General features: G+C 37.2%; 1 protein-coding gene across 1 annotated transcript; it reads right to left on the bottom strand.

The window, feature by feature from the left end:
* Positions 1 to 3,590: 3,590 nt before the first annotated feature.
* On the bottom strand, positions 3,591 to 35,080 carry LOC131435541 (dual specificity protein phosphatase 18). Its single transcript, XM_058603548.1, has 3 exons — positions 34,436 to 35,080; positions 4,772 to 5,018; positions 3,591 to 4,709 (listed from the first exon to the last, which is right to left on the bottom strand). Exons 1-3 carry the CDS (start codon positions 34,714 to 34,716, stop codon positions 4,380 to 4,382), a joined length of 858 nt encoding a protein of 285 aa, XP_058459531.1. The 5' UTR covers positions 34,717 to 35,080; the 3' UTR covers positions 3,591 to 4,379.
* Positions 35,081 to 72,089: the final 37,009 nt, after the last annotated feature.

Raw genomic sequence — 72,089 nt, forward strand, 5'->3', positions numbered from 1 at the left:
GAATGCGTTCTCCAGCATGCGAGAACATGTCTTGAGAAATGGATTGAAATGGCATCGATTCGAACATTGGCCGCCCATGGCAACTCTGGTGGGTGGGGAATACAAGCGAGACAGTTTCATAAGAATCTGATTCAATGTGTTGATGTACAAACACATCAAATCACAACTCACAAATCGTCTCTCAGTGGGTTCTAATATTTGATGAGCAGTCAGCGCTCATCTGCTGATTGCTTGACACTACGATGTTGAGACGATGTTTTCTCTATACGAATGGTTACCCAGTTACTCAACTCGTTTAGTGATGCTTTTGAAACCGATTTGCAGGTGAGCTGAACTCGGTGATGATGAAGTACTGAGTTGATTATTGCCAGCCCTGATGATGGGAACTCAGCAGTGCAACCAATTTATCACCATTGGTGCCAGTTTCACGGAGGACCGTAGATGTGCGCCAAAAAAAATCGTGACTGTCATGTCTGGAAATTCGTTTGTGCTTATACTAAAAGCACCGCCTGGTAAAAAATAGGTGCGTAAATGCTCCTAAAATGTATGTATAAAGTTACCTGCGCATTTAACACAACCACAGTAGCTAATGGAAAAAAGTGCACCCGTTTCTCACTAGACGTGCTGTCAGAGTCGCCGTGCAGTGAAAAATCTAGGTTTACTAGGTTAAATGCACAGGTAACTTTATACTTTATTTATATTTATTTACTTATTTATTTTAGGAGCATTTACGCAATCATTTTACACCAGACGGCGCTTTTGGTGTCACGGATTGCTCAACTACATTACTATTACACTGGGGAATCTAGATGTATTTTATTTATGACAGTTGCTAATGGAAAAAAGTACACCCGTTTCTAGGTTTACTCGATTTACGATATTAATCAGTTCTTAAATGAATAATGTAGAGTTGGAATCAGTTATTGGAAGAGTTGTCATCATATCACAGATTTAGCTCTGCAATAAAGAATGAAGAATAACGAATACCAATTATAAGAGCAGTTTGGTTATAAATTGAAAGACTAATTTGGCCATCTTAAACAGCTTGCATAAATGTGTCTCTCTGAAGAAAAAAAATTGAAAATACTCATGATTTATAACCATAGATAGTTAGAGTCTGTTTTACTAGCGAACAAAAAAATGTAAACCCACTGCAGTGTCGGTTTTGCACGATACGCTTTGTGCGATGATTCGTTCAATTCATGCGATTGAAAATTTTGCGCACCTTTTTTGTCACTGAATTTCTCCTTAATGCTCGTTTATAAAGGGTGATTTTTTAAGAGCTTGAGAACTTTTTTAAACAATAAAACGCATAAAATTTGCAAAATCTCATCGGTTCTTTATTTTAAACGTTAGATTGGTACATGACATTTACTTTTTGAAGATAATTTCATTTAAATGTTGACCGCGGCTGCGTCTTAGGTGGTCCATTCGGAAAATCCGCTTTTTTATCGACAAATTTTGTTCAGCGATGAGGCTCATTTCTGGTTGAATGGCTACGTAAATAAGCAAAATTGCCGCATTTGGAGTGAAGAGCAACCAGAAGCCGTTCAAGAACTGCCCATGCATCCCGAAAAATGCACTGTTTGGTGTGGTTTGTACGCTGGTGGAATCATTGGACCGTATTTTTTCAAAGATGCTGTTGGACGCAACGTTACAGTGAATGGCGATCGCTATCGTTCGATGCTAACAAACTTTTTGTTGCCAAAAATGGAAGAACTGAACTTGGTTGACATGTGGTTTCAACAAGATGGCGCTACATGCCACACAGCTCGCGATTCTATGGCCATTTTGAGGGAAAACTTCGGAGAACAATTCATCTCAAGAAATGGACCGGTAAGTTGGCCACCAAGATCATGCGATTTGACGCCTTTAGACTATTTTTTGTGGGGCTACGTCAAGTCTAAAGTCTACAGAAATAAGCCAGTAACTATTCCAGCTTTGGAAGACAACATTTCCGAAGAAATTCGGGCTATTCCGGCCGAAATGCTCGAAAAAGTTACCCAAAATTGGACTTTCCGAATGAACCACCTAAGACGTAGCCGCGGTCAACATTTAAATGAAATTATCTTCAAAAAGTAAATGTCATGTACCAATCTAACGTTTAAAATAAAGAACCGATGAGATTTTGCAAATTTTATGCGTTTTATTGTTTAAAAAAGTTCTCAAGCTCTTAAAAAATCACCCTTTACCAAACATTTTAGACAACTTCAATTCTGAGTTGTTTGAGATTTTCTGATACTACTGAAAATTGTATCATAAATTGCTAACCATATTTCCGATGATATAGAAAAAACATTATGTTGCTGCATTGAATACAACCAGAGATTTTCACAATTAAGTTCTACCCAACCCATACACAACCTGACAGAAATGAGCCTGTTTCATATGTGTTCCACTGAATTCAGGACGGCGCTAATGTACCTGAACAATACGGGTGCAATGAATCACAAAACAGAAAGATTACGAGAGAAACCAGTCCTTCATTACGTTATTTACGGTCACTGTGTATGCGTCCAGCAATATACTTAAAAGGACCGTAATTTTCATATCGTGACTCAAGTAAGAACTCCTGGATGAAATCAAAATATTGTGAATTTTTCTAACAGCACTGCATAGCAATAAACTCATCAATAACACACGTTATGAATCTCCAAACATGCGTATTTTGCAATCTTTCTATCTTTTAATTCTCTCTGCCCAACGTCTTCTCTTTGGTCTAAAAAGATAACTATTAATAGTAATTGACAGAGTTAGAAATTAAGTGTTTTTTGAAATGTAGTATGTGACTAAAGAGTACCTAACGTATTTAGTCGTATCAATGAAAACACAAGGAATTAGTAGCCATTTGTAGGGGTATTCATTATCAGTGGATGATCTTCAAACGACTAGGATAAAGATAAGGGAACCGTAGATTTAATCTTGATTTGCAAATTAATAGTATTGTTCTTCAAGATTCAGTAGAATACCTTACTTCACGTTCATTGTTCGTTGAAATGTGATGAACTACTTTTAAACTTTATATTGACGAAAAGAGAAAAATTATACTTATACTAAACCATAGTAACATATCATCATAATTATTTTATAAATGTCAAGAATTTCTAGAAAAAGTTATTTGCGGTTTAACCGCAGATTGTCGAAAAACAGATACATTATTTTAAAATGTTATTCTATTTACGACGCCATTGTGGAACCAGAGAACCAAAACTTTTACTTATATTCTCGATGTATGGGAGCTGTCAAGTTGTTCACGGGTTGGTTTTACCCATTCTTGTACAGGGTAAACTTTGGAAAGGCGCTCCATAATAAAGTAAGTCGTATTCACAGCAAAACATTTCCCACTTCCGGTTCGAAAAGATTGCCCCTAATTTAGGTTAAGATGAATCATAAAATATTGTCCCGTTCACCATAGAAATAGAGTTTCATTTAACTGAGATATCGCATGCCAAAAACACCGTTAAGGTACTAAACGCCAAAACTTTATAATAACAACCAATTCCAACCAGTAATTATTTGAACATATATGAACGACATCGGTGAAAGGGAAATATGGAAAATCACTACACATTCATAAAATACTATTGATGTTACAGTGCTTTTAAGTATTATCATTCCTTTTATTCTAACAAAGATTACAGAAAATGAAACTAAATCTAAATTTCAGTAATTCAATAGAACCAAATACGGTTTAGGTGCTGTTAGCATAATTGGACCATCACATTCTAATATAGTCGGACTTCCGTTTGTCATAGGAAATTTCAAACGACAACGTTTCACATTGATCGCTACGAAACTACAGTGTTATAAATAAGATCATAAGCGTTTTAATAGTTTAGAAATATCAAAAGATAGAACGTATCAAATGATCATGAATTTCGCGTTGTTCCTATTTTATTAGTTTGGAATAAATATGATTCTTTGGTTATGACAGATTTCAATCATTTACCATATCAACTGACAGGTCGACTAAAATATTCAACTAGTTGTCTTGAACACAATCATCTAAATCTAACGCTTGGAACCGAATCGTTCCTTTCGTGAGCTGAAAGTCAGCCAATAATGAAAATTCCGAACGCAGTGAATGAAATGGTGGGTGTCTTGTGCCTAACTGGTCTTTAACGTATCTCCCTAACTAGTAATAACCGATAGACGATAGTATACAAAGTAGTCAATACTCGTGCGTAAATAACATCGACATTAAGTATCAGCGCGTGGAGGGTGTATATTTGAACGTTTCAGACAGCCTAATCGAACACTGGCAACGCTGCCATCAAGTTTTAGTTTATAGAGATTTGGTGCCTTAAATTAGTAGATCATCTTACGACTGATGGGAATACATTACGAACGAATGGGACAGTGGAACATGTCTTCTATGTCTAGCGTTTGGCGAAATTCCGTCGGAACTTCTGATACAGCAGTTCCATAGTTCGGAACTCCGGCTCGTAAATGTCTGGCAGTTCTTGATCCAGGGCGTGACAGTACACCATCGACACCGATCGTGTTCCATTCAGTTTGAACTCGAACTCGGACAATTGCCTCACGAAAGCAACGTTCGGTCGGATTTGAGGCCTCCGGGCCTTCACATGGTTGTACGCATCCTTCAAGCTCATCCGGTGGTACTTGATTAGGTAAGCCAAACACAGAGAGGCCGACCGACTTACTCCGGCCACACAATGAACCAAAGTGACTCCGTTGTTCTGGGATTCCTAAAATGTACAATCGGTTAGAGCAACGATCATCAGATTTATGCGACCCAGTGAATTCCAACCTGCTCGATTCGGTCTGCAACTTGGTGGAAGTATCGATCCAGTTCCGCTTCTCGGTTGTCTTTTACCGGTACCCTCAGATATCCGGTCGTTTCATCACAGGGCAATGGAGTGTTGGGAAGTTCCGATTCAGTCGTGGCGTTGATCACCAAGCTCACGCCAAGCTGGTTCATCATCGATACGCTGGCAGCACTGCCACCGCATAGATAGAGATTTTTCAGCAGCTTGGATACTCCGCTGATGGATAATCTGTGGACAGGAGAAAAAAGTAGAACGTTAAATTAATGTCTAATGGATTGTTTTCGAAACGGTAGAATTTCCTCCCAAATCGAGCAGAAGCAGTTTTTTTCAACGCTGATGATGAACGACGATGATTGAGATTGTTTCAACATTTTTCACGCCTGCATCACTGTCGTGAGACGAAAAATCCTCGCTGCACGCGCATGTAAATTCGCCATGCGTGTGCTAAAAATGTGTCAATTTGATTGATCACTTGCCAAAACGACCCTGCATTAGTAGTCCGTCTATTACTGAAACCGATCCGATCACTTTTGTTTTTCCGAGGAGTAGCGAAATGGTGGGCGAGTGTAGTAAAAATATCTCACAAGCTGCAGTGCGTCTCCACAGTGACACAGCGATCGGCGCCATCAACGTTGTTCGCTTTGTCAAAACAAAGCAACGCCATTTCTCTCCGCAATTGAACGCATTATAGATAGGTGGTAAATGGCAGCGCCTAGTGCGGGTACAAAGGAGTACGACATTTAGAGGGGCTTTCACGGTCCTTACCACACACAGAGACTCTGGGATCGGCTGGTGCTGACGATTGCAGTTTGGAACTCAACAATGATGAGTCATATTTAGGCCACTTTTCGGTACATGGCAAATGCTACTATGTGAACGGTTATTGGTCGTGGCGTTTTGATGATTGACAGCTGTCAGGTCAAAAGCTGGAAACTAGATGTATTTTTTTTTGCTTCGTTTTGAAAGGTCTATTAAAAATGATTTCTGAAGGCAAAGAAACCAAACGATGGAATTCTATTTCAATGAAATATTTCTAAGACGAGCGAAGAAGATGAAAACAAAAATATCCTTGGACGTTTACTTCATGATAAATATTACATTCGAAGCAAAGTACAAACAGATCTGTTCTAGCGTTAAATTGTTTGAATTGTTGAAGCGAAAAGCTTATGTTGTTGGGTAAAAAAGTAGAAAGCTAGCTAGTTGAATCTGTCGGCCTGGAGCATATTTATGCGTTCGCGTTTAACGACGCGATAAACGCACGAGATAGTCAAAAATACTCGGTTGCTGTAACTCTAGATTAACTACTCTTTTATAGTGTGATAATGTATTTTTTTTGAATGTCGGGGCATTTTTTTTTGAAATACCATTAGTAACAAACTGTGAATACTAATTAAAAATGAAATTATCGTACGTCTACTCGTTATTTTCTGTGATGGAAATGGTTCGTTAGTAGTAAACACAAGGACGAAAACAAAATGAGTGCGAATAGCAATGGAATGCGGTTTTGACAACTCTGTTTTCAACTGTAAACGGGTTTTGGTTTCGTGAACAGATAACCATAGCTCGTGTTCTTATTATGAACGTGCATGTTAACCATGGAATAGCGCAAATATTTTTGAGCGAATCTTTTTGTTTCGCTAGAGATTAAACTATTGCTGAAGGTACGACATTATGTATAGTACAACAATCATAATGAACATTTTATGAAATGATATTACTTGTTGAATCCAAAATAGGTATGCCGCCTAAACGGGTCCATCCAGACAGTGTCGGGCCTAAGAAAAGCTACCGAAGCTGTAGGACTTACAAAAAATTTGCCGGGCCGCTGTACGACCGACGACTTTTTAAGATTCTTATGATTTAATTCGCTATGACGTTAAGTTACCATAACTTTCAATCAATACCAAACGAAAGGCAGATTAGGAATCGCTAGATGATAAGATGAGATTGCGAAAAAAAGATTTTTTTCAGAGACAGGACTCGAATTCCCAACCCTTCTCCAGTTACTGGAACTGTTTTACTATTTCAATTATCTTTGGATATGATTTAACATATAAAATAAAAGACACAAAAAATAATTCAATAGAACAGAGCGTCGTGGATTTAAACTGTTAATGGTGGATGTATTTTAAATTTTACTCTGGTGTCCTGATATTGCATCAGCAAGCATCCACAAACAACACCCAATAATTGATATATTTTCGATTCTATCGTTCGCCCAATGAAGATATATGACATAATAAAATCAATTTCTTTCTATGAGATTTCCTGTTCATATGTTACAATCACACGATAATTATTAATCCCTTTAATTTCACCTATTAAGCCTTTTAATTCCACCTAAAACTGTTCATCAAGCTCCTTCACTAAAAGAACATTCGCACGGATCAACATTGATATTTAAACAACATTTTGAAACCCGGGTTGGTGGTTCAAGGCACAAGCCGCTGAATTTACCAGCCAGCTGTCGTATGGTCGATTCCCGGTCTGGAAGGATTCCAAGTATCAATAGGATCGTAGTACTAGCCATGTAATGATTCTGTACGCCAAGAGCCGGCTGCGAAGTCTGTTGAAACAGAAAGGCCAAATTCTACAAAAGGAATGTAATGCCAGGAACAGGCCTCGGAAAAATAAAAGCTACAAACTCGTTTGGATTGTTAAGTTTTGATGTGGAACACATTTTTGTTTTATATATAAGGGAGCAAATTAGAAATTCAACGGTAAATACACGTAGATATGTGGTCAGGTTTGATGAACACTTACAGCTCAGTCAGTTCTGTATTGAATACTAATATTATCTCACCTTTTGATTGAAAATATTTCTAAGTTTCGATTTGAAAGTATCAAGTCACGTATTTTCTATTATACCTGATTGAAATTTTGATAAATAGCGAACAGTGTCCTATTTTATCTGCTAAAAATCTGAGACACTGTGCTTTTTTACTGGATTTTCCTATCGGAGACGATGGATTTGAAGGAATAAGCGATTTATCATCTGGAATGCATGGCGCTGATTGGTCAGTCGATGCAAAAACAAAACTGTGGAAATTATTTAAAATTATTTCTATAGCTTTAGAGCAAATTCAGCAGCTGCACGATTCATATGGGTGGTCTATAATATAACTGAAACTGAAACAAACGTATCCCCAGCAAGCCGTTTCAGTTTTATATATTCGAACAGTTCTACTGTCAAATGCAAAACTGGTATACCCTACCGTTCTATTTTTTTTTTATATTTGAAACACAGATAAAACGCTGCTGGGGCTGACAGTTTATTTTGTTATAATTTCTAGATTGAAATTTTAAAACTGACACTAATTCTGCATCTAGAACTAGAACACTCCTGAACATGCCCTAAGTTTCACATGAAATATGTCACAGGAAGGTTGCTGTTAGACAGCAGTATCACTTAAAACGCTATAAAACGATTTGAAACTTTAACTGGTTTGCTTTGATACTAAGTGTCATGCAAGCTTGAATGAAATGCTATGTTTTGTCGTTTTTTGTCTGAGAAATCTGTAACAACTACTGGGCAATTTTTAAGAGCAATTTCAGCAGTTGGAAGTTTTATGTGGACCATATAGCTCTACTAACAGTTCGGCTGAAAAGTTCGTATCGTTTAATAGAAACACACATTTTTTTGCCAAAATTCGTTTTTATTATTCAACATAATTGCCATCAGGGGCGATACAGCGATTATAGCGATCTTCCAACTTTTCGATACCATTTTTGTAGTACGATTTGTCCTTTGCCTCAAAAAAGACCTCAGTTTCAGCGATTACCTCTTCATTGCTTCTAAATTTTTTACCAGCGAGCATTCTCTTGAGGTCTGAGAACAGGAAAAAGTCACTGGGGGCCAAATCGGGAGAATACGGTGGATGAGGGAGCAATTCGAAGCCCAATTCGAATTGTTTTTGATCGATTGTGAGCTCACGCGGCACCCATTTTGCACAAAGCTTTCTCATATCGGAATATTCGTGAATAATATGTCCAACACGTTCCTTTGATATCTTTAGGATGTCAGCTACTCGATCAACTTCACTTTACGGTCATTGAAAATCATTTTGTGGATTTTTTTCACGTTTTCATCGGTAACAGCCTCTTTTGGACGTCCACTGCGTTCATCGTCTTCGGTGCTCATATGACCAGTACGAAATTTTGCAAACCACTTACGAATTGTTGCATCGCCCGGTGCAGAGTCTGGATAACACTCATCAAGCCATTTTTTGGTATCGGCGGCACTTTTTTTCATCAAAAAGTAGTGTTTCATCAACACACGAAATTCGTTTTTTTCACAATAACAAAAGTAGCTTCACTCGAAATGCAATATCTCACAAACTAATAATCAGACAGCTGTCAAATTTATACACGTATCTTTTGAAGGTTGGTACTAACTGAAAATGGTATGGATTTAATTCTAGTGGCGCCCTCTCATAGAAACGATACGAACTTTTCAGCCGATCTGTTATAACTTAAACTGAAACGAACGTATCCCCAGCCAGCCGTTCTAGTTTTATTTATTCGAACAGTTCTACTGTCAAATTTAAAACTGGTATATACTCCCGTTTTATTTTTTTTTTGTTATTTTTGAAACACGAGTAACATACGATTCAGACGATCCGGCTTTTTTCTGTCACAGTCAACCTCCGTCACCGTCACCGTCAAGATTAATTACACGCATTCTCGTGGAGCCATTCACACGTAACGTCACCGTCACGGAACGTCTTGGCGGATGGAGCGTGTGAACATTCCGATAAAGAAAGTATTAAACTAATTTTGACGGAAGCTGACGTTCCGGTGACGGTGACGGAAAAAGCCGGATCGTCTGAATCGTACATAAAACCCTGCTGGGGCTGCCAGTTTTTCTTGTTATAATTTTCAGATTCAAATTTTAAAACTGACATAAATTATGCATTTAGAACTGGAACACTCCTGAACATGCCCTAAGTGCTTAAGGGCATGTTCAGGAGTGTTCCAGTTCCAGATGCATAATTTATGTCAGCTTTAAAATTTAAATCTAGGAATTATAGCAAGAAAAACTGACAGTCCCAACAGTGTTTTACTCGTGTTTCAAAAATACAAAACATGAAACGGCAGCGTATACCAGTATTAAATTTGACGGCTTGCTGGAGATACGTTTGTTCCAGTTTCAGTTCTATAATAGATCTCCCATATAACACTTCCAGATACTGAATTTGCTCTAAGAATTATTTCAAATTTAAATAAGATGAACTCGATTACTAAATCGTGATAAGTGGAAAATTATCAATTTCATTAGTAATCACGAACGATGGTCAAACACAGGTACAAATCCCATAAAACTGTCTGATAAATTCTTCTAATTTGCAGAGCTTGTTAGTTTGTGGGCATAAAAGAATAATTCGGCACTACTGGTCTCCTGTTCCGGAAGCACCGAAAGTGGTGCAGAAAAACTTAAAAAATAGAACTCACTTCGATTTCTCTGCGATGCTTGAACCGATTTTCACATATCTTGATTTGAATTAAAGCTCATGTTATTTTTAAAGCCACTGTGAAATTTCATCCGGATCCGACTTCCGGTTCCGCAGTTACAAGGCGATGAGTTTCAAAGTTTTCAAATCGCCATATAGAACGACAATACGGACTACACCGAAAGAAGAAGAAAACACGAAACAAACTATGCGTGCTTTGTTATATTTCGCACATGCTATGAAGAAAACGAAACGGTTACGGATGTCTGCTGCTAGTGTGTAATATTGGTAAAATACGGTGCTGCGATTGATTGATCTGAATCTATTTTCGGAAGAATTGGAAATGGTGATTAAGAACTGCAAAAAGCTCTCACTCACTTTCCTTCAAGATGGCCAAATCGATTTTCACAAACTTATAGATTCAAAGAAAAAGTCTTACAGTTTCATACGGAATTCCTAAATTTGTTGAGGATACTACTTCCGGTTCCGGAACCACAGGGTAAACAGGATTTGTAGAGTTTGTTAGATTAAGTCCGAACAAACTTTTCTATTTCTATTTAATGAACTGTTTTTGTTTTTTCGAATTCCACAGTATAATTTTTGATGTTATGAGTAATATGAGAAAGGCATCATTACATAGCTAGGTGTAAAAAACGGTTTTTTTTTCGTGATATGTCAATATTTTGCACTAATAATCAAGATACATAATCTTTTCTTTGGGATACAGTCGCTATTTCACAGGTTTCTCATTTCCATTATTTTATTCTCACTAACTTTTAAAATTCTTACTCATCGATAGTTAAAGAGATGGACGACTTGAGGCAATAGAAGAAATAATAATTCCGCAAAAAATATCATGGTTCTCATTAAAAAATTGACGTCCTACGTCAAATCTATAGTTGATACATAATGCACAATAAATACTCAACTTGTTAGAAATAAAACTTATGCACACCGAATTGTACAAATATTCGAACTCATTCTCATTTAACTGCGCATTCAATCTGCTACGTAAATCGACACATGTAAACTTCTAAGAAAAATTCTAAGAAAGAAAAATTATTGCACTGATGATGCGCAGAGAGTAAAATAAAAACAACAGCTCTTTGACATCAATAAACTCAAGTGCTTTTAATGAATACATCTTAGCACTTAAATTATCCGAACAAATAATTTCCTCGGTAGCAAACAAAAATAAAAGAACGGATCATGGTAAAAAAAAGAATACCTCGATAATTTACGGACTTGTTTGACGTTCCCTGGCTCGTGAATGTATCCATTTAGTCGGTGTAATTTGAAATATTTCCTACTGGGCTATTTGTGTAAATGGGAGTGAAAAATTCTGGTGCCGATTGCAGGTACGAAATGGATTTTGCTAATTATACCTTTAGAGTGTTGCTGTGATTAAGCCAAAAATATTTTGCCAACACCTAAAACATCATTTGGAAGAAAAATGGCATGCTATGCTCAGAATCGCGCACACTATTTCACGGTTGCAATGATGCAATTCGAACAGGTATTTGCGCATTTCTAGTGACACCGGATGTCACGGTTGCATAATGAATAAATTAGCTCTTGATTGATTACGGTCTGCACAGATCAAAGACTTTTTCCGTATGCACTGGCACTGAGGCAGTACAGGCGATGAATATAGTGTAGAAACCGGAAAGTTCGTGATGCACCTTGGCGAATCGACCTAATTTTATTAGCGTGTTTAGTTGGCTTCAAAACTGGTGTACCATTTCGAACCTGCGAATTTGATTCCCGGCGATTACACGCTCGAATCTGAAAGGTTGTTTAACTTGTCGAGGAAAATCAAATCGTTTCCACGTGTTTCGAAGTTCTTACAGGAAGAAAAGGTTTATAGTCAATTTAATATTAGACTTTTCAAACGAGAAATGGAGAGATGGCTCTAGCGTTAGTAGTATCGGTATCAAGGTAAGTGAAATCAAATCGATTATTCATTGGATAGAGTGAACATGGAGAAGAGCATAGCTGTACTGCTAGGTGGATTCCAACCCGTTTCAAACGGACAGCCTCGCGTACGCTGTCATGTGGCAACCTCGCAGTGCATTCCCGCGTTCTGAATCGTTTGCATTTTGCCGGTCCGCAAAGGAATTTTGTTATTCAACATTTGGCCCCGGTGAATTTTGACGGGTTCCATACTGCTTCCAACTCTTCTGGTTTCAAAGTAAGGAAAGTACTCCACGTTCCGTTACGTTACGTGGGATCAATTATACGCGGAATGTGAGACGGTTTCGGGATGTTGGACCTCCCCCAAGCAGAACGGTTTAGCTTGACTAATTAGTGAATGATTTTGGTCATTTGGTCACATTCCGTTGAAGTGGTTTTGTTAGAAAGCATACGGAAAGTAATAATTGTGAGAATTAAAACGAAATAGTTTCAATTCTATCGTATTGCACCAGCTGTCAACATCTCACACTAAGCCCTGCACATTGACGTAGAAATCAATTGGGCACGATTTAATTTAAGGAATTCATTGCTAAATACCAATGTTTACATTTTCTAAACGTCACGTTGAAAATAATGATATTAGTCATCACCGGCATGCAACGACGTCATCGCCGTCTTGTGTTTTTTTTTCTACATTGCACGAAACAATTGAACTCATCCCGCGTCAATATTTCAGACGCACACAGACATGCGCCACGTTTAATGCTGAACCTCGTCAGTGACGCCCAGTGGTGGCAGATGTGAATTTTTGTCGGTTGATTTGATTGCGGTATGTCACTTACTGCGGGCAGTTGAAGTTTACGCGTTTCTGTCCGTCGAGGAAAAACGAAAATTGAAATTATTTTTATGTACAGCGTTACGAAGATATATAACCTTCTAGCGACAATTTGGTACTTGTTTGACATACTACTAGAAAACATTCTTATCAGTGCGAGTTTATTCGCATGGTTTCCTAATTATGTGCAGAATAACACATCCATTATAACACCACAGTTAAGTTCGATTGAGTGATGAAATGTTAATGTCGTTTCGTTTGAGAAAACTGAACCTGACCCAGGGCAGTTTCATCAAACAAACAATTTTCACGAAACTGTGTTTGTTTCGCACTTAGCAACGGGTGTTTGAGCAAACCTGATATAAGAACCAGGTTCGAAACTAACTCGATTCAACAACGTTAAAACTAGGTTCAAAACTACCTTCAAACAAACGGTTTGACAGCAGTTAGGGTGGAAACTGGGTTAGGTTTGGCATCAAGCGAAAACCACATAAAAAATAGTTTTATCTTGCTTAATGGCAAACAAAGTACATATTAAGTAATGTAATATTTTGCATTAATCTTTTCCGTAACCGCATAAATAGAAGAACTTTTGAAGATAAAATTTAAGTTGTTCCCCCCATGAAAAAGGCACTATTCAATTAGAAATACTAAGCATTAATATATTTAATCCAATGAGCAATCAAAATCAGAGAAAAGAACACCTTAAAAAAAACTTCTGTAGAAACTCACTCATATTAATGCAATGAGGTGGTGCAGAACTCATGGTTTGCTAGTGTTGGTAATCAAAAATTTGTTAACATTAAACGTGATTCGATATGACGACATACAATCGAACTTACTTTGTTTAATTGGAAATCCGATCAAGCGGAATGACGAAAACGAGCACGTGTTTCTTGTTATTCTCATTTTTACCTATTTTTTAGGGAAAATCACTCATTGTCGAGCTCTTCTATAAGCTACCAAAATCTAGGTCGTTATCTACTCAAACTTTGAATTGATCGTTAAAAATGGGTAGCGTGCATAACACTTTGGGTAAACTAACATTTACCTAAATTTTTAGGTAATCACTCGTTACCTAAAATTGGGGAGATGCGCTCTAGTTGATTTTGGGTAGGTTTTGACCCAAAATTAGGAAGCGGCTGGTAAGAGTGTAAGTTTACGTAAGTTAAATTTTTGTTCACCAACTCTAAAGTGATAAATCTACCACATTTTTCATATCTATAACTGCTTTAATCCACCTAGCGGTGTAATAAATCCATCCGCATTACCATTTTATTGGAAAGTGCCAAGTTCCTATTTCAAGTTTTTGGTCGCTATTTCCGGTATTTCTAAAGCCGTCTTACCTTACTATGGGGAGCCTTTTTTAAAATATATTGTATGAGTGAGTTTTCCCGATTTGGCGGTTCAATGCATAGAGCGCTGGTCTTACAAACCAGTTGTCGTATGTTCGAGCCCCGACCTGGAAGGATTCGTAGTGTAAGTATAATCGTAGGATTAGCCATGCAATCTTTCTGTACACTCTGAATCGGCTGCGAAGTCTGTTGAAATAGAAGGTCAAATTCCACTACAGGAACGTAATACTAAGGTTTTTTTTATGAGTGAGTGATAAGTTTTTGATCGCGAATAGCTCATGTTTCGTTTAACGCATCAACATAATTTTTTCTCCACGTCGTCGTAGATATAATCGGCAATTTGATAAAAAAAATTCAGTAGTATAAGATAACTACCGATAACTCGAAATTATTTTTTTTCTAAAATGTTGATAAATGAGGAGAGTAAAAATATCGTTGTTTCATTAATTTAAGAATACATGTCTAAACTTCAGTTCCTCGCGCAGAAACCAAGGCCAGATTCGAGTTCCAGGATTTTGGTACTGAAATTGTATTTCAGAACTTGACTCTAAGCCTGGATTTTGAAAGCGAGATCTGGAGTTGGAACTGAAATTGAGGTTCAGAATTCTCAGTTCTAAAATGCATTCCAGGAATAAGTTTCAGAATGCAGGACAAGAATTTGGTTTTTAAACGCAGTTCCACAATTTTAGAACTAGTTTCAAGAGCTAGATTTTTGAACTAAACTCCGGATCTGGAATCTAGAACTGAATTTCAGAGCTCAGTGCTAGAATTCAAGTTCAGAATTTAGAGTCAAGCCTGAATCCTGGTCTCGAATTCAGTTCCAAAATGCAGTTCCAAAATACAGGTTCGGTGATCAGCTCAACAATTCAGATTCAGAAATCAGCTCCAGAATATAGCATCAAAATTGAGTTTCTCAATTCCATGTTCAGAATTCAGGTTCTTTAACATCATGCAAACTGAACCATTATCATTTTAATGGTATTCAGGTCAACCGGTCATTTCTCATAACATTACCCATCCGCCTTTTTGCATCGCAACTTGTAATTACGGGACGAAATTTTCACACTTTTCATATTATAATTCCGGAACCGGAAGGATCCGAATGAAATTTAATAATAGTCTATGAGATTCCATAACATTTTAGTTGATCTCAAAGTTGTGGAATTGTTTTCAGCTATCTTTGAGGTATTTCTGGTCTTAGAAATTTTGAACTAATATAGCCTAAATGAGTTCGTTTGGCCAACTAAAAAGATTTACAAATTGAAGCATGTTTGGGTCCAACTTCGAATATATTTTGCAACAGCGCTTTTTATTCCTTTTTGAAAATTTGGACGCTCATCTACCTGTAATTCCCAAAAAAGGGGTCGGATGCCATAAGACCTTTCATGTGAATCTAAAATCGTGAGTATCGCTGAGAAATCGAAGAACCGGAAACCAGTAGTACCAAAGTAATTTCATGTTGATAGAAAAACTAACAAGATCGGCTAAATAGGGAAATGTACCACGCAGTACAAAGGAATCGCACCTTTCAACAACTTCACTTTTGAAAAAGCGCCCTTGAAAATGATTTGTTTTTACTCCGCTCTGTAACAAAAACATGCTAATAAGAAAGTAAATAATAATTTTATAATTAAATTTCTCGTATAATTATTTTCAATTCCGTCATGCTGGCACCGTTATTACAAACAAATTCACGGTCAAAGCTAATAGTTCGTGTATCAAACTCTAGTCGAAGAGCACAATAGTTATAACAACCAGTCGGTTGTTATAAAAACGATTACATTGGACCAGAGCCAGCGTGACCGTTGCCAATTAGTTGGATAAAGTACAAAATTGGGTCTTAGGTTGCATTTTAGTCGAAATGAAAATGAGCATCTAAAATGTGCGGAGTTTTCGAAAAAATACAGCAAATAGACAACCTAGAAATCGAGGAAGAGCTTCAACCAAAACTGTTGAAAGTATTCAAATGAAAATCTCTTTTGAATCACGGTTGCGTACGATTTTACACGCTACAACATTGTATGCAAAATTCGAACGCAAGAAATAGTTGTGTCGCGCTTTTAAAGCAACGTTGCCGTGGAATTCCGATTATTCATTATTAATACATGCTTTTCTTTTTGGTCATCATATTGAAGCCGGACTCAAATTCCTGGTGCACATGTACTGCCCTTACTCGCATATCAGTCCCATATCGATTTTCGCCAATATAGAGTTAGCTTGAGGAATCCAATCTATCCTCAATATACTCTCAGAAATTGCAGTAAAAGTTGAGGGTTTGTTCAGTGAAATATGGAAAAAAATATCAACTCATGTCTGTCCCATACGCAAAGTACCCGCATATCAGTCCCATTCAGTGCAAATTTCAATTATTTTATTTGTTGCAATATTGAAATAGCAAAGGTGTATTACCGATATTTCATGTAATAATACTATGATTTAGCATTAGGTAGCACAATAAATAAAAAAGACTCGGAAATAAAATTTAGATTATCTTTTTCTCGATATGCCGATTTTCCATATGGGACTGATATGCAAGTATGGGGAGTACAGATCATTAAAAAATGACCTGCTCTATAGGCTTTTGAATTTGAAATTGAAATCTAACAAAAGTGTGTGTGAATATCATATTTTCGCTCGTTCATTTTAACTTGGATAAACCCAAAATTTGGATTCGAAACAATGAATTTTTGTCAACACAGTCTTGTCTTGTCTAATAAGGTATGATTAAGTGTTATTGTTTACCCTCACTTGGAACTGGTCTTGCCCGTCTATTCTCTGTTGTGAATATGCCGTTCGACAGCCACATATTTGACGAAAGCGCAAGGATGGCGTTGAAAAGAATTGAATTTGAGATCAGTTACCTTCTGGATGCTTTCGAATAATATCAAATTGTTATCAAATATTATTGAAAACATATAAATAAAATTTATGGGACACTTGTCACTTTTAATGGTTAAGCAAAACTTGCAGCTTAACACTAGAAAGCCCGGAATATAGTATAAACATATATTGCCCAAGAGCAGTCAAAATGACTGGAAGAGAGACAGTAAAAAAAACTGCTATACACTGAAAATTATTTCTACCTATTTTTTGAGGAGATATCACTTATTGTCGAGCTCTTCTATAAGCTACCCAAAATTAGGTCGTTATCTACTCAAACTTTGATTTGATCGGTAAAAATGAGTAGCGTGCTTTGTTATGGCATAACAATTGTACTAAACTTACATTTACCTAAATTTTGAGGTCATCACTCGTTACCCAAAATTGGGGAGATGCATTTTAGTTGATTTTGGGTAGGTTTTGACTCAAAATTAGGTAGCGGCTGGTAAGAGTGTAGAATAAATGTCGGAATAACTAATACGTAAAGAAATTTTCTATAATTTTTATATTATTTACAGTCATATAACAAGTTATGTTCTACAAATAGCCACAAAATTTTAAGCAATACTATTGTTTACATATTGTTTTTCTAATTGGAATCGAAAAGCGGTCAAAATAACTTCCTTGGGTAATCTAGTGTTTAAAGAGTTTATGTAAATTGTAATAATTTGTTCTGAGTTCAGATTTGATGGTTTGGCACTATTTTAACAACATGGAACCGAGGTCTACGATATATTGTCCTGGTGGACGATTTAAGAAGCTATTTGAATTGTGTTTGCCTTGAGTTTCCAAGAACAGTTTCTTGAATTATTTTTGTTCTGAAATTATTTCCTGCTAACATTAATCATCTTTCTAGACAAAGGGAATATGTTGTCCTTATCTTTTCAATCATAACAGAATCATACTTACAGGTGACCTAAATGTTCGCTTTTGACAGCAGTGTGGGACTTTTCAGTCAGTGGATAGAAGTAATTATACACATATTTCCTACCGAAATAAATCATCTGTGGACGGTGACCTTCCCTTCAATCAACGACGTAAATACCGGTTGATTGACGGTTTGTGGCACGGTCACGTTTCTTGGTTATTTTTCTATATTCGTCGGAGTCAGTGTTGCCAGTTTCATGATTTTTTTTCTATCGATCAATAGACCTCGGCACTGCATCGCTTGCCTTTTCTTCTGGCGGATTTAGGTTTTCAAAAGACATACCGTACCGTTAAATTAGTATCAGTTCCAATTGATTGTCTAACATAAGTCAGAAATTCGGAAGTAATGTAACATTTTCTGTGATATTCAATCTAATTGTGGTCGTTCACCGGATCAATCATTGAAATATCTACCGATTTTCAAGTGCTGTTCATTTCACAGAAAATACTTTCAAGTTGTCTCTTAGCTACCAGCATTTCCAAATATGAACAACCATTGTCGTATCTAAATAAATATGCATCCATTCTCGTCTACATTCGTCCAAAAACTGAAACAGTCAATCTTCACACACCCTTCAATCCAACGAGTGAAAGTGCAAGTACGACACGTATATCGCTCACGTTCAGCATAGGGTTGTTCAGTCATGTACACTAAAAATACTGAAAAACATATACAGTTTTAATTAGATACCTTTGAAGTGGGCTTGTGTAATAGTTTCATATATTCCTTCACCCATATTGTTGAACTAGCAAAGCAAAGCCTTCGTGTTACGTTCACTTTGTCGTATCTGACTTTCTGTTTCGATAGACTTCGCAGTCAATTCATAGCGTACAGGATCACTGGATGAGTGGTGCTACACTCCAGAATTCCTTCCAGGTCGGGGTTCGAACATACGACAACTGGTTTGAAGACCAGTGCCCTGAGCATTGAACCGAAAATTTGTTTCTTTTCTTTTCAAATTGTTTCTAATTTTTAATGCTAACGAAAAGTTTGGTTTGTGGGAAACAACGCTAAACTCTGAACTATCTCAGATAAATAAACTGTTCTAGTCTGAATCAATCTCACCTAATCCCACAAAATCTCTTGTAAATCTGTCTAACCTTGCCAATTCCGTTCATTCACACCTAAGCTTATTTTAAACCCGGTCAATCTCTTCTAAACTTTTCTGTACCCACTAAATCTTGTTCAAATTCAGTTCACACCCCGACAATTGACCTATTGCTACGCAACATTCACAAATTTTATTGAATTTTTCGATACCGTAAAAATTTAAGTAAGTTTCAAAAAATAATAGGATTTTTATTGTTTTTGAAGAAGTAAACTGAATTTACTAAGATTATGTTTTTATTTTTTTTCAAAGTTAAAATACTACTATTTCAGCAGAAAAAATAAAAAACCGCGCAGGTTTTTGGAGTTTTTATTGATTATGCAATCACTATGATAGTTCGCAATCAAAATGATGCCTGATTGCTATACACAATTCAAACCGATTTGTTCGCTCATACGCTCTATATGAGTTTGTAGGAACAAGCGTCGAATTTTGTGTGAGTGTCTGAGGTTTGAAAATAAAAAAAATGATAAAGTGTCTCTATAATTTTCGAAATAACGGTAAATGTCGCTTGCGATGTGAGGCCACTCAGTAGGCTAAACAAAAACGTTTAAAACTGTAATTTTATGTATTCAAAATAGAAAGAAATGCATTATTGGTATCAAAGAAGAAGAAACGTTTGGGTTATATAAAACGTCAATTTTAAAATTTATCGCGACTGCAAAACTCAAAAATGATACTTCGCTCGAAATAGAAGTCCCTCGAGTGTTAACGTGAAATATGGGACAGTGATAGTTTTTTCGAGACTTGTGTTATCTATTCTGTAATCACCTTCAATGAAAAAGCTATTTCGCGAATTGTGAAAAATATTCTGATGCGAACCCTGCCTTCTGGATAAGTAGTTTCTTGTAATGTTTTATTTTCTAAAATTCATTCATCAATTTCTTCGATTTTTTTTATTATATATGAATAAAATTCTTGGCAATCTTTATTGCAATCTTCTAGTTATTATTATTCACCTTAATCTGCTCGTCTTAAATCTCGAATACTTGGGAAGCTAGAGTAATAATTGAACATTTAAAAGGAAGAAATCTGAATAATTTACTTGTATATTAATTTGATGCTTCTAAATTTATGAATTTCATAGTATAACTAATTTTTTTCTCTCTTTGCTGCCACCAACCACTAGATCTATTGCAAATTTGCCAATTTTTTTAATTTGATGTCATCCTATCTTGTGGGGTTGAAATTATCTCAGTTCTTATGGATTTTTTTTGCCGTTATAAGAGTTGAAATTTTACATAGTTATTAGAAAAGATTAATTAATGGGGACGGGTACAGCGTGATGGGTAAGTCGATGCCATTCACGCAACCCAACTGGGTTCGATTCCCAATCCCGCACATAGGGTCAGGAATTTTTTCTGACCCGAAGAGGCGATTAACCTTAAGGTTAAAACCTCTATAATCTAAACAGAAAAAAAAGATTTACTTATGTTATATAATTTTTAAGAATTTATTAAAAGTGTTCAGTGGAGGCATCTATAAAAATAGGACGAAATAAATTCATCAAACCTAACAATTAGAAAAACATGGAAAAAATGATTGTTATAAGATTCATCGCATTTTTCTTTTATAACCTTGCTTGTCTACTTCATGGAAAAATGTGCATAGAATAAGAAAATTTTTATTCAGGGGCTCTAGTACCGCATGGTACCGATTTGTGCTAAGTACAAGTGACTATTTTCAATTTTTACTTTTTGTTTTTGACTCATCAGTGCTTTGGCAGTTTATGATGAACTGCTGACGCATCCCAACAGTTCAACATAAACCGTCAAGCAGATGAATAGGTAATATAAAAGCAAAGACATGGCACTTCGACGCAAAAAGTTTACATGAAAATAACATTGATTTGACGTCTCCTTTACGTTTTATGTTAAACCGTTAGATGGCGGTCAACATGAACTACACAGAAAGAAACTATGAATTCTACAGGTGACATAATTTTTCAAACGATACAATTCATAACTACTTAACTTCATTCAGTAAAAACCATTCAAGCGAAGAGGTTGTGTTTCGATTGTACTGGCTCGTGAGTTAACGGCTGCTACCGAGACAATTCTAAGCTTCAGGTAGTTAAACTGCCCATAGCAAACGCAATATTCGGGGCGTTTCCCGACTGGAAAGCTAGCAACGAAGGCCATCCCGTTCATACGCACAGAGGTGTAGAGACACAGAGGTGCGAGAGCATAGAAGTGACGAGTCACAGAGGTGCCATCGCATAAAGGTGCGAAGACGAAGGGGTGCAAAGGCACAGAGGTGCTAAAGCAACCCAGTGCTGATCTACCAGGTACCAGAATTTGTACGCTGCGTAGGATCAAAAGAGACGGCATATATCGCGAGGTGCTACACTGCAAGCATCGCATTTGATCGCCACCAAGAGCAAAAGCACTGTACCTGGGGTCAGGTACAGCAAGTGCAGTGGTGTTCACAACGACGGCAGAGCAACTGAGATAGCAGTAAACGACAGAAGACTGCCAATTGGAAACAGCAAAAGACTGCCAATTGGAAATCGTTGGAAGAGCTTCACGTCGTTCTTCACGATAAAGGAACAGAGACATCAGCTACAAGGTAGATTTAATTTAATTTATTTTTTATTTCTTATATCTGAAATTTTACTAAACATAAGTTTTTATTTTGGTATTATTAATTTACAAAAAAAAAATAATGTAATGGATGATCTCATGGAAGATCATCCGAATCCGATTCCGGATACTAGTAAAAGTTTAAATACTCCGAGGGCTAAACATTATCCACAGGGTACCACTGGGCCATGGATAGTCTATCTTCGAAAAAAAGAAAAGATTTTAAACTTGATGCAAATTACAAAGGATTTGACATCACATTTCTCTGAAGTTAAAGAAATCTGTAAGGTTAATAGAGATAAAATTCGAGTTGTAGTTAACGACTTGAAACAGGCAAACGATATTGTAACCTGTAAATTATTTGCTATTGAATATCGAGTTTACATTCCATCGAAGGAGGTAGAAATTGACGGTGTTGTGACTGAAGCAAGTCTGACAGCAGATGATTTACTTAAAAATGGAGTTGGCCGTTTTAAAAACTCCATGCTTGAGGGAGTTAAGATACTCGAGTGCAAACAATTGTACTCAGCATCTATTGTCGATGGAAAAAAGTCTTATCGTCCCTCAGATTCGTTTCGCGTAACATTTGCCGGATCTGCATTGCCTAGCCATGTCTATATCGATAAAATTCGTCTTCCTGTTCGGCTTTTCGTACCGCATGTTATGAATTGCACGAACTGTAAAAAATTCGGACATACAGCTACTTACTGTAGTAATAAGTCCAAATGTATCAAATGTCAAGGGCCTCATAAGGATAATCTTTGCGATAAAGATGTTGAAAAATGTGTTTATTGTGGGGAAAGCCCTCATGATGATCTTTCAGTGTGCGCTGCATTTAAGCTGCGTAAAGACAAAATGAAGCTTTCTTTAAAAGCACGGTCTAAGCGCACATATGCAGAAATGCTCAAAACGGTCATACATGTCTCCCCTTTGGAAACCGAAAACGGTTTTTCAAATCTTGCGGAGCCAGAGGAATCTGACTCTGACGGAAATAGTGAAGATACCTCGTTTGTCACTCCTCAAGGGTCTGTTAAGAGGAGATTAACAAACCACAAAATACCAAAAAAGACACCTAAAATTATACCTTCAAAAAAAGATCCCCGTGTTAAAGCTAAAAAGCCAAATTTAAAACCAAAAACTGTGCCTCCTGGTTTGTCAAATTCACAAACCAATCCAGGAACTAGCTCAAGAAAAGACAATAATCCAGTGGGCTCCATTTCACATTCACCAACAGGATTACTGAAATTTTCGGAAATTGTAGAATGGATTTTCGCTGCATTCAATATTTCTGAACCTCTAAAGACCATCATAACAGCATTCCTTCCAATAGCTAGAACTTTTTTGAAACAGTTATCAGCTCAATGGCCAGCTCTTTCAGGTTTTGTATCATTTGATGGATAATTTATCATCCGCCGCAAATGATTCAATCACTGTCCTGCAGTGGAATTGTCGAAGCATCATGCCAAAACTTGATTCATTTAAAGTTTTGTTGCATAGTCAAAAATGTGATGTATTTGCTTTGTGCGAAACATGGCTTACATCAAACATAGCCTTAAATTTTAATGACTTTAACATTATACGTCTCGACAGAGACTCCCCGTATGGTGGAGTGCTTTTAGGAATTAAGAAATGTTATTCCTTTTATAGATTAAACATTCCTTCGACTTCTAGTATAGAAGTTGTTGCTTGTCAAATAAACATTAAAGGAAAGGACATTTGCATTGCTTCGGTATATATTCCTCCAAGAGCTCAAGTTGGACAACGACAGCTTAATGAAATTGTCGAAGCCCTTCCTGCTCCACGTTTGATTTTAGGAGATTTCAATTCGCACGGAATGATGTGGGGTTCCGTTTACAATGATAGCAGATCATCTCTAATATATAATATTTGCGACAATTTTAGCATGACGGTACTAAATATGGGTAGCATGACACGGATCCCAAGACCTCCTGCACATCCAAGTGCATTAGATTTATCTCTTTGTTCGACTTCAATTCGACTAGATTGCACCTGGAAAGTATTTCCTGATTTACATGGTAGCGATCATTTACCAATCATCATCTCAATTAGCAGTAACAAAGGCATTGCTAATTCAGTTAATATTCCATATGATTTGACAAAAAATATTGACTGGATTAAATACCAAAGTAATATTTCAAGTGTCTTAACTTCAATGGAAGAGCTTCCCCCACTTGAAGAATATGACTTCCTCGTTTGTTCGATTCTGGAGGCCGCAGAACAAGCCCAAACCAAACGATTTCTTGGTCCATCGTCTAACAGAAGACCTCCAAATCCTTGGTGGGACAAAGAGTGCTCAGATGCTAAACACGCGAAACAAAATGCTTTCAAGACGTTTTTAAAACGAGGAGGAGGAACTCCTCAGAATTTTGAAAAATTCTTGGTTTTAGAAACCAAGTACAAGAACATACTTCGGGTTAAGAAATGCAGCTATTGGAGACATTTTGTGGAAGGTTTGTCAAGAGAAACCTCAATGAGCACTCTTTGGAATACGGCCAGACGAATGAGGAATCGTAACGTAGGAAATGAGAGTGAGGAGTACTCGAATCGATGGATATTTGATTTTGCGAGGAAAGTTTGTCCAGATTCCGTTCCTACGCATAGCATTGTTAGGGAGTCTTCTTCAAATGATGATTCCATTGATAGCCCCTTTTCAATGATGGAATTTTCCATAGCACTCATGTCTTGTAACAATAACGCTCCTGGATTGGACAGAATTAAATTCAACTTGGTGAAGAATCTGCCCGACCTCGCAAAAAGACGTTTGTTGGAATTGTTCAACAAGTTTCTTGAGCAAAATATTGTTCCACCTGACTGGAGACAAGTGAAAGTTATCGCCATTCAAAAGCCGGGGAAACCAGCTTCCAATCACAACTCATATAGACCCATTGCGATGTTGTCCTGCATCAGAAAATTGTTCGAAAAAATTATTCTACGACGTCTCGACACTTGGGTCGAGACGAACGGTTTGTTGTCAGATACTCAGTTTGGCTTCCGTAGAAATAAAGGGACGAATGATTGCCTTGCATTACTTTCGTCTGACATCCAAATTGCCTTCGCTCAAAAGCAACAAATGGCATCTGTATTTTTAGACATTAAAGGAGCATTTGATTCAGTTTCCATTGATGTTCTTTCAGACAAGCTCCACCAACATGGACTCCCAGCGGTTATAAATAATTATTTGCACAACCTTTTGTCAGAGAAACGCATGCATTTTTCACATGGCGATTTGGCAACAATCAGAATTAGCTACATGGGTCTCCCGCAAGGCTCATGCCTCAGTCCGCTCCTCTATAATTTTTACGTGAATGACATTGACAGCTGTCTAGTAACCCCATGTACACTAAGACAATTGGCAGATGATGGCGTGGTTTCAGTTACTGGATCCAAAGCTATTGATCTGCAAAAACCATTGCAAGATACCTTAGATAAATTGTCCGTTTGGGCTGTTCATCTTGGTATCGAATTCTCTGCGGAGAAAACAGAGCTGGTCGTCTTTTCAAAAAAGCATGATCCCGCGCAACTTCAGCTTCATATGATGGGAAGAATAATCGAACAGGTTTTGACTTTCAAATACCTCGGGGTGTGGTTTGATTCCAAATGCACGTGGGGAGGACACATTAGGTATCTGATAACGAAATGCCAACAAAGAGTAAATTTTCTTCGAACAATAACAGGGTCTTGGTGGGGTGCTCATCCGCAAGATCTAATAAAATTGTATCAGACAACGATACTTTCAGTGATGGAATATGGATGCGTTTGTTTTCGTTCCGCTGCAAATTCTCATATTATCAAACTTGAGCGAATTCAGTACCGTTGTTTGCGAATTGCTTTAGGCTGCATGCATTCGACACATACAATGAGTCTTGAAGTTCTGGCGGGAGTTCTTCCATTAAAAGATCGATTTTGGGAGCTTTCATCACGCCTGCTAATAAGATGTGATGTGCTGAATCCCATGGTAACTAATAATTTCGAACGACTAGTCGAGCTTCGATCTCAAACAAAATTCATGACAGTATATTTTAACCATATGTCACAGGAAATCAACCCTTCAAGATATATTCCTATCCGTGTCAGCCTCCTAAATGTACCTGACTCAACTTTATTTTTCGACACATCCATGCAGCGCGAAGTGCGTGGAATCCCGGACCACCTACGCTCTATGGAAATCCCAAAAATATTTTCAAGTAAGTTCAGGCATATTAACTCTGAGAAAATGTTTTACACGGACGGATCGCGAATGGAAGAAGCGACAGGGTTTGGTATGTTCAACAATAATGTTTCGGCCTCATTCAAGCTTCAAGAACCTGCATCTGTTTATATAGCAGAGTTAGCAGCAGTTCATTATAGCTTGAATGTAATCGTCACATTATCTCCAAACCATTATTTCCTCTTCACAGATAGTCTGAGTGCAATTGAAGCCATTCGCTCAAACGCTGCTGGCAAAAATGAACCGTTTTTCTTGGGTAAAATAAAACAGTGTCTGAACGACATATTGAATAATAATTATCTAATCACAATAGTTTGGGTTCCGGCTCATTGCTCCATTCCAGGCAATGAAAGAGCCGATATTTTAGCCAAACGTGGTGCTATTGAGGGTGAAATTTATGAGAGACCGATTGCTTTCAACGAATTCTATAGCGCGTCTCGCCAAAGAACACTTGCCAGCTGGCAAGCTTCTTGGGATAAAGATGATCTGGGTCGGTGGATGCACTCAATTATTCCTAAAATATCGACAAAGGCATGGTTCAGGGGACTGGATGTGAGTAGAGATTTCATTCGTGTGATGTCCAGACTCATGTCCAATCACTACACGTTAGATGCACATCTCCTTCGAATTGGACTTTCCGAGACTAATCATTGTGCTTGCGGCGAAGGTTACCGCGATATTGACCATGTTGTTTGGACATGCGTGGAGTTTCGTGATGTCAGATCTCAACTAATAAATTCCTTGCGTACCCAAGGTAGACTATCCAATGTCCCAGTTCGCGACATTCTTGCTTGTCGTGACCTTCCATACATGAAACTTCTTTATCATTTCATTAAATCCATTGGAGTTCCAATTTAAATTTTATTTTATGTTAAACTGTTTTCTCTTCCATGAGTTCAACCAATAGCCAACTATAGGATATTGAATATAAGTGGTGAACTGATACAAACAATCCTGAAATAGTTATAAGATCATGTACAAAATAAATGTATTTTATTTAATATAATTAAAATAGCAACTCGCTTGATAAAAACAGTGTTTAGATTAACTAATGAGTACCAACATACTAATATGATATTCGAAATGTATTAGGTTTAAACTACTATGTATTGTGGATGCCACGGCGAAGAAAAACTTATGTATATTGCCTATGAAATAAACGTATTTATGAAAAAAAAAAAAATAACTACTTAACTTTTCAAATGACCCAATATTCCATTCGTACAGAAATTTACTGGCTCCGAGTGTAATTTGCACTCGGCTAGCAAGTGAGACTGTTTGAATTTATAAGCGCGATTTACCAGCCAAGCAGATATGTGCTTTTGTGACTCAGTCGACTAACTGGTGTGCTTTGTGATCTAATGTTTTTCGGTTCAAGTCGCGTTGATGATGTCGATCTTTTCATTTTTAATCCTTTCGTTTTAAAGCCATGTAATTTTCAAATTACACAATTTTACATGTCCTTGAATATAAATTTGTGTGCAATATGACGCTCCATTTATGTGCATCTGATATGGTGTAAAATCACAAGAATTTTTCGAACTGTGTACCAATGCACTGTCGAATTGAAGACGAACGGTAAAAATAGACGAAAATGTTTCGCCTTTCTCTATAGTAGGGTATTATAATTGCTGGAAAAGCCAACTTTTGAACGGAGCTTCGGAGACCCTTATTGTTATATACCATTCGACTCACTTCGACGAGATCGGAAAATGTGTGTGTGTGTGTGTGTGTGTGTGTGTGTGTGTGTGTATGTGTGTGTGTGTGTGTATGTGTGTGTGTATGTGTGTGCATTTATAGAAGATATTTTGAAAAAAATCGTTGAAAGCTACTATTGGACTATTGTTTAAGTTCGATGATCAAATGGATGCGACTTCTGGTTCCGGAGATATGATGGTATGTGACTTAACCGATAAAACGCGTTGTTTTTTATCGCTCAATTTTCTCAGAGATGGCAGAACCGATTTTAACAAGCTTAGGCTAGTTTAAATTGTTCTGTTGAATTGTGAATGAAATTCGAAAACCAAATGGTTGTCAATTCAGATTCTGAAGATATAATATTATAAGTGACGTAATCGACACTCCACATTTTTCATCGGTTGAATTTTCTCGCAGATGACTCAACAAATTTCGATAAAGTTTTTTTAAAGCTCAAAATGTCAATCAAATTTGAAAGGGTTTTGGCGAATATTTCCGGTTCAAGAGATGGAATGTCCAGACAAATACCAGTGTTTTTCAATGCAACAAAAGTTACTCGGAGATGGAAGAATATATTTCAAAAGTTTCGGAATCGTTAATTCCCGAGGAAATATTAATGAGTCTATTTAAATTGGCAAGAGAAAGACATTATCGCAGCACTAGGTGGATAAGAAGGATTTTTAGTTTGAGTCTCATATAGTTATTATTGACAGTGACATGAACTTCCACCAGCAGGACCAGTTGCGGCTGATGGGCCGCCATTTTTAGATGCCTCTCCCTTTCTTGCATTCGACTCTGAAAATAATTCTAAGCTTTTCTATAATAATTGCATAATTAAACGTCACGCCTGCTGCACAAATGACAAAAAAATGACATGACAACATTTTGGCCCCATTAGGTTGAAGTGCACTTTAAAAAAATACTGCAGTGCAGCTTGGTGTTAGAATTTTGGGAAGCAATCAGCAAAGAAAAATTTGAAATTTACAAGTAACATAAATCCATGTATGACTATGAATTTATAAAAACGTGATCTACTCTCCATTAACGAGTAGGGTCTAAATGATGGATAAAATCATTATTTTTGCGATTTTGCGTCTAGTCTTTAACGCAAGAACATAAAACTTAATGTTTCAACACGTAAAAATAAATCAAAATGGATAACATTGTATTAAATCAACTGTACGAACGTGTCATTTTTTATGTTCGAATATGTCGGCCTCAGAAGACGTAAATTTACCTGATTTTTTCTTATTGTGTACGTTACATGACAATAATAACGAAAATTAAAATTGGCAGGAACTTTTCTGCAGATAAAATTGGAGATTCGTCTTTTGTTGTTTCTATTTCAATTTGAGGAATGTTCGGACGGTTTCGGTCCAGGAAAATATTACTATAACATCAGCTTATGGTAATGTTCGCAATAAACGTATTCATTATCGTACGTTCGTAAGTTTTTGAAAATGTCCGACTGTAGACACACATTTCAATACACACACAAAATGTCACAATTATCACACGTGGCAGATATTGCAGAAGGGTTTAGACATTTATACATTTTTTCTTCATTAGACGTCGTCAAGTTCGGACGTGTTTTTCATTCGCTCCCAGTGCCGCGCGCGAAATATTATTTATTGTTTATTTTAACTGTTTTTAGTTGTGTAATCAACATGAGTTGTGAAATTTGTGCACTGGATACCTCCGTCGACACAATCATGTGGACATGCGTTGGCTGCCCTCGAAAATTTCACGCGGCCTGCATCGGTGTTACCATTCAGCGCGGTTCTCTCAGGAAAAGAGACAAAAAAGCAGATATTAATTCTTATGTGCTGCCATGTTGCGAGGTATGTCAAGAATTACTACAAGTAAAGATGCATTATAGCAGCCTTGTTGAGCAACAAAAACTGCTGGAGAAGCAACTTCAGGCCAACACGGAAGTGCTGCATAAGTTTGCTTTTCAACAGGAGAAGCCAACTGTAATACATGAGGCGATTGACGGACTAGAAGTCTTACTCACTACCATAAAAAATGAGCTGATCGCACTAAATAAAAATAGCAGTTTGCGGGAAGTGTGACAAGTATTAAAAATCACATGACTGCACTGCTAGATACAGCTTTAAAATCGACAAAGGAAAGTGTGTTCTCGACACTGCAAACCGTGACGTCAGAATTTTCTTCTAATTTGCGAGACCTGAGTAACGAAATAAGTCAACTCAGCCAGCTATCTCTTGACACAGCAACCTGTTTACCTAACAATCCGAATTCTATGGTCGAGTTGGACATTCTAGAGGAGTTGAAGTCTTTATCAACAAATATTGCTGGAATCCAAATTGCTGTATCATCATCATCGACACCTGACTCATGCCCCAGTTTGGATGACGAATTGAACTGTATAAAACCCGACTATTCTGGGTGGCGTTTATTAGGCACCAAAAAGGTATGGAAAGCTGATTGGAGTGAGTACGACGCACGTCAATCTAGGTTCCGACGTCAGCAAAATGAGGCTGACAAGTCAAGAAGGCGCAAAAAGCGAAATTCAAGAAAAAATTTCAATAACAGATCCAATACTCTTTCAACGCATCATTCATCTACAAAACGACATTGTAATAACATTATTAGTCACGACATGAATAATAATTGCACTAACTATAACAACAACAACTACAACAACAGCCGAAATAATCTTCCACCTGATAGAATACTTCTTGCTGCAGCTAAGGATCGATTTTCGGGACCACCAACAAATTACAGACCTACAATTAATTTTCAAAGAGGACCGACGATTAATCCTTATCGAGAGCACAACCTGCAACTAACGATGCCGAATCAAATGTCTGCTGAATGTTCGTCAACTGATACGTGCGTGGCCTGTCGTGCTCAACATTCGTGTTTTCGGCAATTTTGACGCATTACCCAGAAGAAGAGAATAATGACAATATTATCATAAGTCAACAATCATGTTCAATAAGATCTCCTCATCTATCATCGTCGACAGAAATCGTAGCATATTGTCAAAATTTTAACCGTATGAAGAGCGCACTAAAGATTAATGAAATCCATAAAAATATTTTAGGGTGTTCGTATGGAATTATTCTAGCAACCGAAACTAGTTGGGATGATAGCGTTAACAGCACGGAAGTCTTCGGAAACATTTACAACGTTTTTAGAAACGATCGTGAGCTCCATACATCTGATAAAAAATCGGGGGGAGGTGTTCTTATTGCTGTTTTAGCAGAATTTGACGCCGAAATGATAACCACTACGAAATTTAAAGAATTTGAACACGTATGGGTAAGAATTCATTTAGCAGGTGAAACACATATTTTTGTTTCAGTATATTTTCCTCCTAACAATGCCCAAAAAGCTACATATGAAAAGTTTCTGCATGTTGCTGATGAAATCATGACTAAGCTTCCATCGGAAGCTAAAGTTCATATATATAGAGACTTTAATCAGCGCAATATCGACTTTATTCCAGACGCTGAAAATGAGAGCATTTTACTACCTCTCGTTGGGGAGAATGAAACACTTCATTACTTATTCGACAAAATATCCGGTTTAGGTCTTAATCAAATTAATCATGTAAAAAATCAGCAAAACTGTTATTTAGATTTTTTATTTACTAATATTCACGATGATTTTTGTGTAATAGAATCACCAACTCCATTGTGGAAAAATGAAGCTTTTCATACAGCAATCGAATTCTCAATATTTATACATCAGATTAATAGACCCGACGACTACGAGTATGAGGAGATTTTCGATTACCACTCAGCAAATTATGATAGTATTAGTCGTAAGCTACGAGAAATAGATTGGCAAGAACTCCTTAGAAACGAAAGAAATGTCGAAATTACAGTCGATATTTTCTACGCACGGCTGTACGACATAATAAATGAACATGTCCCATTAAAGAAAATTAGGCGACAAAATAATTCAAAGTATCCTGTTTGGTATAACGAGCATATTAGAAACCTAAGAAATCGAAAACAAAAAGCTCATAAAAAGTACAAAAGAGAAAATAATAGTGACAATTTATCGAATTACATACACATCTGTGACCAACTAAGTTTAGCAATTGATACTGCATTCAAAGAGTATAACTCAAGAACTGAACAGGAAATAAAGTCTTGCCCAAAAGAATTCTTTAGTTATGTTAGAAACAAATTGAAATCAGAAAACTTTCCGTCAAGAATGTATCTACAGGAAAACATTGGTAATAACTCACAAGAAATTTGTAATCTTTTCGCTAAATTTTTTCAACAAATCTACACGAAGTTTTCTGAAGATGACCGCGATCGTGAATATTTTAATTTCTTTGGGATTCCACCCATATTTATGAAAAAATTAGCATTAGATCTTGCAACCCCTTTGTGCTGGCTTTTTAATAATTCGCTTCAGTCTGGAGTTTTTCCAGAAACGTGGAAAAACTCTTTCCTTATACCAATTTTCAAAAATGGGAAAAAAGCAGACATATGCAACTATCGCGGGATTGCTATTCTTTCTTGCATTCCGAAGCTCTTTGAAGCGATCGTTAATGACAAACTCTTTAGTCAAATAAAAAATAGAATTACTCACATGTAACATGGATTTTTCAAAGGACGTTCCACTACTACTAATTTGCTTGATTTCGTCCACTATACCCTGACCGCTATGGACAAGGGAAATTACATTGAAGCTCTTTATACAGATTTCAGCAAAGCATTCGATCGTGTTGACATACCCATGCTTATGTTCAAATTACAGAAATTGGGAATCTTACCAGGTCTTCTTAATTGGTTGGAATCTTATCTAACAAATCGTCAACAAATTGTAAAATTCAAGGGTAAAAAGTCGAGCCCCATTCACGTCAGTTCCGGGGTCCCCCAGGGATCTCATTTAGGTCCTCTTTTATTTATCTTGTTTGTGAACGACATTTCCTTTCTTTTAAAAAAAATTAAAAATTCTAATATATGCAGACGATATAAAACTATTTTTGGAAATAGAGGAAAGTGAGGATGCCAAGGTTTATCAAGAAGAAATTCTTTCTTTTTATACATGGTGTAACAAAAGTCTTCTTCAACTAAATGTGAAAAAATGCAGTAGAATAACATTCAGTAAAAAACGAAATACACCTGACTTGATACTTTCTCTTGGAAGTCAAACAGTTCAAAAATGTGAAAGAATTAGGGACTTAGGAATAATACTAGATTCTAAAATGACTTTTGTTGACCATTATAATACAATCATAAACAGAGCCAATAACATGCTAGGATTCATAAAACGATTTTGTTACTGTTTTCACGATCCGTATACAATTAAAACATTATACATTGCCTATGTTCGGTCAGTACTAGAATACTGTAGCCTAGTTTGGTCACCTTACTTAATCACATGGGAAGATCGAATAGAATCAGTTCAAAAACAATTTTTGTTATTTGCACTTCGTAAATTAGGTTGGACAAGACTTCCTCTTCCGTCATATAAAGCCCGCTGTATGCTAATAAGTATTCAAACATTAAAAGAACGCAGAGAATTTTCAATGGTCTCATTTGTAAATGACATTGTCTCGAATCGCATAGATTCCAGTCAACTCCTGTCCAATCTAAATTTTTACATACCATCTCGGCGTTTAAGAAATCGAAATATTTTTATTACAAACCACCAGCGAACAAACTATGCGAAAAATGGGCCAATAAATCAATTGATGGCTGTATACAACAAGCATTCAGAAGCAGTCGATTTCACTATGTCAAAAAACAAACTAAAGCAATATTTCAGTTCTATTCGGTAAGCCAATTATTATTATTTAACTCATAATAAATTATACATCTATTTAGAATCTATTTAGAATAGTTTACAAATTTAAGACGATTATTGTAATTATCCTTATGGTCTACTTTTGATTGACGACAAATAAATAAAAAATAAATAAATAAATAAATAAACATTCACTATTCATACATCGTAGATGAGTACAATCCACACACAACCAAAACTTCTATTATGAAACCCAGAACCACGATATGAATTCCACTCACAGTCTACTCAAAACTAATCGTACTGCTTTGCCATCCGCATCGCATTCAACACAACAAACGGACACGATTCTCCTGACAAATTAGGCTATTTGAAATGTCATCTGCTCCCGAACCGAAACCAACGCATTGACTACCTGTTTGGGTGAACTCGACATTTAATTCGCTGCCACAACGGCACTCAAATATTTATAGCACCGTCGACCCGTCGCCATCCGCCTTAAAACGCTTGATTTTACCTTGAATTCTTTTTCCACCGCCTTGTCGGCTTGCTCTTTTCTTGATTTTCCAACTCAACTCAGCTGGCATAGCGAACACGAAGGTAAAACATTTCACTTCCCGCATAGTATTCGAAATTCCTCTCTAAATATATAAAAAAATACCTCTCAACACAAACCAACGACGCTAGAAAGGAACCGGCAAAATCGCCTTCGCTTGAATATCGCACTCAATCAGAACATTCCGATCCCTCGTCGAAGCAAGAGGAAACTCGATCGCGAAGGAACGTTAAAACAACATCACACAGGCAGCAACGGGGCAATAAACAGCGCCGTTTGGGGCTAATCGTCGCAGTTCGTTTGGAGTGAAAAATGATTTCCGATTCCATTCCCAATCGGAGCGCTCCCGAAAAAAAACAAACCAAAGATACTTACGTGGTGGGGCTACCGGCGCTGCTGGTGGAAGCGACGGCAGTCTGTGGATTTTCATGACGCTCCAGTAGAGCCTGGATCTGGTTGGGCTTTCCGGATGGGAGCAGAACTCCCGAACAACAACCGCCACCACCGTGGCAATCACCACCGGAATCACGACCGGAGACACCATCCAGCACCACATCCGAGGTTGCCTTCGGTGTGATTGGGTCCTCCATTAGTGTCGACTGCAAGCCGTCCAGATGATGCTGATGATTCACACTGTTTATGTTTACCACTTTCATGGTTCGACTATAACGTAGATTTCTTTTTTCTTTCACTTACTACACCCGCACTGAACTAATAAGATCAATGGGTTATTTTAGTTTTGACACCAATCAAGCACTGGGAAGGCTCTTCCGTCAGTTCACAATTTATCAGATTCAAACAGAATTCTTCACTCTTCAAGCTGCTAACAGCAGAACAGCAACAGGAAAACTCAAAATCGATAGCGGATCAACGGTCGCACTGTTGTAACTCGGAATTAGTTCTGTTTCAACAATTTGTTCAAGTGTTTTGATATCTTGTTTCGAGCCGTTTGTTCTACGAAGTACAAAATTTGCTTGTGCTCTGTTTGAAATTCAACTCACAACTGACATGGCAAGAATGGAATGCCTCTGAATCAACTCAACCGACAATCCGATGGAGGAGAATGGCTACCGGTGCGCAGATTGGAAGGAATTTGGTGCGGCGAAGCAGTGCGTCACGACTGGCACTGTGCGACTATTTGAAATCGTGTGCGGTCATAGTTTCGATGTCGTTCTTCTTTCTTCTTCTTTCTTTAATCAAGTTAATTTGTTTTGCACGATTTTTTTCAAAAACGGCCCAACAGCCGAGATTGACAGGTATCACCAACGGATGGAAACGTCTATCTATAATCTGTTTCAAAAAGCTCATAAGTATTGATTTAAAACACTATTCGCCAACTGGAGCCAAATTTACCGCCATCTTGGGATATGAAATAACCTAAACTAAGACATATTCACGTCAAAAAGCACTAATCAAATGACCGTCATATGTTAATTTTTAAAACTGGTTTAAGAATAAGATTCTACGAAAAACATTAGGGATAAAGTTCAGTTTTGTGAATCTTGAAAACGCATTCATCTTTTCTTCTCAGTGTATACAGACTGTCCCAGAAAGTATGGACGCAACAAAAAAACCGCTACCATTTCGCAATGGTTAAGAGTCTGTCAATCTTTATGGCTGCGTCCTGTTTTTTACACTCTTCTCTATCCACTTGTGCAGTTGTTTATTCGTTTTCATTAGTTTGTTTCGAAATGCGTGGACTTTCAGCAGAACAACGTCGAAAAATTGTGTACAAATGGTGCACAGAACGCGGACTGTCATTGAGAAAGATAGCAAAAATGGAAGGAGTAAGTGAAAAAGCCGTGCGAAATTCGGTGAGGATAACACCTTTGAAGATAAACCGAAAAGGGGTCGAAAAAAAGGTCCTGCGAACCCTCAGTTGGATAAACGTATACTGAAGGTATTCGAGCAAAAGAAGAAGGTTTCAGTTCGGGATGTGACCAAAAAAGAGGGCACTTCGAAGTCAAATGTTCTTCGAATCTTCGAACCTATAAGAAGCAGAAACAACCAAAACGTAGTCCGAAACAAGAAACATTCTTCTACGATTCTTGCTGGAAATTTGAGCTGCATAATTATGGACGACGAAACCTACGTGAAACTCGATTACAAATTCTTGCCGGGACCACAATTTTATACGGTGCGAGAAGGGCAGGCATTAAACCAGTCGGAGACATCGATTGAAGTCGAAAAGTTTGGTAAGAAAGCTATGGTCTGGCAAGCAATTTGTAGCTGCGGTAAGATTTCGAAACCCTTCATCACCACAGCGAAATATACATCAAGGAATGTTTACAAAACCGACTTCTACCCATGATTCGAAGCCACAAGGATCCTGTTGTTCTCTGGCCAGATCTTGCTTCTTGCCACTACTCGAAATCAACGGTAGAATGGTATACTACCAAAAATGTCACTTTCGTCCCAAAAGACATGAATCCACCAAATTGCCCAAAACTTCGACCAATTGAGGAATTTTGGGCATTAACGAAGGCACATCTTAGGAAACATGTCTCGGCAACCAAAACCATTCAACAGTTCGAAAAAATTTTGAAAAAAGTGTCAAAACTTGTCGCCAAGAAGTCTGTACAGAATTTAATGAGAAACGTTCGCAAGAAGGTGCGCCAGCTAGTCTACAATGGCTAAGTAGCAAATGTTGAGAATAATATTCTCAAAGTGCGTCCATACTTTCTGGGACAGTTTTAGTGTACATTCAATTTCCTACAACTTATTTTTGGACAGGTGGAAATATTTTTCAGTTGTAACTTCACGGTTCTCAAAATAACATACATCAAAATATCGTCAAATGTGGTTTTAAATAACAGATTTTTTGTACAATGTAGGTTATTTTTAGAGTGATCATTCGGCATAAAATTTAATCTTGGCGACATATGTGGATGAAAAATGGATCTAAGAAAATGATTATCCTGAACTTCTCATCTCGGCCGTAGTGATTTGTTTTTCGTTTATTGAATAATAAATATAATAAAATAATAAATGCTTATTTAGTATGAACTACGATTTTATATGGAAAATATTCAGAAAATAAAATTGGGTTAAACAGGAAAAAATACGAATTTTAAAGGTGACATAATTCTATAAACTATACAATTCAGAGCTATTTAACTTGTTAAATGACACAATATTCCACTCGTACAGAATTGTACAGCCTCCGAATGTAATTTACACTCGACTACCAAGTGCCGCTGTATGGATTTATGTGTATCAATTATCCATCAAGCAGATATGGCCTTTTGTGGTTCAATCGATTAGCTGATGCACTTTGTGATTCAATGTTTCTAGGTTCAATCCGCATTGCTGCTATTGATCTTTTATTTTTATTTCATTCGATTTCAAGCCATGTAATTTTCAAATCACACTATTTCACTATTTCGTTCTTGGATATAAATTTGTGTGAAATACGACGCTCCATTTATATGCATCTTATAAGAAGTAAAATCACAAGATTTTTTCGAAGTATGTAGGTTAGTGTAGATTAAATTCTACTTTACCATAGGCTTTTGCTTTGTTTTCTGCGATAATTTTTCGAATACATTTTTCATTTAAATCAGGGATTGTTGGAAAAAAGGGCTCTTTTCAAACTTTCCTATCAAATTGGCAGATCTTGCAGAAAATATCATCTCCAAACGAACAACGCCTCTGCATTTAATATCAGAATAAATGTGCTAATTTATTTCCTACAATTTCTTTTCGGACAATATTTTTGTGCAAGTGACAGTTTGAAATTTGAAAACTGTCACTTTTTTTTTTATTCAATATTATAGTATAATTTTAAGGCACACTGCTTAAGCTCTAAGATGCCAAGGGTATTTACTAATCTTAATTACGACTAACTTAAAACTAGAAAAGTATCATTATGTAATGTAGCGGTAGCGGATTCTCGAGAAGCTATCGGTAGTGGCCGGTGAATTGAATATCTCATGAGGGTCTTCCATATGCCGTTGGCGAAGATCCATGTTGGCCGCATCCTTCGGTCCGCGTGGGTCCGCGGGAAACACCCCCAGGCTACGAAGGCCCGGCGGGTGGCCCGCATGCTGGTTTTCGACTGGGGCGGCCTTCCGTGGACGATGATGGTGATGTTACGGAAGAGAATGAAAAAAAAAAGTAAATATTGTGGAAACGGGGTAAAAAGGGGATGTGGGAACAAAATGTTTGAAAACGATAAAGATCTAATTAGTTGCCATCGAGATGGTGAAGAGATAGGGAAGGGGTAACGAAAAAGTTAGTGACAAAAAAAGATCTTGTTAGTTCCAATGAAGATGGTGGACAGGGACGGGGATCGAGAGAATCGGGCGGATGTTAGTGTCGAACCTGTAGGTGGAGTTTATACTTTCTGAGCGAGGGATAACACATTACACTTGTATATCAATGTGTTTAAGGTACTGGTATATGAGAAGCATATATAAACTATCCCGACTCGCCAACACATCCCGAACCGGAACCTCAGGCGGTCTACCTCGGGCCCTAAGGGATTCCAGTAGCTTCGACCTGGCGTCACGATACTCTACGCACGACCACACGACATGCTCGATGTCCTGATAACCGTCGCCACAGGTGCAGAGACCGCTCTCCGCAAGCCCAACACGCCGGAGATGTGCGTTGAAGGTGTAGTGATTTGACATGAGCCGCGACATAACACGAATGAAATCGCGACTCACGTTCATCCCCCTGAACCAAGGTTTCGTCGATACCCTAGGGATAATGGAATGTAGCCATCGTCCCAGTTCGCCATTGCTCCATGAAGTTTGCCAACTTTCGAGAGTTTTCTGACGAGAGATACTGAAAAATTCATTGAAGCAGATTGGTCTTTCATAAATATCACCTTCTAATGCGCCCACCTTAGCCAATGAGTCTGCCTTTTCATTGCCTGGAATGGAACAATGCGAAGGGACCCAGACTAACGATATTAAATAAGACCGTTCAGATAAAGTTCGCAAGTGTTCCCGTATTTTCCCCAGGAAATATGGGGGATACTTTCCTGGCTTCATTTCCCGGAGAGCTTCTATTGAGCTTAGACTGTCCGTGACAATGAAGTAATGGTCTTTGGGCAAGGTTTCAATGATCTCAAGGGTGTACTGAATAGCAGCTAATTCTGCGACGTAAACTGAAGCCGGATCATTGAGTTTGTGAGAAGCGGTGATGTTTTGATTGAAGATGCCGAAGCCTGTGGACCTGTTGATGTTTGAACCGTCAGTGTAAAACACCTTTTCACAGTTGACTGTTCTAAATTTATTATAAAAAATATTTGGGGCCACTTGAGGGCGCACATGATCCGGGATTCCACGAATTTCTTCTCTCATGGATGTGTCGAAAAACACAGTAGAATCAGAAGTATCCAAGAAATGAGCACGATTGGAAACAAACGAAGAAGGATTAATATTCTGAGCCATGTAATCAAAATACAAGGACATAAAACGGGTTTGAGAATTGAGCTCGACAAGCCTTTCGAAATTTTCAATCACCATCGGATTCAGGATGTCGCATCGAATTAGCAATCGATATGAGAGATCCCAGAATCGATTTTTCAACGGTAAGACGCCCGCCAGTACTTCAAGACTCATCGTATGAGTCGACTGCATGCAACCTAAGGCAATACGCAAACAACGATACTGAATTCTTTCCAGCTTGATGAAATGAGTGTTCGCCGCGGATCGGAAGCAAAAGCATCCGTATTCCATCACGGACAATATCGTTGTTTGGTATAACCTGATCAGGTCTCCTGGGTGGGCACCCCACCATGATCCGGTTATTGTACGAAGAAAATTGATTCTCTGTTGGCATTTTTGTTTCAGATACCTAATGTGACATCCCCAGGTGCCTTTGGAGTCGAACCAGACCCCGAGATATTTAAATGTGAAGACCTGAGCTATGGTTTCACCCCCTAGTTGAAGCTGTAATTGTGCTGGTTCTCGCTTCCTTGAAAATACAACCAGCTCAGTTTTCTCCGTAGAGAACTCGATACCCATTTGAAGAGCCCATGTCGACAAGTTGTCGAGGGTATCTTGCAATGGTCCTTGGAGATCGGCAGCTTTGGGTCCTATAATAGACACAACGCTGTCGTCGGCAAGTTGTCTTAGCGTGCAAGATGTGTTGATACATTCATCAATGTTGTTCACGTAAAAGTTGTATAAAAGGGGGCTTAAGCATGAGCCCTGAGGAAGACCCATGTAACTGAATCGTATTGTCGACAAATCACCATGCGCGAAATACATGTATTTCTCGGACAACAGATTATACAAAAAGTTATTCAAAATTGGTGAAAGACCATGCTGATGCAACTTCTCAGATAGGATGTTTATGGAAACTGAATCAAAAGCCCCCTTGATGTCTAGGAAAACTGACGCCATTTGTTCTTTACGAGCAAATGCCATTTGAATTTCGGTTGAGAGCAACGCAAGACAATCGTTCGTTCCTTTACCCCTGCGGAAACCAAATTGTGTATCTGAAAGTAAGCCATTAGTCTCGACCCAATTGTCTAGACGAAACAGAATCATTTTTTCGAACAATTTCCGGATACAGGAAAGCATAGCAATCGGCCGATACGAATTGTGATCGGAGGCAGGTTTCCCTGGTTTTTGAATGGCGATAACTCTTACTTGTCTCCAGTCATGTGGGACAATATTATCCTCAAGAAGCCTATTGAATAAATTCAATAAGCGCCTTTTGGCAGAGTCAGGCAAATTTTTCAACAAGTTGAATTTGATTTTGTCTAACCCCGGAGATTTATTGTTACACGATAAAAGCGCAAGTGAGAACTCGACCATCGAAAAAGGTGTTTCGTTTCTGTTTGATGAAGCGACGCGCATGATTGTCTGTTCCGGAACAGAGTCAGGACATACTTTTTTAGCGAAATCGAATATCCAGCGGTTAGAATATTCCTCGCTTTCGTTTGTGGTGTTTTTGTTGCGCATTCGTCGGGCTGTGTTCCAAAGAGTGCTCATTGATGTTTCTCTCGATAATCCGTCTACGAATCGACGCCAATAACCGCTTTTCTTCGCTTTAATCAAGCTTTTCATTTTAGCGTCTAATGCCGCGTAGTTTCTGAAATTATCAGGTGTTCCGTTTTTCCTAAACTCGACAAATGATGCAGTTCTCTCCGCGTTTAATTCTGAGCACTCTTCGTCCCACCACGGGTTGGGGGGACGGATGTTAGTTTTCGCGCCGGGTACACGTTTCGTCTGAGCTTGAGTCGCGGTGTCGAGAATCAAGCCAGCCAAAAATGTGTACTCTTCCTCCGGAGGAAGTTCTTGTGTTGTTACTAGTTTCTCAGATATCGAGGTCGCATAGCTATTCCAATCAATATTTCTTGTGAGGTCATACGAAACATTGATTGTCTCCGATGGTCTTAATCCGGTGGCGATTGAAATTACGATAGGCAGATGATCGCTACCGTGGGGATCAGGGATTACCTTCCACGTGCAACCCAACCGTAGCGATGTCGAGCAAAGGGATAAGTCTAGCGCACTTGGTCTTGCTGGTGGTGCAGGAATTCGTGTCATTTCTCCCGTATTCAAGATTGTCATATTGAAGTTGTCGCAGATATCATGGATCATAGTTGATCTGTTATCGTCGTGAAGACAGCCCCATCCCGTACCGTGTGAGTTAAAGTCTCCTAAAACCAACGTCGGTGCGGGAAGAAGCTCTATGATATCATTGAGCCGCCGATGCCCAACCGAGGCTCTTGGAGGAATGTAGATGGAAGCAATGCAAAGGTCCTTGCCTTTGATTGTAACATGACATGCGACAACTTCAATACCTGGTATCGAGGGGAGGTTAATGCGATAGAAAGAATAGCACTTTTTGATCCCCAAAAGTACTCCTCCATAGGAATCATCTCGATCCAGACGAATAATGTTAAAATCGTGGAAGTTTAAGGGTATTTCAGAAGTTAGCCAAGTTTCGCACAATGCAAATGCGTCACATTTCAGATTATTTACTAGAAATTTGAAAGGATCTATTTTTGGGATGATACTTCTACAATTCCACTGTATAACAGTGATTGTATCCGTGACCTCGGTGGGTGTCTTAGCCATCGAAGGATACGATCGCTGAAAGAAGGGGCCAGTTTGCAGTCAACTGCTTCAAGAATGTTTTAACTGTAGGAATAAAAGCCATTATCAGGCTTTTAAGAGGTTCAGAAATATTGAAAGTAGACATGATCCAGTCCACAATATCAGAGAATTTAACAAACCCAGTATTTGGTAAATTTTCTGACTGATCTTTAGGGACTTTCGGGGGTTTTGAAGTCCCAGGAAGTGATGGAAATTCTTGCTCGGAATTTAATTTTCCAAGGCCTGGAGCTTTTTTCTCTGGTTTTTTGCCATCACTACCAGTTGTTGTAATTTTTCGGAACCCATCAGAGGACATCTTCGAACCCTTACTAGGGAGCTTTTGAGAAGATTTATTTCTTCTCTTTCTAATTGATGAGCTATGAGGGACAGCCGAAGATGTACCTTCGAGGGGGTCATCATATTCGCTCTCGTCAGTTGACAAGTAAGCGTAAGGATTTTCAGTAGGTGGCGTAGCACATTTCAACATTTCTGCAAAAGAGCGTTTGGAATGTTGCTTAAGTGAACGCTTCATTTTATCCTTACGCAATTTGTACACGGGACAATCAGAGAGGTCATGCGGCCCCTCCTTACAGTAGAGACACTTTTCATTGTCTCCACTGCAGGAGTTATCCGCATGACTCCCTCCACACTTTATACACCGGGATTTATTGCAACAATGGGATGCTGTATGTCCCAATTGTTTGCAGTTGGTGCAGTTCATGACCCGCGGCACAAAAAGACGAACAGGTAAACGGACTCGGTCCAGGAGGACGTAATTAGGCAAAGCCGAGCCAGCGAAAGTCACCCGATACGAGTCTGATGGGATATAGGACTTAGTCCCATCCTCAGCGGTCGATACTGAACGCAATTGCTTGCAGTCCAGTATCTTAACGTTCTTGAGTAGGGGGTTTTTAAAACCGCCTGCCCCATGCTTAAGAACGTCCTCGCAAGTCAGACTCGGATCGGTGATCACGCCGTCTATCTCGACTTCGCGAGCTGGTACGTATACGCGATACTCCCGCGTGAAATTCTCACTTCGAACGATCTCATTAGCCTGTTTTGCACTGGCTAACAAGACCCTAAGCTTGTCCGGGCGTACTTTCTCAATTTTTTGTACAGTATTGTATCGCGAGGACAGGTCATTAGAAAGTTTTAGAAGGTTCAATTTTTTACCATTCGCTTTGGTCCGGATGTAAACCGCATACGGTCCGGCCGAGAGTGCAAGCCCATCGGGATAGCTTCTAATGCGAGATTTATTGCCATCAGAAGCATCCATTTGATCATCTAGGGGAAGGTCAGGCAATTCTGTGCCTTTTGTCATGGCACGGAAATGTGTCCGTGCGGGTAAATATTAGGGGGCAATAAAAATCTAATGGTACTGAACAACAGGGAAAAAGAAAAAAAATACTTAGCTTTAGCTCTCGAAGGGTGATCGGCCGACAAGGCCCGGTCCTAGGCGACCGGTGAATACTCCAGTTCAATAAAGTGCAAAAAACCTCTTTGAGGAAAAAGCACTTTGTTTTTAGTCTCTCACTACACTGTCCAATGAAACCAATCTTTTTATCACTATATATATTTATCACTGTTTCTAATGTACAACGATATATACGCAGCGCCCAGCGCTGGCGCTGGCTAACGGTACCACACGCAGTGCTGCTTTACACAAGCTCACAGTCGGCCTTGAGAACGGATTAATTAGAACTATCACTCGACCGCACAGATGCACACAATAGAATACGGGATGACCTTGATAACGGAATAAAACAATTCACCACGCGATTGGAGAAAGCAGAATTTACGTCCGATCGATCCGATAGTCACGGCACGAATGAAAACTGTCACTTGTCACGATCTGAAAAAAGATAATGCAAATTTCATTTGCATTTTTAAAACTATAGACTATAGTCAACTCGATTTGTTATTCATGCAAAAAGTTTTAAAAGAGCCAACCTGAAAAAGTGGATTCAAATTTTTTTACTGTTAATTTCTTGAATCCCTCTAAAATTGGAAAGCTCTCAATAAACATAGAACAGTTCGTTGAGCTTATAATACACATATGTTGAGTTGATAAAGAAACATGCAGCTGCGATGTAAACCAATTCCATACTATGAATGCTGGTTCCTGAAGCCAACGCTTTTTGTTGTGGTGGCGTTGTTATTAACAATGTATTAAGCTACGTTCATTCCATTCGCACAGTATATGATTATGGATATGATTTATTGCCTGATACTGAAAACCACGAAAATTCTCAACCCGAAACAGAGGTCTTAAGAGTCGAAGGATTTTAATATTTTTTTTAAATGCGAATACCAATTGAAATTTCGTGGTATTTGGCATAAATAAAATTATGGCTTCGAGTTTTCTACAGAACTGGTAATTCAACTTTCTTTTGAATAGAATTTCGTTTATTATAGCACGAATATATTTTTACGAAACTTATTTCCTGTATTGGTACTACTGCATGAAGAAAGTTATGAACACTGCTTAAACACAATCAAATGGAACCAAAGAACCAAAAATTCCGGCTTCAAGCCAATTGTATGCATATGATAATCATGCCATCGGTTTGGTGTAAACATAATGTTAGTGTTGATACAAGTTTTAAGCGAAATGGAATTTAAAATTCCATATACAACAGTTGTCTCACATCTCTCCGCTTTCACGATGGATTTTCCTTATTATTTTTATGTAATGTTTTAGAGGAAGTTAAGAAGTATAGCATAAAAAAATTGGGCTCATAACTGTTTCATCCAGATCAGGGTCATTTTGCCGAAAGTCGTTTCGCCGAATAGGTCATTTCGCCGAAATGGTCATTTCTCCGAATGACATTTCGCCGAATGACATTTCGCCGAAAGGGTCATTTCGAGGATTCCTGCAATTATCTTAATATTATAATTGGAATTGATTGAAAATAAACACAAATGAATAATAATACGTTAACACCCGTTTTGTTGACCTACAATTGTACTTCTTGAATAAATATTGATTCTTGTACTCTTGAATAAAGATTGATTCATGAACTTCAGAGCGTAGTTCCCAAAGAAACTTGTTGACTATTAGCCACTAAGCATCAAAGCAATTCCAAAGCTGTATCTACCAGGCAAATGTTCGGTCCTAACTAAAGCAAAGAAACCTAGTTTTGAGTAGACCGGGAAATCGAGGCGGTTACAGGTTTGTATGCAAGAGGCCGCCGCTTCCCACGGCGGGTCGGCGGTCAACTCAGCCCGCCATCTTGGTTTCGGTTATGTGGTTGTGCCATATCAGTTATACAGGAGGCATAGTAGCATAAAAAATAATATTATATTATGTATTCGAAATAACCCTTTCGGCGAAATAGCCCTTTCGGAGAAACGACTTTCGGCGAAATGGTGTTCGGCGAAACGACTTCCGGCGAAATGGTGTTCGGCGAAACGACTTTCGGCGAACCGGTTTTCGGCGAAGTGACCCGCTCCCGTTGCACGTACTAAGTAGAAACTTCGTCAAATATACTTCAACAAAATAAGTTCTTGTACTATAACTTTCTACTTTGATCGATTTTCAGAGTTGTCTCAAAGATTACAGAATTCACCTAAGCTAGAAAAGGAAAGACAGACTTCAAAATCTATCAAACACCCTACGAAGAAGAGTGCACACCTTATCGAGCTTCTTAAAATTGTCTTTATACCCTGTGATCAAAATAAACAGGATACTAATGAAAAGTACTGCTGTAGAGAGAAACTCTTCTCTACTTTCTAAAGCAAAGTCTTAGGACTACGATCCCTACTGACATTATGGATCCTTCATGCATTCATATCTTACTGGTCGTGAGATGTCGGTAAAAATAGGAAACTGTACAACATCACCGTTTGCTGTGAGTTCTGGAGTACCTCAAGGAAGTCACTTAGGACCGTATATATTTTTACTCTACCTTAATGATCTGCACTTCTTACTGAAACTATCATTTGCGGATGATTTCAAACTCTACCATCTGATCAAAGAACAAGAAGATGCACACTTTTTGCAAGCTCAATTAAATACATTCGTTGAATTGTGTCACTCCAACAAGATGGTATTAAACGCCTCTAAATGCTCCGTCATATTATTTTCCCGCAGGCACTCAGTAATAAGATATGACTACAATCATTCGCAAAATGTCCTTAAGCGTGAATCGTTCGTGAAAGATTTAGGAGTTATTCTTGATGATAAACTTAATTTTAAGAATCACATTGACTACGTGATTTCCAAGGCATCGAAACTCTTAGGCTTCATATTTCGAATTACCAAAAATTTCGCTAACATACACTGCTTGAAAACTCTTTTTTGTGCACTAATTCGATCATCGCTTGATTATGCTGCTGTCGTTTGGTCACCTCGTTATCGAACTGATATTGATCGTATTGAAGCTGTTCAACACAAATTCATTAGGTTTGCTCTCCGAAATCTACCATGGAGAGACCCATTAAACCATCCAAGTTATACTGATCGTTGCCGACTGATCGAACTGGATCCGCTGTGTGTTCGTAGAAACGTCTGCAAGGCTGTTTTCATCGCTGATTTGATACAATCACATATTGATTGCCCTGATCTCCTACGATTGGTCAACTTTGACATCCATCGTCGCAATCTTCGTTCTCATACATTTTTACGAATCCCTCGTGCTAGAACCAACTACGGATATAATGAACCGTTTCTCAGTATGTGTCGTTTATTTAACAGTTGCTCGCAGGTCTTTGATTTTCATCTCTCGCGTAATGTGATAAAACGCTTATTCAACGATTCCTTAACTATCCAGTAAATAAATGTTCACCATCTTCATTGGCAACTAATCAGATTCGCCGAAACTAACCTGTTCGTCCTCCCTCTCATTTTCTCCGTCTTCCACCATATTTTTGATCACTAACTAGGTCTACATGCCGGTTCTAACCCCGTCGTTCTCCACGCTCACTCGTTGCTCCCTCAACTAACCTTCTTCTTCCATCGTTATATCCACTTTTCTCTTCTATCTCGTCCTTCAAGGAAGCTGCTTTGTAATGCTGTAATATTGTGTCATCAACTAGTTATAGGGTTAGTGGTTTAGCTTTAACTGTTAGTTTTAAACGTAAATGTATCTGTTGGATCATTGTAATCTGTTGATACAAAAGATGAGGAGTTTCTATGCCTGCTGGAGAGATAGATTGCTATATTTCATCTCCATCGGGCTTTTCCCTGCTCCCCAAAATAAATGATTAAATAAATAAATAAATAAATAAATAAGCAATCATGGAATAATTATTAACTATCTTGAAGACGCAGATGTTTAGTGAAACGCAGTGTCGGGACAAATTTTTTTTTTTTTTGATTCAATTATAGAGGCTTTAACATCTAAGGTCATTCGCCTCTTCGGACCAGAAAATCTTTCTGACCCTATGTGCGGGGTTGGGAATTGAACCCAGGCGGGCTGCGTGAAAGGCATCGACTATCCCATCACGCTATACCCGTCCCCCAGTCGGGACAAAATATAACTGTCTAACAAAACCGATTAGACCGGTTCGAACGACGGTTGATAAATGCTTTTTTTGTGTTAGATGAATTGAAGCAGGATGATGAATTCTCTAATACGCTGCTTCATACAGTTTTAAAAAATGTAATAATAAAAACAGGCGGGCTAAGAAAAGGAACCGTACTCAATAACCTGTTTTGTCCTTTACGTTTCCTCCTTGAATAGTCAGTATTGGGTTGTTCATCTTGAATTGCTCTGTACTGATGAATCTTAGGGTGAAGCCAGAGTGGGCGTGACACGCGACGCGAAGCGATGCGATGGGAACATTAAAGGATTTGAATGTCGTTCATTTATTTCCAGCGAAAAATTAACATGTATTCCAGAGTAAACACGAGACGTAGCCTAGTGTCAAGCGATTTTCGGTGCGACAAACAACGAAGCAGTGCGTGCTCGGTTTTTCATGCGACTATCGAGCGAAGATAATTCGATTGATACCGAAGCTCTGATCGAAGCAGTTTTTCAACGAAATGCGCTTTGGGATCAATAATCACGCAACTATGGAACTGGGTGTTTGTGAAGAAGCCTTGGAAAGAGGCTTCGAAAACATTGGAAATTACTGGAAAGTACAGTCAATTAAAGTGCATTGAATGAGTTTGTTTCGAGTTATCTCGGTGAAAAAAGTCTAAAAAGTCCTTTTTTTCATAAATTTTTAGATGAAAATGAACCTTTGGTCGGAAGCTAAGAGAACTACCAAAATTTAGATCCATGGTTTCAGGTGGTGATGTTATGACCTCGAGCGTCGCGTGTCGCGCCCTCTTTGGCTTCTCCCTTAGACGAAATTGAAAGTGAATTAAATAAGAAGCCTTTTTGTGCAACATACCTGTGAAAGTTTTCGACAGCAATTTTTAGTAGACGATTATTTATTTATTCCCCAAAACAACGTCCAGATAAAAAATGTTTCAATCTTTAAACACACTGCATTAATTAACCTTAAATCAGCCAAAACTTACCAACAGTGAGCAACAATTCCTCGCGCATCCCAGGTTGGACCAACGAAGCGATTCTACACACGACGTGTGGCGATGAGTCGGAAAATTCTTCGGGCAAGCGAGACGAGCAGAACGGACTTTTCGCGAAACCGCTATGTCGCTCTCTCTCACCCGACCGGAATGTTTTCAACGATGCTTTTTTCGGTTGGTGACTTCACTTCCACTTGTCTTCCCCGTACCAACACATCACATTCGCACCTTCTGTGCAGTGGGACGCATTCTGCTCAGTTCCCAGCGGGTGTTGTTTTGGGGATAGTTTCGGTGCAAATTGAACCCAGCTGCAGCGATTCGGTAGAGTTTGCTAAGGTAAGTCTGACTGAGATGCTGAAATTCCTTTAATCGACGATCCTTCACCATGACGACAGCTGTCTCAGTTGCTCCCGTGCAAAGAAGGCAAGAGCAAGACGTGTTTTTTATTCGAAACCAGAGCCGTAGTAGGACGCGACAGAAATTCGTGACTATTAATAACCACATTCTCTGTTTGGGAAAGGTGAGCCGATGGATGGCATTCGATGACGTTCTCCTGAAAACTTTAGCCTGGCGGGGGGAGAAGCCATCGTGGCTTACTTGTTAGAAATTCGCCCGTTTCAGCGGCGAATTACTGACTATGAAATGTAATATTTTATTGGCACAACTTCACACGGCCGCTGCAGTCGCTTCCACAATGCCTAGAACATTAATCAAATCTTAGTACCGAGAGGTAAAAATGCAGTGACTTTGCTTTTCTCGGGACGAGGATTATAACGAGTAGGTTTATTATTCTGCTGAAAATGCTCGTTTAATTTATAGCACACACAGATAAAAATATTTTGTGAATTTACATCTATTTTCATGCACATATTTGGAGCAGGTAATTAAACATAAAATTACTTTACAATTCTGTACGTTTCAATATAATTTAATCGCAAAATAAGCGTTAATTGAAAGATACAGTTATATTAATTGAAAATTCAATGCAATTCAATTTAGTTTTGCATCGATGAAGGTTTTCAATCAAAAATTTCGATTCAACCCATGTCTATTCTATGTTACTATTGATTTACATCTCGTGTAAATTTCATTATTTCTTTCTGTGCATGTTGGTGACACATTCAGATCAAATTCAGTCAAAAACTGATGAAGTTCCTCATTATTCTTAACTCATAATATCTCCTAGTTATGGTGAGCATCGCGTGGGCAGTGATGAATATTACTTTTGAAAGGACAAAAGTTTTAAAAAAAATTAATATAAAGGGTGATTTTTTAAGAGCTTGAGAACTTTTTTAAACAATAAAACGCATAAAATTTGCAAAATCTCATCGGTTCTTTATTTTAAACGTTAGATTGGTACATGACATTTACTTTTTGAAGATAATTTCATTTAAATGTTGACCGCGGCTGCGTCTTAGGTGGTCCATTCGGAAAGTCCAATTTTGGGCAACTTTTTCGAGCATTTCGGCCGGAATAGCCCGAATTTCTTCGGAAATGTTGTCTTCCAAAGCTGGAATAGTTACTGGCTTATTTCTGTAGACTTTAGACTTGACGTAGCCCCACAAAAAATAGTCTAAAGGCGTCAAATCGCATGATCTTGGTGGCCAACTTACCGGTCCATTTCTTTAGATGAATTGTTCTCCGAAGTTTTCCCTCAAAATGGCCATAGAATCGCGAGCTGTGTGGCATGTAGCGCCATCTTGTTGAAACCACATGTCAACCAAGTTCAGTTCTTCCATTTTTGGCAACAAAAAGTTTGTTAGCATCGAACGATAGCGATCGCCATTCACTGTAACGTTGCGTCCAACAGCATCTTTGAAAAAATACGGTCCAATGATTCCACCAGCGTACAAACCACACCAAACAGTGCATTTTTCGGGATGCATGGGCAGTTCTTGAACGGCTTCTGGTTGCTCTTCACTCCAAATGCGGCAATTTTGCTTATTTACGTAGCCATTCAACCAGAAATGAGCCTCATCGCTGAACAAAATTTGTCGATAAAAAAGCGGATTTTCCGAATGGACCACCTAAGACGCAGCCGCGGTCAACATTTAAATGAAATTATCTTCAAAAAGTAAATGTCATGTACCAATCTAACGTTTAAAATAAAGAACCGATGAGATTTTGCAAATTTTATGCGTTTTATTGTTTAAAAAAGTTCTCAAGCTCTTAAAAAATCACCCTGTATGTTGAAATTGTAGTAATATAATTCAGCATATATCAAAACTGATCTATACTTGGATTTTGTCGTTCGTCATTGACAGTATTCTTGTTGCAGTTGAAAACTAGGTAATACTTCCAGTGACAACCATTACTATCACGTGGAATATATAATGGCGCAAGTATCGCGCATTATTCATGTAGTCATGTAAACAAATATCAATGTTATGATGCGTTGAAAACACTACTTTTTATTGACTGAACTGAAAATGTTGAATGAACAAAAGCATCCCATTCATATCGTAATAAATAGAATCGTACACACCACACGAATTCAATGATGCCTATGTTACACTCGAATCGAGCGATAATTTTAGAATTAAAAAAACAATCCTAACTCTATCGATGATTGTGATTACGCGTAAGACACAATGGGTGGGCGAGTGTTTGTACATGAAAAATCAACACTATGAAAACGTTGAGTGAAACTGAAACTTTCCACGAGTGCCAAGACGAATCGTTTTTTTATGAAACTGTGCTCGCAAATAACCTTGAAAATAACTGGTATGGGGTAGCTCATTTGGCACATATTTGAATCCTAACTAGAGAGAACCTAATCTAATGAGCTTGTCAAATTTATTGAGAAAGAAAATACCAGGATAAAAATAGTTTTTTGAATCATTAGGCATAGATCATAGATTAGACGGCTCAGAGGCACTCCTGGAAAAAGCAACAGAACAAATAACGTTTCATCACAGCGGTAAGTTGAGGTACTGCTGTCAACAAATGCTCATTTGTTCTGATGTTGACGAATTTCGCACTAAATAGTATTCAAAGTTGGCAGCACCATCTCAGATTTTGAGGGGCGGGTAGGGTCTAACACTTAAAAAATCATTTATTTTTTTTTATATTTTCTTATTGTAATGTTTTTTTTTTCAAGAATATTCTGTGAAATTTTCAAGCCTAACACATGGATCAAAAAGTCCCGAGACTAAAGCAGAGGTGGCGCTCGTAATAAACCAGTAACCACGTCTCTCGAGAGTACTAACCTTTGCTTGTCAAAATTTTAAGTCGATCCGACCAGAAACAGCTGAGTTATCGAGATTGGAGTAAAGTCGTTTTGTAGTTTGTTTAAAAAATGGAAAAAAAAACCGTGCAAGCGGAACAATGGATTGAAAAATGTTATCCGGACTCTTGTCCATCAAAAGCAACGATTTGTCGGTGGTTCGCCGAGTTTAAACGTGGTCGTACCGACACAAATGACGCGGAACGCTCGGGTAGACCTGTGAAAGCCGTTACACCGGAAAATGTGAGTGAAGTGACAAAAATTATGATGAAAGATCGCAAAGTGAAGCTCCGTGAGATTGCTGAGATGACACAGATATCATATGGAAGTGTATTTACTATCCTTCATGAAAAATTGAGCATGAAAAAGGTTTTTTTCCAAGTGGGTGCCGCGATTGCTTTCGATGGAACAAAAACAGTCGATGATACAGAAAGCAGTTTATCGCTATTTACTCGCAACAAAAAAGATTTCTTGCGTCGTTACGTGACCATGGACGAAATACACTCCAGAGTCGAAGCGGCAGTCATCTGAGTGGCGCACAGCTGGCGAAAGCCGTCCGAAGCGTCCGAAAACGCAGCAGTTATCTGGCAAAGTCATGGCGTCAGTTTTTTGGGATACGCATGGCGTGATTTTCATTGACTACCTCGAAAAAGGTAAATCGATCAACAGTGATTATTATATTGACTTACTGGTGCGTTTGAAGGAGGAAATCGCAAAAAAACGACCTCACATGCAGAGAAAAAATCCTTTTTCATCAAGACAATGCACCCTGCCACAAGTCGATGAAAACAATAGCGAAATTGAACGAATTGGGCTTTGAGCTGCTTCCCCACCCCCATACTCGCCAGATTTAGCCCCCCAGTGACTACTGGCTCTTTGCTGATCTTAAAAAAATGCTCCAGGGAAAAAGATTTGGCTCAAATGAGGAGGTCATCGCTGAAACTGAAGCTTATTTTGAAGCGAAAGATAAATTTTTTTATAAACATGGTATTGAAAAATTGGAAAAACGTTGGAACCATTGTATCACCCTAAAAGGTGATAATGTTGATGAATAAAAAAAATTTTGCAAAAAAAAAAGTTGTTTCCATTGTTAGTCTCGGGACTTATTGATCCATGTGTTACAACGGAATTTCAAGCTTCGCGATATTAATGCAATATTCACTGCCAGTAGTGCAGTAATATCGTGCCGGTGGTGTAGCGATGTCAATTATAACAATAATAACAAAAATCCTACTACATGTTTTATGCTGCTGATTCATGCTATTTAACTTGACTTATATATGCAAAAGTAACAGCATTGCAGATTCGTTTCGTTTGTTAGATTTCGTTTAATTGGTTTATTCGAAATAAAGCATGAGATAGTAAGTCTCACTAAGGTCTAATTAGGTTCAAAGCTGTTCCAATTTGTAGGCCATATTTTTTCTGGCAAACGAAGCAACTTCGGCTGTTCCGATCATCTGAATCTGGCTTAGGAAGAATTGGAAATAGTGATCAAAAACTGCAAAAACGCTTTCCTTCGAGATGGCAAAATCGCTTTTCACAAACTTTTAGGTTCAAAGGTATAGTCATACAGCTTCATACGGAATTCCTAAATTTATTGTGGATATTACTTCCGGTTCCGGAATTACAGGGTAAACAGGATTTGTAGGTTTTGTTAGATTAATTCTGAACAAATTTTCCTTTTTCTATTCAATGAACAGTTGTTTTTGCGAATTCCACAGTAATATTTATGATGTTATGAGTAATATGAGAAAAGCATTATTACACCACTAGGTGGATTCAAACAGGTTTTTTTTTAATGCAAGCATACATACAGTGTTGGTGATTGCCGAAAATTTGACAGAAGCTGCTATATTGCTCTCTATATTGTATACAACATTTTCAATCCAGTAGAAGATGCTATAAGAACTCGAGTCATTCAATGCATGAACCGCGAGAGAATTTTTCTACATTTCTTCGCTCCACTTTATACTCTGAGTATTTCACGGCCCTTGAAAAAAATACAGTCTGATAATGATCGTTGCTGTGTGGAAATTTCCAAGAGAGGATCGCAAGTTGACAATTATCGCAGAAAATCGAATCGATGGTTCAACTTGATGTTTCTCATACTAGGTTGCAACGTTTTTTTTTTGTACTTACTTTTCTCGGAAATGGCTGAACCGATTTCCACAAACTTAGATTCAAATGAAAGGTCTTGTGGTCCCATACAAAATTCCTGAATTTTATTTGGATCCGACTTCCGGTTCCGGAAATATAGGGTAAAGTGTGTTAAAAATTGTATACCATCACTGAAAAGGGCGAAAAACCATAAAACGTTTTCTAAATTGACCTCAAATCTTCTCCAATTGATAGTTTTTATCAGTAGACGGTCAAACAACCCGATTTCGGTTATTGTTTTAATAATCGCAGAAAATTATTTTGAAGAATACCACAGTATTAGATAAGATAGTATGATTGATATGAGAAAGGCATCATTACACCACTAGGTGGATTAAAACAGGTTTTTCATATGAAAATGGTCGAAAAAGCTTTCTATATTTCGTTGTCTTATTTACAATTTAAAAGAGCCACGCTACGCACTTCTTAACTTTACATTACTTGATTTAAGCTTTGCAAAAAGTATATGTATATACCATTCGGTCTGCGACCCTGCGTCCCATAAATAATTAAAGTTAATATATATAAAAGTTAAAATGTTAAATAACTTTTGAAGGAAAAGACAAAATCGTGCACAGTCTTTATCAAAAATGGGTAATTTGACGTTTTTAGTAATTTTCTCGTACATAGTACACATTGAATATAATTGTGAAAAAATTAGTATCAGGTGTACAACTTTGCTTCTGCCGTTTTCCGGCTGAGACTGGTCAAAATACATAGATGATTGTCATCGCCGTTTCAGTGACAGTTGTTCTTGTTTTCGTATTATGCACGCTCGAAAATGTTTGTCTATGTGCCCAATTCTCGCCATTTGCTGGAAGTTTTACTCTGCTCTCTGCTCTCAGAAACTTACGGTGATGCTGCTCTGAGTAAACGAACGTGTCGGGAGTGGTTTCAACGTTTTAAAACGTGCTTAATCCACCTAGCAGAGTGATGATACCTTTTTTATCAATCCGCATATGTTTTTTGCATGAATATTTTTCGGTGTTTCAGTTTTCATAACATTATTCTAATGTCAGTCGTTTTAAGTGGCAATTTGAGGTTTTAATCACATCGAATTTGGTGCCTTCCGAAACGGAAACTGAACACAACCAAAAATGAAAGTGGAAGTTTATTTGGTTATCGACTATCCAACTCGATAAACCTGATTAATTTATGTGAAATAGACATTTTTATACTAATCACCCTATATCTCCAAAACCGGAAGTTGGATTTGTCTGAAAAACAAGATGTTTTATAGAATCTTAGAACTTTTCATTTGAATCTTAGATGATTCGTAGATTTCATTTGAATCTTAGATCGGTTCAGCCATCTACGAGAAAAATGAAGTACACAGTTTTAATTTCGTTTCACATATCATCCTGTAGTTCCGAAACCAGGGGTCGGAACAAAAAAAATTCATGAATCGGTCCGAGGCAGAATATCATACTGTACACAGTCTTTTGGGTACTTAGAAACAAATGTATGTAACAGTAAAAAAAAATCGTGTTTTATGTTGCTCCCAAGCATTTCTTTGCTAAACAGCGCTCAAAACTTCTACTGCTGGAATAGGGGAAAAAGTCGCTTACACAAAAATTCGCTATATCCGTTAGAAATTGATGGATTTTAACAACCTATGGCTTGTTGGATAGGTATTACCGTGCGAAATCTAAGTTTGAAAATATATTCTGTTTTCAAGATCAATTGTGACAGATATCTTCAAAAAACTGAAAATTTTGACATAAAACTTCGTACAACTCAAAAAGTAAACATCCGATCTCAAAACGATTCAATAGCGTTCTCGGTGACGCGGAGACCTTTTATTTGCGACTAGATTGATCAAAATCGGTCCAGCCATCTCTGAGATCTCGACAGTTGACAACACACACACGGACATTTGCTCAGTTCGTCGAGCTGAATCGATTGGTATATGACATTCGGCCCTCCGGGCCTCGGAAAATTTTTCTAAAGTTTGAGCGCATTCTATACCTATTTTTATATATATATAAAAAAATGTAAAAATGGTGATTTCGATGTCGAAGCCAAACATGGTGGTGGAAGAGTGAAAACTTTCAAAGATGAACAACTAGAAAACTGGATGCCGTACGAGTTGAAACCGAGGGACTTCTAGCGCCGTCTATTTGTATGTGAGCAACTGCTTCAAAGACCAAATCATAAGGGGTTTTTACATCGAATCGTAACCGGTGATGAAAAGTGGGTGCGATACGATAATCCTAAACGCAGAAAATCATGGGGAATGCCCGGCCATGCTACTTCATCGAAGGCAAAACCTAATATTCACGGCGCCAAGGTTATGATTTGTATTGGGTGGGATCAGCTCGGTGTGATTTACTACGAGCTCTTAAAACCGGGTGAAACCATCACAGGAGATCGCTACCGAACGCAACTGGTGCGCCTTAGTCGCGCGCTAAAAGAAAAGCGGCCACAATATCAAGAGCGACATGACAAAGTCATCCTCCAACACGACAATGCTCGGCCTCACGTCGCAAAAGTGGTCAAAAGGTACCCGCCGTATTCCCCAGATGTCGCCCCTTCTGACTTCCACCTATTACGTTCGATGACACACGGCCTGGCAGATCATCATTTTCAATCCTTCGAAGAGTTGGAAAAATGGATTGCTTCATGGATAGCGTCAAAAGAGGACTCGTTTTTTCGAGCCGGGATCCGAAAATTTCCGGAAAGATGGGAGAAAGTTGTTTCTAGCGACGGACAATACTTTGAATAATACATCTGTAAGCACTTTCCCGCAATAAAACTTTTATTTTTGGAAAAAAAACGGCGGAAGTAAAGTTGTACACCTGATACAAAAAATTGGAGTTTCAAATGAAAACGCTTCATATAACAGTTCGGTTGAAAAGTTCGTATCGTTTAATAGAAACACACATTTTTTTACCAAAATTCGTTTTTATTATTCAACATAATTGCTATCAGAGGCGATACAGCGATTATAGCGATCTTCCAACTTTTCGATACCATTTTTGTAGTACGATTTGTCCTTTGCCTCAAAATAGGCCTCAGTTTCTGAGATTACCTCTTCATTGCTTCTAAATTTTTTACCAGCGAGCATTCTCTTGAGGTCTGAGAACAGGAAAAAGTCACTGAGGGCCAAATCTGGAGAATACGGTGGATGAGGGAGCAATTCGAAGCCCAATTCGTTCAATTTCAGCATGGTTTTCATCGACTTGTGACACGGTGCATTGTCTTGATGAAACAAAACTTTTTTCTTCTTCAATGAGGCCGTTTTTTTGAATTTTCGTCCTTCAAACGCTCTAATAACGCTATATAATAGTCACTGTTGATGGTTTTTCCCTTTTCAAGGTAGTCGATGAAAATTATACCATGCGAATCCCAAAATACAGACGCCATAGCCTTACCGGCCGATTGTTGAGTCTTTCCACGCTTTGGGTTCGGTTCGTCGCGTGCAGTCCACTCAGCTGACTGTCGATTGGACTCCGGAGTGAAGTGATGGAGTCATGTTTCGTCCATTGTTATATATCGATGAAAAAAATCGGTTTTATTTCGATACAACAGCTCCAAACACTACTCAGAATCATCAATTCGTTGTTGTTTTTGATCGATTGTGAGCTCACGCGGCACCCATTTTGCACAAAGCTTTCTCATATCCAAATATTCGTGAATAATATGTCCAACATGTTCCTTTGATATCTTTAGGGTGTCAGCTATCTCGATCAACTTCACTTTACGGTCATTGAAAATCATTTTGTGGATTTTTTTCACGTTTTCATCGGTAACAGCCTCTTTTGGACGTCCACTGCGTTCATCGTCTTCGGTGCTCATATGACCAGTACGAAATTTGGCAAACCACTTACGAATTGTTGCTTCGCCCGGTGCAGAGTCTGGATAACACTCATCAAGCCATTTTTTGGTGTCGACGGCACTTTCTTTCATCAAAAAGTAGTGTTTCATCAACACACGAAATTCCTTTTTTTCCATTTTTTTCACAATAACAAAAGTAGCTTCACTCAAAATGCAATATCTCACAAACTAATAATCAGACAGCTGTCAAATTTATACACGTATTTTTTGAAGGTTGGTACTAACTGAAAATGGTATGGATTTAATTCTAGTGGCGCCCTCTCATAGAAACGATACGAACTTTACAGCCGATCTGTTATCCGAAACTTTTTGCGTAAGACCTATAGTTTCTTCGGCAAAGTTTTTTCTCGTTAGAAATTCTAAAACTTTGTATGATGACGTTTTCGTTTTTAATTTGCACTACACCGGTGCAGTGCTACACTGAGGCATGAATAAACGAACAAAAATGACGAAAACATAAACAGTAACCATTGACTACAATAAACGATTCCATTGCACAGAGCTACACCAAACTTTTAATGAGTGCTACACCAGTGGTATCGGAGCAGAAAAAGTGTAGCACTGGTGTAGTGCAACTGGCAAAACCGGACGGCTTTCGCTACACCGGTGTAGTGCAATTTAAAAACGAAAACGACATAAGACATTGTGTTTCCATCTCTTAAGAGAAAAAAGTTATTGAAATGACTTTTATCATAGTAAGCTTCGCACATTTTTATCGTGATCAAATTACGAGGTATATTTTTGTGAATAAGTTCTCCAAAATATTATGTTCAAGTTCACGTTTTTATCGATTCGAACCACTGCGCACTAGGTGAATTAAAACAGTTGTTTTCATACTTTGTTTTTGCCTTACCCACCTCGAATTGATACACAAGTGTCATCTCACCCAATCGATTAAATATATTTTATTAATAACTGATGTTAGTAGTATTTTTAAAAATATTTAAAGTAATGGTTCATTTCTTCCTGTTCATTTTATCTTAATTTAAAGAAAAGTGCGGCATCTTTCCCCACTTTACCCTATGACTATGATCGCTTATATACATATAATCAAACTCCAATTAAGACATTTCGCGTTATGAAGAACAAATTCAGTAGTAGAGACGAATGATCTCGAACGGAGTCGAATACATCACAATATAACATTGCATTTACGCTTTCGGTGAAATGATCTTTTCAGATAATTCACGCTTTCGGCGAAATGACCCATTCCCAAAAAACAGCTCTCGGTAAAAAGGTTTTCGACTAAATGATTTTTGGCGAAACAACTTTCGATTAAAATTTTCGGGTACTTTATTTAGCCAGCATACTGAATCTCGAACCCTTGTCATAAAAAACTGAAGCCTCCTAATTGAATGGGAGTCTGTTGACCATTTATCATTTCCCAGCTGAGCCGTGGGTAGCTTATTTACTCTTATTTTCGAAGCATAGCAAAAAAATCAAATCTAATTATAACTGTATGGGGGATTGAGCAACGACAATACTAGGTATGAATAGAATGAGAAAAAAAAACCGTACCATCTGTTAAAAATCGGTGTGTCGGTAAATTTGAGTCATATTTTGCTCAGCCCGTCCCATCAATTCACTCCCGAACAATGATCTTCGCTGAGGCTTGGACTGTTTACTTTGCGGCATAACCGAACCGAAGAAAGATATGAAGCATGTGCGTTTTTTTTTTTGGTAAGTAAGTAAACCAGGTAAGCCGCGGATGAGCAATCGCCAAATTTTCATATGCGCGCGTTTCGGTGATCACATGAGATGGACAAAGGACATTTAGGTCACCACGGGAACTGCTCACGACGACATAGGATATAGCTTTCACCAGGCAGAATGACGTCGTAGCATCTGCATAGGATGACATATTCCTGAACTCGGTTCAATTAATCACAATATTTTCAAAACGGTTTTGCCTTTTTTCCTTTTCTTTTTAAAAATGTATCAAGATGGTATTTAAAAAAATAAAATGAATTACGACAGCATAAATACGCCATACTAACTAAAGTTTGTTGAGTGAGTTAAGGGGAAAATTAAGTTTGGTTAGGTAAAACAGATATAGCCCAGAAAAGTTCAATAATTCGCCCCAAGTATTCTATCACTGACCAAATAATTCGGATTTTTTTTTTTTTTGTAAATTTGACGAATTCTAAATTCGGCTGAATTATGAAACAATCATTTAAACCAATATTTTAAATGAAACTTTCCATTCGTTTTGTGTCAGGTTTCTTTCTGCTCAGCCTAAGGGCATGTTCAGGAATGTTTTAGTTCTAGATGCGTAATTTATGTCAGTTACAAAATTTAAATCTGGATTTTATAACAAGAAAAACTGGCAGCAGTGTTTTACTCGTGTTTCAAATATACAAAAAATAGAACGGCATCGTAGACCAGTTTTAAATTTGGCAGAAGAACTGGTCGAATAAATAAAACTAGAACGGCTTGCTGGGGATCCGTTTCTTCCAGTTTCTGTTCTATTATAGATCGAACTTCTAGCTGCTGAATTTGCTCTAAACGTTTTATTCCAATCCCCCCGCTAAGACTTCCAACTACATTAGTGCATTCCACTACCCAGAACACCCAAAATCAACATTAATTCGGCTGTGGCGTCGCGACACCAATGGTATTTTAATGCTATAAAATGTTTCAACCGAAAATAGATCGCCGCACTCCACGGCTGCTGCTGCTGCTGCTGTTGTTGCTTCTCGAACTCCCTACAGTATCCCAGATCTCCGTACATGTCCACACCATAAATTTTGATATGTTTTGAACCATTCACCTTTTCCGAAAATATTTTTATTACAATGATGCGAAGAAATGCGACGCCACTTTCGTTGGTTGCGCCGTGCAAATGGCATCACGATGCGACGCAAGTTTTATTTTCCACCGCGGAGGAAACGCGAGGTCATTCATGTTTTGAGCAGGCGGCAAATATGCGCGGAATGCGGTCAACCGGCGGATGGAACGATCCGCTCGCTTCAGCCGATAGGCCCTTCAATGACGCGGGTGTTTTTTTTAATAGAAAAAAAAAACAGCAAACGACAGCAGAAGGGCTGTGAGTGCGGTTCTCGTCCAGCTGAAATTAAACACACTTGGAAATTCTGGAAAATGACGAAGATCATTTGGCCCCTCGGAATACCGTTTCTCTTCGCCTACTACGACTGCGTGGAAGGTTTTCATCACCATATAATAATTACACTCATCATCCATTTTCAAACTGCAAAAATTTCATCACTCCGAACTGCACCGAAGAATGTTTAAGCATTTTCCATCATCTCAACTTTTATTATTGTTTGCTGATTCCTGCAAAAATAGAATTCAAATATGTAAACAGCAATCTGCCGTTTGAGTTTGATTGCAGCCATCGAGAATGCATTCCACGGCACTGTGGCTGACTGCTCGGTGCAGCCGATGGTGAAAAGAAAATGTTCGTAAATTTACTTGAGCAAGAGTTTTCAAACAATCACCAAATTTATGTTCGAAGACGACCGTTTCGGAGTATGAAATTTAACAGCAGTGTAAACTGCATTCCAAACAATTCGTTCACACCCCATTTAATTGTTGATTAATAATTGTTGGGATCGGAATGGCAGTAATTTCGGAGCAAACTGAATTTTGCTGAATTGCTAGACAAAGAATCTACGAGTAATTCATTCACAAAAAGATCAGTTCGAACAAGGAAATGGAAAAAAATGGAGTTGAGAAGACGGAAGCCTGAGTTATTTTAAAAGTTTCGAACTAGCGAACAAGAAAACAAGAAAACAAGAAAACAAAAAAAAAACAAGAAAACAAGAAAACAAGAAAACAAGAAAACAAGAAAACAAGAAAACAAGAAAACAAGAAAACAAGAAAACAAGAAAACAAGAAAACAAGAAAACAAGAAAACAAGAAAACAAGAAAACAAGAAAACAAGAAAACAAGAAAACAAGAAAACAAGAAAACAAGAAAACAAGAAAACAAGAAAACAAGAAAACAAGAAAACAAGAAAACAAGAAAACAAGAAAACAAGAAAACAAGAAAACAAGAAAACAAGAAAACAAGAAAACAAGAAAACAAGAACACAAGAAAACAAGAAAACAAGAAAACAAGAAAACAAGAAAACAAGAAAACAAGAAAACAAGAAAACAAGAAAACAAGAAAACAAGAAAACAAGAAAACAAGAAAACAAGAAAACAAGAAAACAAGAAAACAAGAAAACAAGAAAACAAGAAAACAAGAAAACAAGAAAACAAGAAAACAAGAAAACAAGAAAACAAGAAAACAAGAAAACAAGAAAACAAGAAAACAAGAAAACAAGAAAACAAGAAAACAAGAAAACAAGAAAACAAGAAAACAAGAAAACAAGAAAACAAGAAAACAAGAAAACAAGAAAACAAGAAAACAAGAAAACAAAAAAATAAGAAAAAGAATAGAAAAATAAGAAAACAAGAAAACAAGAAAACAAGAAAACAAGAAAACAAGAAAACAAGAAAACAAGAAAACAAGAAAACAAGAAAACAAGAAAACAAGAAAACAAGAAAACAAGAAAACAAGAAAACAAGAAAACAAGAAAACAAGAAAACAAGAAAACAAGAAAACAAGAAAACAAGAAAACAAGAAAACAAGAAAACAAGAAAACAAGAAAACAAGAAAACAAGAAAACAAGAAAACAAGAAAACAAGAAAACAAGAAAACAAGAAAACAAGAAAACAAGAAAACAAGAAAACAAGAAAACAAGAAAACAAGAAAACAAGAAAACAAGAAAACAAGAAAACAAGAAAACAAGAAAACAAGAAAACAAGAAAACAAGAAAACAAGAAAACAAGAAAACAAGAAAACAAGAAAACAAGAAAACAAGAAAACAAGAAAACAAGAAAACAAGAAAACAAGAAAACAAGAAAACAAGAAAACAAGAAAACAAGAAAACAAGAAAACAAGAAAACAAGAAAACAAGAAAACAAGAAAACAAGAAAACAAGAAAACAAGAAAACAAGAAAACAAGAAAACAAGAAAACAAGAAAACAAGAAAACAAGAAAACAAAAAAACAAGAAAACAAGAAAACAAAAAAAAAAACAAGAAAACAAGAAAACAAGAAAACAAGAAAACAAGAAAACAAGAAAACAAGAAAACAAGAATACAAGAAAACAAGAAAACAAGAAAACAAGAAAACAAGAAAACAAGAAAACAAGAAAACAAGAAAACAAGAAAACAAGAAAACAAGAAAACAAGAAAACAAGAAAACAAGAAAACAAGAAAACAAGAAAACAAGAAAACAAGAAAACAAGAAAACAAGACAACAAGAAAACAAGAAAACAAGAAAACAAGAAAACAAGAAAACAAGAAAACAAGAAAACAAGAAAACAAGAAAACAAGAAAACAAGAAAACAAGAAAACAAGAAAACATGAAAACAAGAAAACAAGAAAACAAGAAAACAAGAAAACAAGAAAACAAGAAAACAAGAAAACAAGAAAACAAGAAAACAAGAAAACAAGAAAACAAGAAAACAAGAAAACAAGAAAACAAGAAAACAAGAAAACAAGAAAACAAGAAAACAAGAAAACAAGAAAACAAGAAAACAAGAAAACAAGAAAACAAGAAAACAAGAAAACAAGAAAACAAGAAAACAAGAAAACAAGAAAACAAGAAAACAAGAAAACAAGAAAACAAGAAAACAAGAAAACAAGAAAACAAGAAAACAAGAAAACAAGAAAACAAGAAAACAAGAAAACAAGAAAACAAGAAAACAAGAAAACAAGAAAACAAGAAAACAAGAAAACAAGAAAACAAGAAAACAAGAAAACAAGAAAACAAGAAAACAAAAAAACAAGAAAACCGGAAAACAAGAAAACAAGAAATCAAGAAAACAAGAAAACAAGAAAACAAGAAAACAAGAAAACAAGAAAACAAGAAAACATAAAAACAAGAAAACAAGAAATCAAGAAAACAAGAAAACAAGAAAACAAAAAAACAAGAAAACCGGAAAACAAGAAAACAAGAAAACAAGAAAACAAGAAAACAAGAAAACAAGAAAACAAGAAAACAAGAAAACAAGAAAACAAAAAAAACAAGCAAACAAGAAAACAAGAAATCAAGAAAACAAGAAAACAAGAATACAAGTAATAATCTAAATTTATTTCAATACTACACCAGCTTGACGATCCAACGTCCGTTTAAGGGTTAAGGTAAAAAATAGTCAAACATATAGAATAACAACAGTAAACCTCTAAATATAGTAAAAACATGGTTGAAAATTTCTTTCGATAAAAATGGAAAACGGTATATGGGGCATGCTGTGAAACGTCTATCCAGGCCATTGAACTTGTTATTTCGCATTCAAAACAGTTCACATTAATGGAAAACAATCTGCTTGACAGGTCACTTGAGTAATTGAAATGCTAAAAGGAATGTATTTTCGGTTGGTGAAATATTTTTAGACCTACGACAACGACTTTCGGCAGTCTGACGAACTTTACTGACAGACAAAATGGGTTCTAGTTGCCGACTGTTGATGCAAAGATATCGCAGTGGAATTTGTAATCTTGAGTAACATTGGTATCGGCTAGGAAAATCTTTTTGAATTTCAAAAAGTAAGATAAAACACCTTATAATCTGAATTTACTTTCAATATCACTTCATCTTCTGGAATAGTGCTCAGTTGCAAACCATGTATTGTTATTTTCGTTGAAAAAAAAATATCGCAATATGTTGAAAATTGAAGATTCGCTGATCCGGTAATATCACCAAAATCCAATGATACGATTAATCCCAAAAATTAAAATGTTGTTTTGTGGTCAATAGGTGTCGCATGAAAACTATCTTAGTGCTTAGTCCAAAACCTCAATTTACGAAATCTTCTGACGTGAATATGTCTTACTTTACTATGGAGCGCCTTTTCAAAATAAACTCTTTACAAGTATAGACAGAACTTAATCATAACTATCTCTTGTTGTATTTAAGACAGTAACATAATTTTTTCTCCATTCCATCGAAAATATGTACCTTATGATCAACAAAGAACCGGAATTTTCATTTTAAAATTCCCGCACTTATATTTTATTATATCACTTTTATTCTCTCAACGTTGGCAACACTTTTATACACATTCTGTCAAATTTTGACGCATATCGTACGATTAGTTTTTGTTTGGCGTCTATACAAATAAGTTGAAAAATTTTCGTGTGGCGATTTTTATAATGGATGAAAATTTAGAACAACGTGCGTGCATCAAATTTGGTGTTGCAAATGGATTTAAGTGTTCCGAAACGTTAAAAATGTTAGAAAATCGTGTCTAGGAAAAACACAGGCATACGAGTGGCATAAACGCTTCAAAGGTGGTCGTACAAGCTTGGATCATGATGAGATCCCTGGCCGCCCAACAACATCTGTTACTGAAGAAAACATTGAATCGGCGAAGCAAATCGTATTGCAGAATCGTTCTGTACCGATTAGAGAGATTGCTGTGTTGTTGGGCATCTCTTATGGATCAGCCGAACACATTTTAACTGATGTTTTGGGTTTGAAACGCGTCGCTTCTCGGCTGGTGCCAAAAAAGCTGAATTTCAAGATAATGCGCCGGCTCAAACAGCGTTGGTTGAATCGCAGTTTTTGGCCAAAAGCTCAACCAATATCATCAACCAAGCACCGTACTCTCCAGATATGACCCCGTGTGACTTTTTCCTCTTCCCCAGACTCAAATTGCCATTGCGGGGAACGTGTTTTGAGACCATAGAGACCAAAAAAGAGAATTCGCGTGAACTAAAGGCCATACCTTCGGCGGCCTATAAAACTTGTATGGAAAATTGGATCAAGCGTTGGCATGCCGCAGGAGGAGAGTACTTTGAAGGCGATAATAAAGAAATTTATTAAAAATTGAAATTTTGCGTTTTACCTTTTTTATATATATAAAAAATAGTTCTATACCTATTCTATATTCGCTCAAACTTTAGAAAATTTTTTCGAGGCCCGGAGGGCCGAATGACATATACCAATCGATTCAGCTGGACGAACTGAGCAAATGTCCGTGTGTGTGTGTCTGTATGTGTGTTGTCAACTAAGAGGTCGAGATCTCAGAGATGGCTGGACCGATTTTGATCAAACTAGTCGCAAATGAAAGGTCACCCAAAACGCTATTGAATGGTTTGGAGATCGGATGTTTACTTTTTGAGTTATGCGAAGTTTTATGTCAAAGTTTTCAGTTTTTTTGACAGTATCTATCACTATTAACCTTGAAAACAGAATATGTTTTCAGACTTAGATTCCGCACGATAATACCTATCCAACAAGCCATAGATTGTTAAAATCCGTCCATTTTCAACGGAGATATCGACATTTTTGTGTACGCGACTTTTCATCCTATTCCAGCAGTAGGAGCTTTGAGCGCTGCATGACAAAGAAATGCTTGGGAGCAACGGAAAGCACGATTTTTATACTGTTACATACAATTGTTTCTAAGTACCAAAAGACTGCGTACAGCATCCTTTTTCATGACATTTAGCCTCGGACCGATTTTAGCACGGTTCGTTTTTGGCAACATAATCGTTCGAATATGACATATTTGAACCAGATGATGGCAGATTTTTTTTAATTATATTGTTTTAAACTACTTACAGCAATAAATACTGGAAGAACATAACAGTCATATACCATTCGAATCAGTTCGTCGAGATCAGCAAATGCGTGTGTGATAAATAATTTCACTCAATTTTCTCGGAGATGGCTAAACCGTTTTCTACAAACTCAGATTCATATGAAGAGTCGTATACTCCAAAACAAGGTTCCTGAATAATGTTTGATTCCGACCTCTGGTTCCGTAACTACAGGATGATATGTGAAACGAAATTAAAACTATGTAACTCATTTGTCTCGTAGATGGCTGAACCGATCTAAGATTCAAATGAAAAGTTTTAAGATTCTAAAAAAACATCTTGTTTTTCAGTCAGTTCCAACTTCCGGTTTCGGAGGTACAGGGTGATTAGTATAAAAATGTCTATTTCACATAAATTAATCAGGTTTATCGGGTTAGCAGATTTGGATAGTCGATAAAAAAATTGACTTTTTTCAGTTTTAGTGGTATTCAGTTTTCGATTCAGAAGGTACCTAAAAATTTAATTCGTGCTATGATTTCTCAAAGATGTCTTCAATGATTTTCAAATATTTTGAAACTAATGTAAACTATACAGCTACTCAGGTGAATTTATCTGACTTCGGCCATACCGATTTTAGAATTCCGGTTCCAGTATAAAAACGTTTCTCAAAGCTCAATCGTTTTCTCAAAAAAAAGCCTAATCAAATAAACTTATATACAAAAATTAATTAATTTTATCCAATTATGACTTCTGATTCTCGAATTACATGATGAAGAATTTTTAAAATTCAAACCAATATAGAAGATGACAATCCCGAAAAGCTTAAAAGTTGGACTCAAAACTGTTGTAATTTATTCGTCATATGGCCATACGAATCGGTTTGGGTTATGCTGGTTCCTGAATACCGGCTCTGGAAGTACCTTAAATTACCGTAAACTCTAAAGAGGAACTTACATATCATGGCATGTTTAATCGATTATCGATTTAGATTCAAATTCGATCCGATTTGCAGTTTCGACATTACAGAGTAATGAGTGATTAAAATATCAAATTGCCACTTAAAACGACGGTCATTAAAATAATGTCATGAAAACTTAAACACCGAAGAATATTCATAGAAAAAACATATGTGAAATAACCTAAAATAACTCATTATTGAAGATATCTAAAATATGTGGAATGAAGGTAAGATTCAGTACTGAAATAGGGCGCGTAAAATTTCAAAGAATCATCGCACAAAGCGTATCGTGCGAAACTAACACATACAAATACGGAATATTTTCAGTGATTAAGTGTAGCGGGCTTACAACACGTTTGTTCGCCAATAAAACAGGTACTGACAAGGGCTATTGCACCAGTAGTCATCTCACTAGTAGAGTAATCATATTATTAATCGGATTTCAAACTAAACTTTAGAAACTCTAGATGACCTCAAACGATTTGTTATGGATTTTTAAATGTAATCGTGATCACTCTGTCACCATCACCACCATATATATATTTATACACCCAAACCTCCGTTTACGTAAACTTTTTTTACGTTACCACTTTTTACGTAACTCTTTTTACGACAAAAATCCCAAATAACGTAATCTTTTTTTACGTTGAAAATTCCCAATAACGTAAACTTTTTTTACGAACCTACTTCGTATTTCGTACTTTTTTTACGAACCTACTTCGGTATTTTCGGAACGGAATTGATGAGTAGATGTCGGAAACGATGTTTGAAGTGGTTCTGAATTCCAAGATGGCGACTTCCGGTTTATTGATATTTCTTGAAACCCCGTACAATATGGGTATTTTCGGAGCCGATTTAGTGCATATTGCGTAGAAAATAATGTTTGAATATTAGTGGATTGCTGATCGCATCCTATATAGTATTAATATTTTCGAAATGGGAAGAGTCGCTTAAAACCAACTATGTTGTGCCTCTAAAAATCACGTGATATACTGTGAGTTCAAGTATTCCAGTCTGTACTCCAGCTGCTTGTCAAAAGTGAGCCTATGTGTGCCACAACCTTCATGAAAACGGAAGTGTCAATAGTAACTTGATGAATAAAAAATTTATTGTAATCCTGGTTGGATTTATGTTGGATTTTATGTAATGTACAATTATATTGGCAATATTTTCCAAATACTATTTAATTTAATTCTCAATTTATTCAGTTACTAAGGTTTTCATTGTTTAAGTCATAGTCCTCCATTGATACCTTCCACTATCTATATATGTAACACATGGTGACTGGTAATAAGTGTTACACCCGAAAGGAGGTGATAGTAAATCTCCGAAAATCATCCTCAATGAGTTTTTACGAAATCAATTTGGTTATTGTGTTTACTCTCTAATACGGTCGTCGACGTTTCAAACATATGCTAAACGCTTTTTGATGGAAAAATGCAACTAAAATGTCTTAGTTCATCATTCATCGAGCTGAGCTGAATGATATATAAAGCTAAGTGTCTCCGAGCTCTAAACAAATTTTTATTTTCATTCAAATTTATATTCTTTCTACAGAGAAATGCAAAAATAATGGAGTTTACACGACTCAAGAGTGATCAAAATCGAAATAGATGTTGAATTGAATTGCAATCAATGAATTAAATAAGACTATCGCCCTTATTCTGAATAACGTCGTATCATTTTTTCTTTCGTATTTCATTTGTATTCCCAATAACGCTGGCAAAATCAAAGGTAGCTATGGTTCGATCGAACCACATTCGATCGAAAAATCAATACGTCGTTATTCAGAATAAGGGCGTATATGCATTCATAAGTGACGTGGAGATTTTGCTTCCAAAAATATTTGTATCATGTGATATAGGAAAAGTGATCTCAACTATTTTGAGATAAAACTAAGCGCGTTGCAAAAGTCAGTCCAAACCGGAACTTTATTGTTTAAGTGTAGGAAATGTACTTGTGAGATTGTTTTATGCCACACCGCCTTTATAACAGGAATTCGAGTCAGGATTTTGAAAAAAATATTTTTTTGTGTACTATTAAATCCGTAAAGAATATTGAGACATTTGCGAAACACCTGCCGGTTGATTAAAATTTGCAGCTAAAAATTAGAAAACTTTAGAATTAAAAACAGTTTTGTTAAATGTGTTTTGCCTTTCTCGTATAAAAAGGTTATGCAAACAACTTTCTAACCAAGGCCCGGAGGGCCGAGTGTCATATGCCATTCGACTCAGTTCGCCGAGTACGCAAAATGTCTGTGTGTGTATGTGCGCATGTGTATGTAACGTTTTATTACACTATATTTTATAGGAGATGGCTGCACAGATTTTCACACTCTTAGATTCAAATGAAAGGTCTTGAGGTCTCATACAGAATGTGAAAATAAGTACACCAACTTTTCCGGAGTTGAATAAACCGATTTTAATACACTTGGATCAGTTAAGAAAGCTCTTCAGGTCTTATACAAATTCCTGTATTTTGTTTGGATCTGGGTTCCGGAGTTATGGGTTAAATGTGCAAAAAAATAAAATTTGTGTACTAACTTTTCTCAGAGATGGCGCAACCGATTTCCACAAACTGATTCAAATGGCCTAATGGTCCTTTACAAACCTCCTCAATTTCATCTGGATCCGACTTCCAGTTCCAAATAGGGTAAAGTGTGTCGAAAAATATTTGTACACCTTTTTTGTTTAAAATGTTTCGCGTATGAAAGTGCGTCGTCAAATCCCATTAGCGAGTGTCATTATATTTGAATCTTAAGCGTAGCCATGCTGATATGGACCGATTTGTGCATAAGAATGAAAAATGTAGCTTTACGATAAATTGATAAATGTCATAGTATGTCAATTTGAAGTGTCTCTGTATTAATGTAATATATGTTCAATTCTCTGTCAATTGCGGCAATACTAACTGTCAAACATATAATTGAATATTTTTAAACAAAATGGGTGTATGAAACTTCGTGGCACTGATTGATGTATTTTTTTAAACCACATACATCAGAATTGCGGACTTCAAGTATATTTATGTAAATTCTCGGAGAAATGTCATAAAACAGTTTCAGCAAATAATAGTTCCCCTTTGTTTTCTTTATTTTCTAATACAAAGATGTTCGCGGGCTCATTTCTCTACTCTTTGTAAGTGTAACGATATGAAGAGGAACTGTTAGTTGCTAATTCAGGTCTGTGAAAAAGTCACCAAAATCATTTTAGAATCTAACTGTTTGACTCATTAGTTTTTTGTTATTTACCGAAATGAAATTATGGGTCACTAATCAACAGTTCAGGGATTGAAATCAATCAACGAAAACGAAAATAACAGTTTTAACAGCAGTTCAAAACTTGAATCTATTCAAATAAATCATATTTACTACAATACTGAAAATTAAATATTAACATATCTATCACCAAAGAATGAAGACTAAAATATTTACATCGAAGCATTTTCATCAATTTAAGTATTTGTTTGACAATTCCATTGTAAGTGCCAAGCTAATATTATATTGAATTTGGAATAAAGTTCCTGAAGTTTATTTGAAACAACTTTCTTCCTAATATTGACTCGTAAAATCCATTCCGAAAATAACAATATTATAAAGTATTCGACAGTAAGTCATAATTACTCAAACAACGTTTACTAAGACCTGTTCTTTAAATCCGTTCGAGTTTCGGGTTTCGAGAAACACCATCTTGGATTTTAAAATGACTTTAAACATCATTTTCCGACATCTACTCATCAAATCCGTTCCGAAAATATCCATATTGTAAAGGTTTTTAAGGAATATCAATAAACCGGAAGTTGCCATTTTGGAATTCAGAACCACCTCCAAAAACCCGTTCCAAAAATGCCCATATTATAAGGGTTTTCATGAAATATCAATAAACCGGAAGTCGCCATCTTGGAATTCAGAACCACCTCAAACATCATTTTCCGACATCTACTCATCAAACCCGTTTCAAAAATAGCCATATTATAGAAGTTTTTAAGGAATATCAATAAACCGGAAGTCGCCATCTTGGAAATTGATGCTGCTTATAACATCCTTTTCCTGTAATTACTCATAATTTTCGTTCCATAACTATCCAATATATTATACATATCTACACGGAACGACCGAAATCAGCATTTTCGCGAAAAATTTAGTTGATTTGCTGATTTTAGTTAGTTATTTTTTGAGACAACTAAAAAAATCTTACTTTTGCTGATTTAGATTTTTTATTCTCATTCCCTAATAATAATAAAATATTTGTTGAAATGACTATTTTTTTTAGTTGAATTCACAAATTAAACGTGCTGTCATTTCTTAGCTAAGGCACATTTCATTTCCATTCAACTAATTTTTTAGTTGAATTAAAGAAATATAATGTTGTTTTCAACCAATATGAATGGTTGAATTGGCTTCTGCAATCTGCAGCTATATGGCGCCCTGTCACCGAAACGGTAACACCGTAATGACTACTAGCCACTAGATGGCACACTACTGCCGAAACAATTTCAGACGCGGTTGTCTTTTCTATATTGGCAGGTATAAATACGATGTTGTATTGGAGAAAAAGACATAAACGAAACGTAAACATCGTTTTGAATTTTTTTCTTCTTAATCACTGTTTTCTTCATTCTCACTGAAAACTTTGAGCACTCGGAAAACAAAAACCGAATACAAATAGTACACCGGACGGCGCAGCTCGGAAGGTTTGAAGATACAAAAAAACTTCATCACAATTAGAGTGAAACATTCGAAATTCACTTCACT

Source organism: Malaya genurostris, chromosome 3 (genome assembly GCF_030247185.1).
Source record: "Malaya genurostris strain Urasoe2022 chromosome 3, Malgen_1.1, whole genome shotgun sequence".
In the NCBI taxonomy this organism is placed as follows: domain Eukaryota; kingdom Metazoa; phylum Arthropoda; class Insecta; order Diptera; family Culicidae; genus Malaya; species Malaya genurostris.

What these genes read in the sequence shown, in the direction of transcription:
- LOC131435541 (XM_058603548.1), bottom strand. Translation starts at nt 34,716, where the DNA reads ATGAAAGTGGTAAACATAAACAGTGTGAATCATCAGCATCATCTGGAC. An exon ending in AGCGCCGGTAGCCCCACCAC is followed by an intron (nt 5,019 to 34,435) that starts GTAAGTATCTTT and finishes TCCTGTCCACAG; the next exon opens with ATTATCCATCAGCGGAGTAT. An exon ending in TTGCAGACCGAATCGAGCAG is followed by an intron (nt 4,710 to 4,771) that starts GTTGGAATTCAC and finishes TGTACATTTTAG; the next exon opens with GAATCCCAGAACAACGGAGT.